Consider the following 66,528-nt stretch of genomic DNA (forward strand, 5'->3'; position numbering starts at 1 on the left):
TGGGGTCACCGTTTATTTAAGCTCACAATCTGCCTCCGAAAGAAGCATATTTTCTTGTTAATGTCCTTTTTTTCTGTTGAAATAATAGGAGAAATAGAAGAAATGTCGAAATAAAAAAATAACCTAATTACAGAAATCGCCTAAATTTTACAATTATTTAGTTTATGTACAGCTCATTTGAAAACAATAATAAAAAATTTAGGTCACCGATGTGTTAAAACAGATATTTCAATTTTAATGCAAAAAAATAGCATGTTTGCACAAAAGGGAGATAATTTGGAGATTTTTCAATGATATAAAAAATTTTAAAGTCATCTGGGGCCAAACCGAATTGATTGTTTTGGTTGATGTTTGTACCATATCATAAAGTAATTTCTAATAGTGTAATAAATAAAATTTGTAATGAAAAAACAAATGTTTAATTTTTTGCAGAAATTTTTGTACCCGCGAGCCTCCTTAAATGTAACAATTAACAGATGTACCTATGCCTGAACATAAGAATGTTACTCCATAGTCGGTAACAGGAATGAATACCTTTTATTGTAAAAATCTATATTCTTTCTGACAAGACCGAATTACCGGTGAAGTAGACATCTTAATCAGTGTTTTGACAAGGGAGGTCTGCTACCTTATCTGAACCTTAGACAAATGTACAATGAATGATTGAAATTAAACACTTTAATCTTGACCTCAATTTCGAAATAAACGGTCATGCATCTCAAATCAAAAGATTAAAGAGTATGGTCAAAAAGCAATCATACTTTACAGATAATTTGCTTATTTAGAATATGTAAGCAGAAAACAAATCTTTTATAAAAGGACATCGAACCAAATGGTTTAATATCCCTAATACGCTTCAATTTGAGAGAAAAGAAAAATAATACGTGAACAAAAACTATCTGTATAATGATATTTAATGTTTTTATTTCTAACATGTGAATAGACTGAACATGCTGAACCAGTTGTGTTGATTTGAAGAGCAGAGGACGATTGACGAATATTGTAAAATAAAACACTATGGAGTTGTTTTAAGCTTGTGATCCGGACCAAATAGCTCTTTGGACCGATCGCGTATGGTCATAACTATATGCGTATATACTCATATGATCCTAACATATACATTTGGTCCTTAAAATTAACATTTGGTAACTGTTCATCCGTTTTGAATTTGACGAAAGAGCTTTGTGAACTTGGAAAATAAAGGCAACTGTAGTATTTCGAAACTCATAAATCGATAGAAAAAAAACTAAAGCAGGCTTACAAACCAAACCTGAGGGAAATGCATCAAATATAAGAGGAGAACAACGACACAACAGAGACACAACATTTAAATGTAACACACACAGAAACGAACTAAGCATTAGACAAAATTTGATGTGAATAACAAATATAACATCAAAACTAAATACAAGAATTTGGGATAGAAAAGTCCCGTGACACGTCTTATAGCAATGCGAATTCACACTCAATTATAAGAGGAAACAAACGACAAAACAGAAACACAACATTAAAATGTAACACACACAGAAACGAACTATAATATAACAATGGTAATTTTCCTGACTTGGTAGAAAACAATGGTGGGTTCAACCTGGTTTTGTGGCATGCCAAACCTCCCGCTTTAATGGCAATGATAAATATAACATTAACACGATACGACAGGATCACAATACAAATAAATAGGAGAACATATAGGACAGAGAAACATACGAATAATAGCTAACAAAAGGCACCAGGTTTAAAATTTAATACGCCAGTCTCGTCCACACAGGAAGTTTAAATTCATGTGAAATAAAAAATTATATGTGGTCTAAATACTCATATGTTCATGTCCGTTACTGACCAAAACGAGTACACGCTTAATTTTCCCAAATAAATGTACAATACTTAATTTTCGAGGAACGTATTGTGTAAAAACAAATTTGTTCACCGCGAGAAGCCGCATCACAAAGGGCTGACGAAGTATGATAAGATACTAAACTAAAGGCTATCAAGAGCTTGTGTACATGTTGCTCACCTGTATCTACTTAAAATCATAATTAATAGTATTAGAACCCTAATAAAGATTCAGGCCCAGTAGTGAAGTTGAAAAAAACCGCTCATACCATTGTAGTCTGACAATTGCAACTGGAGACCCCTTATCATTATTGAAATTAGTTTTCAAGTTGTGACCATTTGAAATTGGGTGTTTTTGAATAATGTTTCCTTAGACGTCTATAGTAAACTCATTTGTTCTATTTTATATATGGCGGTCATATTTGTTGAACGACAAGGTCATCGGTTACATTTCCCAATCAAGATATCCCGTTAAAAATAGGGGTAATTTAATTCTAGTAGATTAAGCGGAGAATAGTTTTGCCATGTTTGGTTAAATTCGTCACAGTTGTTCGTGTTATTTCAATGGCAGGTTTTTGTAAAAGATTACTAAAATTAACAAAACATTACAATAAAGGGTAATAACTTCTTAAGGGGTCGGTCACTTGACAATTGTGGGCTTTATTCAGGGCGCGAAATCAAGAATTGAAAGACTAATAGAGAATAATACTCGGGCAATACTTCGTGAACTCCCACAGGGAAATCAGTTTAGATTAACGGGAAACGGCAGAATATTGCGAAAAACTAAAAAAAAACGAAGACAGCGAAGTCGATGTTCCGATCAATCACAGTTAGTGTGTACCCCGGCCCAATGGAGCGATAAAACTAGGTCATTTAAACGTTTGTGGATGGACCGTTAACACGTTAACAACAATCTTCGAAGGACTAAAATAGTGGAAGCCGTCGATGCTGATATTTTTAGTGTGTGTGAAACACATCTTATTGCAGGTGACAATTTGCACATAAACGGATATATATGGAAAGGCTTTAATAGAAAACTTATTCATCGTGATGCACCGAAAGGCTCAGGTGGCGTAGGATTATTTATAAAACAAAGAATTTTAAATGATTACAATTTTGAAGTGGTCGATACCAGTTTTGAAGGTCTTTTCTGTGTAAAATTTACGTCCAAATCAACAGACTTTAGTTTTACCGTCTTTTCGTGTTATTTGCCACCGGAAGGTTCTGTAAGGGGCCGAAATTCACAAAACTTTTTTCACACTTACTGCTTAATATTTATGATCAGAGTGAAAGTGACGTTATTGTCATCTGTGGTGACTTCAACTCACGAATTGGTACACTAAATGACTTTTCTGATTTCGATTCAATACGAAGCAGGACCACGATCGACAAAACAGTCAATCAACATGGGAAATCATTCTTAGAGTTCTTGAATGAATAAAAAACGTGTGTTTCAAACGGTAGATACGACTCGAATAAAGACAATTTCACTTGTATATCAGATAGAGGGAAATCCGTGGCTGATTATATGTGTGTTCCTCGTGACGTTCTCGAACTGTGTTCCTCATTCCAAGTTATTATTACCCGATCTGTAATCGAGCAAAACAATCTTTTCCAATTTTTAGATGAAAGGAGTAAAATCCCAGATCATTCTATTCTATTGGCAGAATTTAAAACATTAACTAATATATCCGAAAATAGATAAGTCCAAACGCTTCAGGCTTAAATCGATTCCTAATGACTTTTTTGGATCTGATCTACAGAAAGCAGCTCTTCAAACTTTAATTCAACGTATTGAGACCACAAGGGAGACTCAAAGTCACGTGGATAATATCTATTTGGATCTTTGTACTTTGATAGTCGATGAAATGAACTGTAAAATTCCAATATATGATGCAAGTAGAAAGACAAGAAAACGACATAAAAGTTCTAAACCTTTCTGGAATGAAGAACTCGGACAACTATGGAACGCAATGCGTCTAAAGGAAAAACAATTTCTCAGTTTAAAGGAAGATCATCTACCAGAAGGAGATTTCGGGAGGAATTTCAACATGCACAAAAGTCATTTGATAGAAAATTAAGACAATGTGAACGTCATTACCGACAATCTTTTTGTTTTGAAAATCGATAATATGGTTACATCGAATCCTAATGATTTCTGGGACAAAATAAAAAAAGTAGGACCCCGAAAAGTACAAAACATTCCCATGGAAGTATACGGTCCAAACGACGAAATACTAACAGATGATGAATCAGTGCTTAACAGATGGAAAACAGATTTTCATAATATTTACAACATGGACAATAGTACGGCGGAGTTTAAATGACAATTTTCATAGCCAGGTATTATCACATAAGTCTTCTTTAGAAGACTGTATGATTGACCCGTTATATGATAAAACCCCGGATCTGAATACAAATATAACTATCGATGAAACAGGCGTTTAATACTTGGGGCAAAAAATGGCAAGGATTGTGGAATCGATAGCATACCGTATGAAGTCTTGAAATATGAATCTGTGATAAGCGTGCTAATATTTGAAACTAGCATTATTCAATCAATCTGGAAATAATTTGTCCAATTCTTAAAGACAAAACATCCGATGAACGAAGTCTGCTTAACTATCGTGGAATAAGTTTGCTCTCTTGTATCTCAAAACTATATAGTGCGTTTATAAATAGCCGACTATCTGCTTATTTAGAAACAAACGAGATGTTAGCAGACGAACAAAATGGGTTTCGTGTGCATCGTTCATGTGAAGACCATATTTTCACAATAATGCAATTGTGAGGAACTGTCCGAAAACGTTTGCAACATTTATAGATTTAAAAAAGGCATTTGACTTTGTTGATAGAGATATGCTACTGTACAAGCTTCTTTTAGATAAAATCGATGGGAAAATTTATAACTCTATCAAAAGCATATACGTTAAGGTGGCACGGTAGTATTTGCATTCCAGAATTTAGGTTGCTCTTTTGTGTACCCTACTTAGGTAAATGTATCTAAACAGTGTGATTGGACAAAAAATACAGTATCAACTGAACATACTTTCCCAAACTGAGAGATGATTCAGGTGTAGAAAAATATGAAATAATTTTACATACAGATGAAAATGAATTTTTGAGAATTTTTTTAAATTTTGTATTCACTGCACCATAAAAGACCTAAAATTACTAGTGGCCTTAGGTTTCTAAAAATAGCAAAAAAAGTAAACGGTCATGATACATATTCAAATTCATTTCTGAATACTAGTAGTAAAATGAAAGTACTTCAGTTAAGTGTGAATGTAGATTTTTTTGCAGTGTTAGAAAGTGGTGAAAATTCTAAAAAGGCTATCATTATCCCTATGGGCCAGGAAATACTACCGTGCCACCTTAATACTACCGCTTGTATTCGTTTGAATGATACTTTGACGGATTGGTTTAGTTGTAATTCCGGTGTTCGACAATGCGATAATCTTTCGCCGACACTTTTCTCCATTTTCATAAATGATTTAGTGCAGGAAGTTAAAGACCTTGACCTAGGTGTTAGCATAGGAAACTCATATGTATCGATACTGTTGTATGCTGACGATATAGTGTTAATTTCACCAAATGAAAATGACATGCAAGAGATGTTGAACAAAGTACATGACTGGTGTAAGCGATGGCGAGTCCTTATTGACACTGAGAAATCGAAAGTAGTTCATTTCCGCCAAACTCGTATAAAACGATCAGAATACAAAAATGTACAAGTTTAAAATTGAAGGAAATTCATTACAGTCTGTCGACAAGTACAAATATCTGGGTGGTATGTTCCATAAATTTAAAGACTACAAAGTGAATGCAGAGAGACTGTCGGAAGCTGGAGGGCGCGCACTCGGTGGAATTATTTCAAAAATTCATAATCTTAAGAATTTTGGAAAAAAAGACATTTGAAAAGCTGTTTACCTCATGTGTCGTACCGATTTTAGACTATAACTCATCTGTCTGGGGTTTTAAAGACTATGCATGTGTTAACTTGGTACAAAACAAAGCCATTCGTTATTTCTTAGGTGTTCATAAATTCTCCCCCAAAGTTGCTACAAATGGTGATGTTGGATGGCTGCCATGTAAAGAAAGACACTGGTACAATATAATTTCACTATGGAACAAGCTTATTCGAATGGATGATTCACGCGTATGTAAACAGGTTTTCAACTGGGACCTTGAACGGTGTGTGAACAATTGGTCATCAGATATTAAACTTATTTTGTCACACATGGACTTGGAAGATTATTTCCACCAAAAACAAACTTGTGTTATTTCTCTTGTAAAAGACAGACTTTTCATGTTGTGTTCCACTGAATGGGAAAACTCTATTACAAACTTTCCGAAATTGCGGACATTTAAAACATTCAATTCAGAATATAAATGTGAAACATATGTTGGACTGAACATCTCTCGTTCTGAACGTTCTATACTGGCACAATTTAGATGCAGCATACTTCCTTTGGGGATCGAAACCGGACGGTTCGTCGGAGAAGCAGAAGCTGACCGCATTTGCAAAATATGTGACTCACGTGATGTTGAAAATGAACGCCACTTCCTGATGGACTGTGTCCTTTACCGAGATTTAAGAAATCAACTTATATTGGATATAGAACACTCTTTTGAAGACCTTTCTAAAGATGAACAATTTAAACTTCTTATCTGCAAATATCCTAGAAAAACTGCTAAATTTTTGAACAATGCATTAAATAAAAGAAAACACTTTTTGTACAGGAACAATCACACATAAATTCTAACTTTGTCCGCTGTTAAATGATTATTATTTTTTATGTATAAATGCTTAAAGTGACATATAGGTCCAAAGGGCCGGGTGTTGATACATGTTATTACAACTGCTTATTGAAATATTGTTTATTGTCATAAAACACATGTCACTATAATAAATAATTTGGTGTTGGTATTGGTATTATATTAACTTACTTGTACTTTGCTGAACATTATTGTTGTTAGAAGTTTATCTCTATCTATAATACTATTGAAGATCATAACAAAAAATACAAAGTTTCCTTAAATTAACCGATTCAAGGGTAGCAATCCATCAACGGGTTGTCTGATTCGTCTGACATTTTCAGGCCTGATGTATCTAAATCTGATGAACATTGTAACCCATTGTCAGATTTACTGTTATTGCTTTAGTTTCAGATATAATCCAAAAACTGCATTTAAATTTGTTCTATCTTAATCCATGTTGGCCATGCTGGTTGGCTTGTGGTGACATTGAACACATTTTTAAACGAGAAACCCGTACGATGAGTATGGCCATAATTTGGTTAAATTTGTCATATTTGCCTATAGCTACCGGAAATGAATTCTGCAGATTAAAACCAATTTATTAACCTTATTCCAAAAGTTGTCAGACTGATTTTAACTGTTTTGTAAATGAAGTTTAAGACATGCATTTTAATTTTTTTGAAACGTCGAACAGCTCTCGCTACCACTGAAATGTTACAATTATCAAAAGGATTTATAGCAGGAACGAAAATCGTCTATTACCAGGGCAATCTTATTTGTTGACCTCAATTAATCCAGTATGTCATAAGCACGTATGAAAGGACATACAACCATTATTTTTTTTATCTCTTTCACTGTTTAATTTGACACTTTGAAAGACCTTAATTCAAACCATTTGGTTTGCCTCTTTTAGAAATATACTTTCATGTGCTTCTTAAAGAGATTAATAGTGTCGAACTTTGAGACATTTACTCAAAATATTTTGGTTTTACATTTCTTTTCTTTGGATAGACATACCTAACTTTTTGATTTAAGATTGACGCTGGTGAGTTTTTTTGTAAAAACATTTGAAATATTTTTTTTACCAAAATATGATCTAAATTATATACATGTATCAGTTCTCAGTAAATAATTAGTAACTTTTGTCATGATTTTTCAACTAAAAACATATGTTTTGCTGTACATTTATAAAAAATTATTCATCTATAATATTAAGCGTATTTAGACGTATTGTCATTTCATGAGAGAGGTGTCCATAAACTTGTTTTAAAGTTAGATCAGTCTAAGTGATAAAAATCAGTCGAAAACTGCATCTTTCTCGATTTGTCACAGTTTGACGTCGCGATAGAACCATTTTACGTTAGTAACGTCATTACTGTGTCGTATACCATTAAGTCTATATTCTAAAACCGAACTTACTCACCATTGGGTTCAGTTTTGCTTGCTATTTTTGCAACTGCTATTACGTATGGAGCGAGGACGTTTGCAAGATCCTTGTTTTCAGTTTCCATAAGAGCATCATGTAGTGCAGCCACACCGTCTTTACCTCGATAGTTTAAAGTGTCCAAAATTTTTCTCGTTTTCTGTTCTCGCTCTTCCATTTGCTTGAATGATGAAAATTCGTGAATAAACAATAATTACAAGTGAAGAAAACGAAGATAAGAATGGCTAACCCCATAAATGATGAATAATTCGTCTTTTAACCTTTTAAAATACACAAATGTAGGTGAATGATATGCCAATATAGTGCATAATAATACAGTATATAAAAGTATGTATCGAAAAGAGAACACGTTCTGACATATTTAACCACGTGCAAATGTTAAATGCTTTACATTGTTTTTTGTCTATTTTATTCTAGTTTATTACTTAAATGGGAAAACGTTTATACGTAACAATTTATGTTTCCTCTCTTTCAAATCACATACTTCAAATTAATTGATTTTAGGAGATGAAACATTAAAGTTGAACATGTTGTTCAATTGCAATAGTTCTCTTTCAATAATAAACATTTCATGTATATGTATTTCATTTTCTGCCTTTTTTTCTTCCATTGTGTATGCTTTTTTTACTTACTACGATCAATTCGTGCATTTCGGAATTAAAAATTGCTGACTGAAAAAGTTGACCTGCAACTGCATCAGGATTTGCCAAGCCTTTAACGATTTTTACTCTATTCTTTTTGAAAGCATGTTTCCATTCATAAATTGCATCAGCCATCTCTAAAACAAACATTATAATTCATTTTAAAATTACTTCTAATAACTGGTGACCTAACACATTCATGTGTTCAAACTATAAACAGTAGCTATAACAGGTCTAGCTTTTTCGAACTTCAACGATGCTGGTTAGTATCAACAAGCCAAAAAAAATATATATATTTCTTAAAGATAGGTATATAGACTAGATTTATCTATAATTCATGAAATGTATTATCGAGTCTATATATTTGTTATTTCAGACTTATTGTAATTTAGATACAATTAGTAAATCAAAGATATTAATTTGAAACAAATCGATGAAAAGCTGAAGTCCCTTGAATAAAAATGGATATTGCCCCGGTCCTAACTTTGTACTCTATGCAACATTTTTGTTGATTTGAGTGTCACTATTGACTCTTTTGAAGACGAAATGCAAGTCCGGCGTGCAAATTTTTTTTATCATTGTATAAATGATCAGTTTATTTTTCAAGTGATTTTACTGAAAAAAGAATTGTTTTAAAAAGACCGTTTTAAAATAATGAACCTAATAAGTATATTCATTACAAATCTGTAACAAATCTGCCTAACCTGTGTGGAAATCGCCGTTGAATTCTTAATGTATTAAAACAAATTTTTGCTGGACCGTTTCTGTTTTTATTCAATATTACGGAGTTACTGTGTAAAATTTAAAGCACGGTAGGAATAGTATCCGGCTAGGGACGTGGTTTATCAAATGAATCGGTTCATTTGTTTTCGAGTTAAGTTCTTTTTTTTTCGAGTGATAAAACATGAGATAAGATGAAATAACTGATATTTCATAATTATGATAGTTTTTAACTACCTGTCTTATTTTGAATACTTTATAGGCAATTTCCTTGTATTTAACAAAAAAAAAATCATTGTTTAATATTGTCCGGGTTTTTCGTGCGCAACAGTGAAACCGTCCGAGTTTTTAAACAAATGGTCCGGGTTTGAATGAAAATTTTAATAAAAAAAGAGGACTTCTTGACTTTAAGAATGTCTTTTCTAGTTTACAACAGTTATTTAGTGAAGGACAAGAACATGATATGTTCCCAATAAATCACCAAAGCATATAATAATGTAGATCAAAGATATTTCTTTTCAATTCAATGACAATTTTCTGTTCGGAAAAATTTCTTCCACAACTTTTCAGTGTAATTAAAAAATATTGGATCCTTTATAAAACGTTCTTTAGTACATAGTGCAAGGGACTCATAATCTTTTCAACTTCATTGTATGCTACTTTTTTTTCTTTTTTTTTTAAAGTTAAAACTATTTATTTTGGTGTACCCCGGATTTTTTTAAACTAGAGCCTGTGTCGCTCAACTTGGTCTCTGTGCACATCAAACAAGGGATACTTTCCAACATTGTAGACGAGAATAGATTTCACGACAAAATCCTCTATTTTGTTGATCTTGTATTTCTAGTCTTTTAGTTCTTTAGTGATTGCTCAAAACACAAAAGAGGGATTACTAGACATCATTGAGATGAAAGCCATCTCTGTGGGCCCTGCTGTAGATAACATGTGGTAAACAAAAATGTATCTTTACCATAGGACATATAGGATTGTCAATTGAAACCAAAGTTTTTGACCTTGACATTTGAACTAGGAAGTTGTACATACATTGTAACACACCTTCTTTTTTTCTTTTCTTTAAATACATGTCAAGTATAACAAGTATAAGTTATAAGTTTATAACAGTTCTCTAGATATAGAGCGGGCATAATTTGTTACGGACGGACGGACGGACGGACAAACTGATCACTTTAGGGCAACCCGCCATTCCGCAGGGCTTTAAAAAGTCCTCATTTTAGAGCCGTCACTGCTATAAAGAGTGACAATCTGCTAAATATATCGGCAAAATTTCTAGGAGCTAGTTCAAATTTGAAAGTGCGAATCGGAATTGCATTATTGAACTGAAAATAAAACACGTTAAAATAAACTACACCATGTACACGTAATGACTTTTTTAAATATACAATTCTTCCTTGTTTGCAGTACTAGTTCTGTCACTTTTAGTACCCGACTTTGTTTTACAAATTAACAATGTGGATACCAAGTTGAGACATATTGTATCTACATACTTGAATGATTCGTTGTATATTTTCACTGGAATCTGTGAGCAGTTTATACTGTTACTTCCTCTTCGATTGTGGTTAAAAAACTTGTGTCTTATTTCTAAAATAAAAATGCATCCCTACAAAGTTAATATATGTTTTATCGCGATTGTTAAAGATAAACAAAATATGTATATACATACACATATCAGTCAGATCGACAGATAGTGATCATCGTGTATATCTTTACACACCATGAATAAACACCGTGTAATGGTCCTTTTTTTTTTAATTGTTTGGCCTCGAGCATAACTGAAGAGACATTGGTTGTCGAAATGCTCATCTGGTTTAGAAAAATTAGTACAGTTTATGTTATTACTACCAATGGGTCGATGCCTCTCCTAGTGAACTCCGTTACTTGCATGAAAATACAGATTTTTTGTTTTTGAAATTTACTGTTGCAAAATTTTACACATTATTTTAAGTTAATGTAATTGTATTTATGCTTTATGCAAAGCTCTAGATCTGGTGCCTTTTCGAATTCCGGCTTTGGCTTAACAGTGTTGGACCGATGAATGCCCCAAGCTTTGATATGAAGCAAATACTCATAGAGGATCTGCAAAACCTTACTAAGGTCATCTGTATAAAGAAGAGGATGTGGTAAAAGTGCCAATGAGATAATTCCCTATCTAAGTCACTATGCATAAAAAGAGGTGGGCTTGCTACGAACAGAAAGATACGAAAGGCTCCAAAATGACTAGTATGAAACAATTAAAACAGGCAAAACGAAAGGTCTAGTATATAAACAAAAAGCTAGAAACGAGAAACACCAATAAACCCCACCTGGATCCAACTTGCGTCCAACAAACGACAACCACTGAACAACAGGATATGTCTTAAAATCAAAAGAGATTAGTATGTTTTTTAAATGATTTCAAATTTTATGTTAAGCGACGATTCATTATTATTCCATGTCATCGAGGTTGAAGATATAAGTTGCACGAGTTGAATCAACCGGTAAACAATATATCATTGGTACCGATAGCAAAATTTCCAATAAAATTTTGAACAAAATAGATGTCGATGATCAAATTCTGATATCATATCTTAGGTATAGATTTAAGTTCAAAACTTCAAATTGACATGATAATAAACGAATATCGCCTTGTAGCTAAGGTTTTATTTAAAACACAAGAAAAGTCAATATTAACAAATAAATTATTTTGAAAGAAAAACCCTATCAATAACAAAATTATAAAAAAGTATACTACCAAGAATTTACTCACGTTTTTTTTGGTACATTTCTACCCTCGTGTATATCAGTACTGTTCGACAAGACAGAAAACTTGTAATGTTATACTTTCTGTTTATTCAGTACTGTTTATTGTTATACAAGAACGGCACATTTACTAATTCTATAAATTCAGTACTGATTTTTTCAGTACTGTTTCAGTACTGATTTTGACAGTACTGTTTCAGTACTGATTTTGACAGTACTGTTTATGTATTGATTTTGACAGTACTGATTTTGATAGTACTGTTTCAGTACTGATTTCGTCAGTAATGATTCAGTACTGATTTAGTACTGATTTTGTCATTAATGATTCAGTACTGATTTCGTCAGTAATGATTCAGTACCGATTTTTGTACGGAATTTTTCATTGCTGGTTTAAGTATATACATGTACTAGCTCTTTTCAGTGCATGGATTAATAGGTCACTGTGTTCATAAAAAACATGTCCTCTCTTAAAGTACGTAAATGTGCATCTTTTTAAAGTTTTGTTTTTGTTTCTTTATCAGGTAAAATTTAGTTTATCTACCTTAAAATTAGTTACATTGTTTATATTTGAATGCATACAGTGATGTATATTTAAAAGGTTTAGGTTGTTTTGTATATTTGGGGTGAGTTAATTGTTCTCTTTGACACTTACCCCATTGCCATTCATTTTCTATATCGTGACATGTTGATGTTTTTTCACAATGTGAATTTCTCTGATGTCTAGTGCGTATTCTTTTTTATGCACAGACAGTCAGTAACAATCAAAATCAAGAAGTAAAAAAAAAGAATCACAAAACTAAAGGGCATTTTCAACAACACTTTGAAATATATATAAAAAAAACCACAAACTCCATTAAAAACCGGGAGTAAATTCAGGTGCTCCTAAAGGGTAAAATCCGATAAACTGCTTATCTTGCTTCATTTCTGTTGTTTTTCGATAGACGAATGTAAGCTTGATATTTTTCCTTGGTCATTTTCACGTCGCTACAAAAATCTGCTCAGCAGGGTGATATAGTCGAAGAGAAAAAAAACGTAACCAGCTAAAAAGGATGATAGTAATATTGTCACAGAATTATCAAATTTATATTTGGATACCAATTGTACTGAGATGCACATTGTAAAAATTTCTCTAATGATAGACCAACACTGAATCAGAGATGTCTACACAAGATACAAAATATGTCACAATTATTATGTACCATACTAAACTTACCTAGGTTATAAGTTTTCAGTTCCAAAAATTTTATGAAACAATAATCATTCAAATTAAAAAGATTAACTACACCAAATAGACTGCTACATCTATACCTGAAGAAACAGCTATTTTTCATATGGATAAGGTGGGCACTAAAAGGAAAGTTTATTACTAAAACAGTGATTGAAAATATCAACTCAATAATAGTATTAACAAAATCGGTATACTTACAGTACAAAATCAGTACTGAAACATTACGGACGAAATCAGTACTGAAACATTACTGACGAAATCAGTACTGAAACAGTACTGTCAAAATCAGTACTGAAACAGTACTGACGAAATCAGTACTGAAACAGTACTGTCAAAATCAGTACTGAATTTATAGAACTAGTAAATGTACCGTCTTTGTATAATAATAAACAGTACTGAATAAACAGAAAGTATAGCATTACAAGTTTTCTGTCTTGCCGAACAGTACTGATATATACGAGGGTAGAAATGTACCAAAAAACGTGAGTAAATTATTGATACTGTATATATCATTAAGATACATTGCATTGAACAGAATTAAATCAACACAAGGTTTTGCAGCGTTTATCATGAATGGTCGTCATCATGAATTTTCAAATCCTGAACTCTTGACGGTGATATAAATATCATCAAAAGGTGGTAGATGATTTCAACATATTCACAGATTTTTTAAACTATAAATGTGGTCATCTGTTTTACAGCACGTAACCAGATAATGCTAGCCTCTTTCAATTCTACCTTAGAAAACCTTTAAAAAGTCTGTTTCACCTGAGTTACAAAACGGTTGGCAACAAGAAGTTGTTTCCTATAGGAATGCCAATTTTATTTTGGAACAGAACGTCCTTATTAACAAAATATTAACAAAACAAAACAAGAAACGAATTTAAAGGTAAATTCGAAGATGGGGAAGGTCCATAAAAAATGACGATAAGTCTAAACTTTACACCATATACCAACTACCAGAACGAATGGAAAACCAGCTGTAATATTTCCGGCTTTAATAAATTGTATTCGTTCGAATAATTAAGATAAAAGTTACGTCAAAAGAACACTAAAAATACGACCATTTAAATCACATCCATTATATCAATTCCTAAATATAGAATACTCCCTCTTTTATATTTTCAAATACGCAAATTCAGAAAATAAATTTGCAGCATTTTATTATAGGTCAAAAATTTTAATAATATTGTTACTTTGAAAAAAAAAACCGTCATTGTTTACAAGGCTTTAACTCCCAAATTCGGTATGTTATATTCATGAGTGAAAAATATCTCAACTCTTTCTTTTAACAAAAATCATCGCTTGACAGTATGCTTTGTCACATTTAATATTAAACATTTATACTAAACCTACAATTTCTTGTGCCTGCACACAAGGATTTGTATAGTGAGACTCTCACTATTCAAATCCTTACTGCACATCTTCCCTAATCATAATAAAACAAAATTAAAACATCAGTTAGAATATGTATACGAGGTTTACCTAATGTACCCCGATTTACGGTATACGTTATATATAACTATTTGACCTAAAGAAAACAGTGTGATAGCAGATACAATTCAAGATTTTTAAAGTAAAATGAAAAATATAAATTAGTTTTACTTACATGCACATTCGTGTCAAAAATGACGCTAGACAAACTGAAGTACAGTAAATCGGACCTTATATAGTAATGTCTTGGGTTATAACCTTTACAAAGAAATCATTCAGAGATGTTTTCCGGGAATCATTACGCTTCATAATTAAACCTTTTAAATTGCAACGTAATGATAATACATATTTATATAAGTATTTATATGTATAGATGTATACCGTATAGGTAAATAATAATTTAAATGTAGTTTTAGACTGTGCTATGTAGACAAGGTATTGTACTCTGTTTAAATCTCATATCTCTCTGTAAACAGGTTGATATAAAACTATTTTTACACTTCTTAGTAATATGTAAAAACTTTGCAACCTTCAACATATATATTCATTTCAGCCATATAATTTTTACAACAAAACTATTACAATGAATTTATCCATACAAAGGCACTTTCATATATACTGATATACATTTGTAGATAACAAATTCTGAATTTAATGTTATTTATACAATAACTAAATTCACAAAAGGGTTTATATAACATTCCAATCAAAGGAAAAAACAGCCTGTCGACTATATACCTTGGTGCGTGAGGTATAACTATTTGAAAAGAAAAAAACAACATCAAACATGGAAAAATGACAAAACCAGTAGACCAAACTATAAAGTCAACGCTAGACAAGAACTATTTCTTCTTAAATATAAGCGCTCTATCTAAGTCAAACTTCATTTCATCAAAACTACGATTTCTTTTGCTTACCCACAATACTCGATAACGTTTTAATATAAGGTAATTTTATACGACTGACATACAAGTGAGAGGTTTAGCGCTTTCAAACCAGGTTTTCACCAACTTTTTCTACATAAGAAAATGTCTGTACCAAGTCAGGAATATGATAGTTGTAGTCCATTCATTTGATGTGTTTGTGCTTTTGATTTTTCCGTTTGATTATGAACTTTCCGTTTTGAATTTCCCTCGGAGTTCATTTTTTTGTGAATTTATCTTTTAAATAATTTGAAAACTGTAATCAAATAACTGAAAAATATGTTGTATGATCATTCTGTGTACAACATGTGTTTCTGGAACTAACATGCTAAAATGCGCGATACAAACAAGAGGACTATAATCCTGATAATCATAAAAAAGAATAAATCATATGTATGGGAACGCGTACATTGATTTTCAACACGTTGCAGTTGTTGTAAGTTCTTTTATTACCTTACAAAATAATCTATTAGAGTAACAGAATATAGAGTAAGAATGTATATGCTTTAAATTATATCAATATGATTTTATTTTAGCAGAGCTGTGCTTTGACCTCGTTGTGTTATACTCTGGGAAATTATCGTGTCGAACGTTTATCAGATAGGTATTGCCATTGTAAGTAAACATTTTCAAAAGTAAAATAAAGCAATTTGTATTTCATTTATAGGGTTGCATTATACTTTTAAGTATAAGTTAAGTTTTCATTCTCCATCTGTTTTCTTCAAATGTATTGGATTTTGGGTAAAGATGTCTTTTAAAAAAATGAGTTTGATTACAAAATATTAAAAAAAAAAATGATTTCAAATGTTAGCTCAATTAAAAAAACACATGTTACTAACTGTATCAATGAATTTGATCAGGAAACATTTGTAATTCTGTAACATATAATGAACACCAAAATAAACCAGATAGTGCTAGCCTCTTTCAATTCTCCATTAGAAAATCTCTTAAAAAAGAGTAAGAAAACGGTTGGCAACAAGAAGTTGATTTCTATAGGAATGCAAATTTTATTTTGGAACAGAATTTCTTTTAAACAAATAATAACGAAACAAAAAAACGAATTCAAATGTAATACAAAGATGAGAAATTGGAAAGGTCCATGAAAAACTGACAAGACCAAACTTTAGACCATACAAACTAAAAGAACGAATGGTAAACCAGCTGTAATATTTCCCATTTTAACAAATTATATTCGTTCGAATGATTAGAATAGTCTGTGTAGTTTCAAACAATAGATGCGTCAATAGAACACTCTTAATACGACTATGTAAATAAAATCCATTATCAATTTCTAAATATAGCATACTCCCACTTTTATATATCCAAATACGCAAATTCAGAAAAAAAAATTGCAGCATTTTATATGAGTCAACAATTTTAATAATATTGTTACTTTGGAAAAAAAACGTCATTGTTTACAAAGATTTTAACTGACAAATTCGGTATGTTATATTCATATTAAGTGGAAAATATCTCAACTCTTTCTTTAAAAAAAAATCATTACTTGATAGTTTGCTTTCTCACATTTAATATTAAACATTTATAATAAACCTACTATTTCTTGTGCCTGCGCATCTTCCCTAATTATAATAATAAAAAAAAAATATCAGTTAGAATTTGTATACGAGGTTTACCAAATGTACCCCGATTTACAGTATACGTTATATACAGTCCGCCAAAAGTTAAGCACCACCGAAATATAACTGGCAATATTTTTTTAACTATTGCAAAAAAAATATTAATGTTTGGTGTTATGAATTACCTTTAACATACACTAAAAAAAATCATTACGACCAAAAAGATTGCACTCCGATAAAGCAGTCAACCAACCTTTTATCAAAGGTCATATGTGCGTTTATAAATACACTGTTTCTCCAGGTGGTCGTGTAAGTGTTCGTACATTGGTCCGTCGACTTTATAGAGGCAAACGAAGAGCACGTTGTGGTGTATAGAGACCTGTACCTTCAAGCAGGCACTCTACCGTCAGGTTTAAATGGGATAATGAACATCTATGCTTGAACATAAGAACCTGACAAAACACTCATTGGTCAGATGGGAGTCAGTTTCCTTTACTGCCAGAAGACGCCATAATACGAATTTCGCAGGGGAAAAAAACGGCCTATGACCAAAAACAACATTTGCACAAGGACTGCATGCATTGCTGGTTGTGTTCCAGTACGGGGTTGCTTCTTATACCGTTATAAGCTGGGTATGCATATTCTGCAGGGTAACATAAACGGACAGACATACAGAGATTTGGTGCCTTAACATATTGTAGTCCGTCATTTTAGTAATCCCCCACTTGCGTCAACATTGTCAAGACACTTGTACCTGAATGACAACGCTATACCACGCAGGGCAAGAATTTTAACCGAGTCCAAAGAGCAACCAGCCATTTACACTAATTTTTGGCCTTCCTTGACTCCATGCATGAACCCTATCAAACATGTCTGAGATGCCATTGTCGGAAATCTCAATCGCAGAGATTCACCTTTCAAAAGTTTGTCGATTTAAAAGTGGCATTTGTTGTTTAATGCAACAGATTTCCTCAACTAAAGTTTTGAAGGCTTGTACCGAGAAAGATAGGTCGTGTTATGAAACTGTAGCGGAAATGAGGTTGTTACACATGCTATTGACTCAAATATTGACATTAAATTTGCCAAACATACCAAAGATTATGTGTAGAAAATTTTAATGGTATTGGGTGATTAATTGTTGTAAAAAAATAAAATTACAGTGAAACTTAAATTCCATTTCTTAATTGTGTAATTTACACTATTTCTATGAACGAAAAACCTATATGCATAGAACCTTCATAAGTGACCAAAATTATATTTGTGGTTTGTTTATGGTATACATTAGCAAAATTGCTATATGATTGTTTTCTATTTTTCGAGGAACAATGATTTTTTAAATTTAAAAAAAAATCGATGCAATAAAAGTAGGTGGTGCTTAACTTTTGGCGGACTGTATATAACTATTGGACCTAAAGAAAAATGTGTGATAGCAGATACAATTCAAGATTTTCAAATTAAAAATGAAAAATATAAATTAGTTTTACTTACGTATATACATGCATACACATTCGTGTCAAAAATGACATAAGACAAACTGAAGTACAGTAAATTGGACCTTATATAGTAATATCTTGGGATATAATCTTTACAAAGAAATCTTTCAGAAACGTTTTCCGGGAATCATTACGGTTCATAATTAATCCTTTTAAATTGCAACTTATGATAATATATATACATATATATGTATGCATTCATGTATACTGTATAGGTAAAAAAATAATCTAAATGTAGTTTTAGACTGTGATATTCAGACAAGGTATTGTACTCTGTTTAAATCTCCTATCTCTTTGTGAACAGGTTGATAAACAACTATTTTTTACTTCTTAGTAATATGTAAAAACTTTGCAACCTTCAACATATATATTCATTTCAGTCATATAAATTTTACAACAAAACTATTATAATGAATTTATCCATACAAAGGCACTTTCATATATACTGATATACATTTGCAGATAACAAATTCTGAATTTAATGTTATTTATACAATAACTAAATTCACAAAAGGGTTTATATTCGTGAGGTATAACTATTTGAAAGAAAAAAAACCCCATCAAACATGAAAAAATGACAAAACCAGTAGACCAAACAATAAAGTCAACACTAGACAAGAACTATTTCTTCTTTAATATATAAGCGCTCTATCTAAGTCAAACTTCATTTCATCAAAACTACAATTTCTTTTGCTTACCCACGATACTCGATAACATTTTAATATAAGAGAATTTTATACGACTGACATAAAAGTGAGAGGTTTAGCGCTTTCAAACCAGATTTTCACCAACTTTTTCTACATAAGAAAATGTCTGTACCAAGTCAGGAATATGATGTAGTCCATTCATTTGATGTGTTTGTGCTTTTGATTTTTCCGTTTGATTATGGAATTTCCGTTTTGAATTTCCCTCGGAGTTCATTATTTTTGTTAATTCACTTTTTAAATAATTTGAAACTGTAATCAAATAACTGAAACATATGTTGTATGATCATTCTGTGTACAACATGGGTTTTTGGAACAAACATGCTAAATGCGCTATACAAACAAGAGGAGAATAACCCTGATAATCATACAAAGGGATAAATTGTATGTATGGGAACGCGTACATTCATTTTCAACACATTGCAGCTTTTGTAAGTTCTTTTATTACCTTACAAAATAATCTATTTGAGTAACAGAATATAGAGTAAGAATGTATATGCTTTTAATTATATAAATACGATTTCATTGCAGCAGAGACATGGTTGTGATATACTCTGGAAAATTATGGTGTCGAACGTTTATCAGATAGGTATTGCCATTGTAAGTAAAAAATTTCAAATTAAAGTAAATTAAAGCAATTTGTATTCTATTTATAGAGTTGCATTATACTTTTATTTTCAAAATAAAAGTATAATGCAACTCTATAAATAGAATACAAATTGCTTTAATTTACTTTTAAAGCAATATATTATATACTCGAGTTTTGGATTTTGGGTACAGATGACTTTTTAAAAAATGGTGTTGATTACTAAATATTTAAAAAAAAAATGATTTCAAATGTTAGCTCACTTAACATCGTATGTTACTAACTGTATCAATGAATTTGATCAGGAAACATTTGTCATTTTGTAACTTATAATAAACACCAAAATAAACCAAATATTACAGCCAAAATATCTAAATTGACGGATGACGATTGTCACAGTTATTCAATCAAATGTGATTATCTTCCGATGAAGTGCTGCTGCTTAAAAAGACACTATTGATCAAGTTCTGAAGGTTAAGTCTGCATTTTGAACATTTAACAAAGGCAGTCTTAGTTTGCTGACCGTAGTATGTCATCTGAATCACGGTTGACCACGGATTTCCACCAATGACGGTTTCCTGAATATCGGCATTTATTCTTTGATTGTGAAAACCTCGGAAATTATTACCGAAACCTACTTAAGTATGTGAAATATGAAGCAGGTTTTACTAACTGAAAAAACAACAGTCATTTCTGGTTTAATGTCGATTTCATATTGATTAGTCTTTGGATTTTCGTTTTTTCCCCCAAATATGTTACCGGTTTTCGACTAATATATTATTTTTTTCCATTTATATCTTCACCCTCTAATTATGGTAATCTTTTGCATTCTTTGCAGTTTTAGCCGTTAATGTTTTAACACACAGGTAGCAGTTATTGTTAAGTAGTAAATCATTCAATAGTCTGTCGGTCCAGAAATAATAATGATATTGCAATTCTGTATAAATTACACCGGAAACTTCAATAAAATTTACTAATACGCCTGATTGAGAAAAAAAAAACTAATTGTTTAATGAATCTAACAGAGATACAAATGTCATGTTTTTTCATGGAAATGAAATTGAAAAAAAAATACTCAAAAGCTACCCGAAAAGGAAGATCAGGTAACGTTTGCAAAATAAATTCAATTTTTAATATTTTATACATTTAACATAATCATGATAATTGTAAGTTAGAAGAAAAATCAAATTAAGCTATTCATTGACGACGGGAATTAGATATTTGGGTGGGATAAACAAAATCAAAAATACATAACAGGACATTCTTCAAACAGGGAGACCTACATTTGCGCGAATAAAAAGTATAACGTTTGCGCGAATTTACTTGTAGTTTACCGTAGGCTTTTTACCTGTAATTTTCGATTATTGTTTTTGAATAGTATAAATCAAAACATACACTGGCACCAAAATATTTATTAAATCATCATCGAATAATTTTATTGTCCCTAAATCAAATACAGAATTATACAAATCAAGTTTTTTTTATAGTGGTCCAAAAGTTTGAAATTCATTATCCAGTGAAATTAAAAAATCAAAAAGTATATTTTAAAATCAAATACTTCAAAGTCATTATAATTTTAAAAGTGTCAAATTTAAAAGTTAAGCCACAATGAATACTATAGGTGTTTTTTGTTGTTGTAATCATATTTTGTTTATATACATACATCTATTGTTTACATGTGTATATTAGTAGATTAATTATGTGTTATTCATGTAGTTGATATTGTATGTAGAGAGCCTTATTGAAAATTGGTTTAATCCAAATGAGTTACTCTCTTTAAATACAATTATTATTATTATTATTATTATTATATTTATTATTATTATTATTATTATTATTATTATTATTATTATTATTATTATTATTATTATTATTATTATTATTATTATTATTATTATTATTATTATTATATTATTATTATTATCATGAACAAGAACAGTCAACGTACACAGTCATGAATAAAACGCAGTATACATGGAGATGATATCTATACGGGAATCATCTATAGATCAGTCATTGCCTGGTACTTGTACCCTATCGATTTGAGATCGCATTTACGGGAAATTTTACCAGTTGGAAATTTCAGAAATTGTTGAACGATAAATTGAATTTGCGTTTTACAAGGGCTTGGTTTTTGCTGTTGCGAATTTTAATGTAAGTAGTCGCCTAAATAATCTCACGAAAGTGTAGATCGTTGGATGAGTTGAATAAAACTGTTCATTGTAATGGCTATGAAAAGACTCTGGCACATTGTCTCATAGATAATATAGTCCATCTTGTTATCTTTTTTTTTATATAAGGTAAATTTGTTCAAATTAATTTCATTTTATTTAAACAATATTAAGTTTTTTTTTTAAAGTTAAAAATTTATTTTTCATGTTTTTGTATAAATCCGCTCAAATGTAGTAACTTTTCAACAGGTAAATTTCGCGCAAACGTAATGCGTTTTGTCGCACAAACGTGGATTTTTTTCGCGCAAATGTAGGACGAATCCGCGCAAACGTAACGCGCCGCTTCAAACGATTATAGAAAATTAAAATAGATACCCCAGCTCGCAGTCAGATAAACATATGTAATATAATATCTAGTGATCTATAATGCCTTTGATATCACATGTACTGTAATGTTACTAGAATGTTGATGTTCTGTACCCATATGATATCTTTACTAAACAATAGAAACAAAAACATTATGAATTTTATGAATTAGAAAAATACGAACATTTACCCTAAATGTATTTTAACAAATGCACATTCATTTTTATCATTGTTTATAGCAGAGCAAAATAAAAACTGAATTATTGATTTGAAAAAAAAGGAATGATCAAATACATCCAACATTATTATCTTAAATCACTTATATGTAAACGTGTGTCGGATACGTCGTTGAATAATTCTTGCTCATGGCAGATCGGTTTATATACATCGGTAAAAAAAACCCGCTTTGAATTATACAGTCTTTTCGTTGAAGAGTTATAAATATTTTTTATGTTTTTCTTGGAATTATCAAGATGGCATTATAACTTGAAACTTGACCATTTAGATTTTAACGAAATTAAAAATGTTCTCATATATAAAACTCATGGTAAACTGAAGATACAAATAGCTGAATAACGTGACGTATGATAAACAAATGGTATTCAAGATCAGTTTCAATCTTTCATCGTTTGTTTTTTAAATTGGGCATATTATATTTCTCAGTAATAAAACGTAATTTCTGAAATTCTAACACGATTTATTCTTTTCCCGACATGTTGATTATTTTTAATTAATGAACATGTGGTTCGTTTGATGTCAGATCTTAATTTGTCAAAACTCGATGGTGACGTTGAATTTCTTGCTTTCCTTTGAATTTTCTAATGTGAAGGCATGAAATAAGCGACCATGACTGATGACGTCACATAGAAAGAACACATCTTTTTGCAAATCAATTGAATATAAGGACTAAGTGTGCCTGTATATTGTTTAAAAAACATTAGATAAACAGATTCCACCCCGAATTTCGTGTAATACTCTCAATTAAATTTTAAATATTTAAAACGCTCCGCGGGGCTCGCGTTTTTAATTTAATAATTTTGAAAAAAAACTGTCTCGAGTGGACAAATATCTTATTACACGCGATGCAGTGTTAGAATCTATATGGAACCTCGAATTTCGATTTTTAATTCTATTCCTATTTCGTTACTTTTTTTAAATTTTTTGTTATTGTTAAGTAAAAAAGAGTATAAACCATTTATGTAATTCATTATTTACAAAAGTGCAGATTTAGAGTTCAAAAATTAAAGTGACTTGAAAAATCCATAGTAATTTGCAATCTACTAAAACTGATTTTCGGATTTTTTTAAAATACTTACCTGAAATTGGTAAACATTTGTCTTTTACATCCGAATCTGGTTAAATACCTTTTTTATATAAGTATTTTCTTGTTCCCACACAGATTACTTACAACTGGGTCAATAAGGCTGTTTGCTTATTTGCCCCTGTACTACAAAGCAGTATCAGTATCAACATGCAACGTCGCATCGTCGGTATATCATGTATAATGCACATGTTGATTTAACTGCATTAGGGCTAATCTATTTATGTCAGTTGATAAAGCGAAATCTATTATTCAATAGTCACGTCTACTATTCTACTTGTATGCATTGTATCAATACAGTTATTTTTTCATATCATATATCTTTAATAGTTCTCTAATTGATAATTTGATCCGATACAGCAGAATCTGTCCCGACATAATCACGATTGTAATCCGACTAGACAAAATCGCATGAGTTTTCCCGAATATTACGAGACGCACCTAATTGTCGGGGTGCATATTCGACCTCTTCGATACGAACGTATACTATAGCGTTAATGATTGGTTCAAAAAGTGCCGATTTGTGCTCCCGTTTGAATTCAGACAGCATTAAGACATGCAAAGTAAAAAAGTCGGATTACTATCATCAATGATCTTGAATTTTCTATTATTGCTTGAACGCTGAAGTGTACGTTCGTAACAGATTCCTACGGATCGGAGAGGTCGGCCATGCACCCCCGACAGCTAGGTGTGTCCCGTAACGTTCGGGAAAACACATTCGATGTTTATTTGTCTAGTCGGATTACAATTGTGATTATGTCGTGACGGATTCTGCTGTATCGGATCAAAATCGTAACAATGTTCTGTACTTTGTGGACGGTGTCCTGAGGAACGGACATGACCTGGAGAGATTTTTAATTGCTGATGTTTTGCCGATTGAGTCCAGAATGCATCCCGAATGTGAACCGTCTTTGACGAAACAGTTCCGGAACAGTCCCGTTATTAATACGAAATTCGGCAATTATAACATCGTCTGAGTCCCGACACTTACAGAACACGATACGATTGAATCAGGAAAGCCTTTTACAACGCGGTACAGCATACTGTGCTAGGATTACTTTCCGACAGTACCTGATCATCCAAAATATGGTGACAATTTTCTAACGGATATCTTTCGTCAACCTTGGTTCACTGTATGGTCACTGTCTGATATCTGTCGGATGTCATTCGGCAGAATCGGGATGCTGTCGGGGTAGATTCGGTAGTTTTTAACCATGGATGCAAATCGGATTAGAATCGGATTGAGAACAGGATAATCGGGACAAGTTCGAATGAAAACGGCTAAATATGGACGCTTCCTTAACAATATCTGAGTGTTGTCGTGATCAAATAAATGTTTTTACAAACTTATAAAAGTTTCAATTTCCAGCCACGATTTACAAGATCTTAAGCTGGGATCACACATTCACGATTTACAAGATCTTAAGCTGGGATCACACATTCACGATTTTAATGCCGTCCTTGACAGGACCGTTCCCGATTAAAATTTGTCAAAAGTCTGATGAAGATCCTGTGAATCGTGGATGTAAATTCAAACTTTTATTAAAATTTGTAAAACAAATAATTTAATCACGACAACAATCATATATTGTTCAGAAAGTGTCGATATTCAACCGTTTCCAAGCAAATTTATCTCGATAAACCCGTTCTCAATCCCCTTCTAATCCAATTTGTATCTTTCGCCTTGTAAAATATGACCGAGTCTGTCACGACTGTGTCCCGATCCTACCGAATATATCCGAAAGAGATCAGACAGTGAACAGACAGTGAACCGACGCTGACGGAAGTTATCTGTTCGAAGACTGTCGGCATACTCGGGATTATCAGGTACTGTCGGAACGTAATCCTATCACGGTCCGCTCTATCGCATTGCAAACTGCTTTGTCTGGTCTTAGTGGTATTGTATTCTGTTATTGTCATGACTTTGACGAATTTCGTATTAATAACGGGACTGTTCCGGAACGGTTTCGGAAAAACGGTTCGCAATCGACAAGATCTGGATGCATTCTGAACTCAATCGGCAGAAAAACAGCGATATAAAATTTCTCCAGATCATTCCCGTTTCACAGGATACGGTCCAGAATACACAGAATATTGTAAGGATTTTGATCCGATACAGCAGAATCTGTCACGACATAGACATGATTGTAATCTGACTAGACAAAATCGGCTGAGTTTCCCCGAATGTTACGGGACGCACCTTACTGTCGGGGTGCTTCGCCGAACTATTCGGACCCTTCCCGACCCTTAGGAATCTGTTGCGTACTCAAACGACTGCGTTCAGACAATAATAGGACATTCCAGTAATCCGACTTTTTCTCTTTTCGTGTCGTATCGCTGTCTGATCTCAAACGGGAGCAATAATCGGTAATGTGTGAACTCCGCATTAATCAGACTTTTAACAATTTTTATCGGGAATGCTCCTAAAAAGAACGGCAGCAAAAATCGTGAATGTGTGACCCCATCTCAAGGCAATAATATGCCATTCCAGATCATTGAGGATAGTAATCCGACTTTTTTACTTACCGTGTCTAAGCGCTGTCTGATCACAAACGGGAGCAATAATCGGCACTGTGTGAACGCCACATTAGGTAGAAAATAGTGGATTAAACTTGTGTTTTAGCTAACCGAACCTCTCACTTATATGGCACTGAATCAACATGAGCCCACTAATTTGTTGTAACTTCAGTTATTAGTAAATAAATAAATGTAGTTTTGCAAACACTATACATCTGGGTTTGTTCGAAGTTGATATTCTAAGCATAGCATCACTCCTTTGCGTAACCGGTTTTAAAAGCTCAAATTAGGAATATGTTCGTGGATAATAAGGTTTGCCGTCTTTTGTATCATTTATACTTTCACATTCATTTTCATCAGTTACGCAAGACATATCCAGTATTTAGTTATTCGTCAAAAGAGAGAGAACATATTCAAACTCACAAGTCGATGACATACCGACATTTATATGTGCAACAATTAAAAAAAAACAACAGTTAACCAAACACAACATAGAAAACAAAAGACTGAACGACACAGAACGCAACAAGAAGGGAAAACAAGCCACAATCTTGAAAGAATAGCAAATCATATTGAAGATGAAATCATCTTGAGGAAAATACAATTTCAATTATGTTTTGTCGTAAAATAAAAGTTCTCTGACCATTGGATTTATTAAACAAAACCATTGGTGGATACATACATAATCAAAACATTTTATAATTTTGAAGAAGTGCGATCTATCTCGGTAACAACAATATACTACATAAAAAAATGCCTGTCCCAAGACAGGAATATGACAGTTGTTATCCATTCGGTTGATGTGTTTGAACTATTGATTTTGCCATTTGATTTGGGACTTTTCTTTTTGAATTAACTCGGAGTTCAGTATTTTTGTCTTTTTACTTTATACTACCGTTTTTAATTTTTTATTTCTATTTCAAAACTCGTTTCATTGTGTTATTGTTTTCATATCATCGTCAAATCATTGACAGGACTTTAAAAACGCAACTCTATATTATTTGTTTTATGCCCATTTCAAGTAAACAATCTTTGAAAAATAAACTGTATAACATAAATTTTATTTATTTCTTAATTGTCTGAAAAAAAGTTTGCAGTTCAAAAGATGAACTGATGGTGTCATCTCAAAAGTTCAAATCATGTGGAATGCACTACAATCCGGGTTTTCCCATTATCAATGGATGTTTCATCGTCGAAGGCATTGATTGCCTGAAACCAGTGCTAAAATGGTTGTCAGAAAGCTCAACCAATTATCTATAGAATAAAATTTAGAATGGAAACGGGGAATATGTCAAAGAGACAACAACCCGACCATAGAGCAGACAACAGCCGAATGCCACGAATGGGTCTGTTTTGAGTTCTTTTTTGTACCTTCTAACTATCATCTGTCCATGTATGTGTATTTTAGCAATCAATTGGTTTAAACTTTAGTGCTTCAAATGATTTCTGCATGCAATCGTTTCCATAAAGAAGTATGGTAAGCATGATAAGTAGTTAAATGAGGATCAATTCTAATTTTGTTAGCACAATATATGTTGCATTTCTAAGGGCCTTGAGTATATTGTCATTTTAAGATCTTATTACCAATAATAAACATTTTCAAGCATTAACATTGATGTTTTTACGTTAAAAAAATAATTACGAAAATATTCTTAGCATAATGATACAAAAACAACAACAATATCAGCCATAATAAAATTATATCATAGCTTGTTCATACGATTGAATCATACGAAATGCGTCTTTTAACATTTTTAATGGTATCGATTTATTGAACCCCTGCATGAACATAATATATTAAATAAAGTCTTGCATTGAAGTTTTTTTTTCTTTTTAAAATAAGTGCACGTTCACTTCTTTTAGAGTAATACTTTAGTCAGAGTTATAATTAGACGTTCAAGTATATAAAACATTTTCAACAAATTTAAAAATTTGACGTTTCATGTAATAGCAATTAAGAAACAAAATGACAATATTGTCAATCTTTACTATTTAAATAGTTCCGGAGGGTTGTTGTGGATTCCTGGGAAAAAGAAGAATTTTTTCCTCAGATTGGATTTCACCTCAGCAACAGTCATTTCCTTCTTTTTTGTATGTCCTTCTTTTCCAACTAATCTGTTTACCTTTAATAAAAGTAAATATTGGTGAGTTAGTTCAAAAATGGTTTATTATACTTTTTCAAAATTCCCCGATTTGATATTATAAACTCTCTATTGATCTAATTTACTACATTACGTAAATTTGTTTTATAAAAATATTTCCCTTATCTTACAACAAAATTATTTCCATTTATCTGTGTATATTATTATTTGGCGGCCTTTTGTTAAGGGTAATTGTTGTTTTTCTGAAATTGGTCAATGTTTCTCAGCGGTATAGTACTGTTGCCTTTATTTATTCACCCCTGTTATTATTGATTTTGTATTTAGATTGTGTTATAGATTAAAGTCATTCGTTCAGTGTATATTTACTTGTGTTGATATGTCTTATGATTGAGTTGACCATTTCAATTAATATCTATAGTGTGTCTTTTTATGTTGTGATTTTACACTATTGTTTGAGATTAGGGAAACAGGTTGATACCTATAAAAACGTATAAGCCCGCTGCATTCGTTTGCACCTGCCCTAAGCCAGGAATCTGATGTTCGGTTGTTGTCGTTTGTTGGTATGGTTCATAAGAGTTTCTCTTTTTTTTATATATATATTAGACCGTTGGATTTCCCGTTTGTATGGTTTAACAATAGTAATTTTGGGGGCCTTTAATAGCTTGCTGTTCGGTGTGAGTCAAGGCTCCGTGTTGAAGAGGGTTTTTCGACTTATAATGGTTTACTTTTACAAAATGTGACTTGGATGGAGAGTTGTATCGTTGTCACTCATACCACATCTTCCTATATATATTAACACTGACACATGTTTGCGTCTGTCTCATAACAGGAACCTCTAGCTTGTGATAATATTTTTTTATTTTGGCTTATTTGTATGTTTCGGAGTTAAGTCTTGTTAGTGTGGCGTCCATTTTGCAGAACTTGTATAAATTATTGGTTAGGGTAGTATGAAGCCCGTCTTCTGTTGCTGGCTGATCTTGAAGCTTTGAAGACTTATTGGTGACCCAAATGTGTTTTCTGCTCTTTAGTCAGCTTGTTAAATTTTTTACACATTCCCTATTCAATTCTCAATTCTATCTTTTAATGTTGCATTAGAACTACGAGCCTTCCTCAAATGGCCAATATGAATAAATTAAGTAGTATACCACTGCTCAATATATTTATATATGTATGTATGTTATGTCTACATTTTTTGAAATTTCTGTAGACAGAGAAACTCGGACAGTTGTGTTTCGTGTGTTGAGCCCTAGCTTTTGTCTATTGGCATAAAAAAATTCATACGACACATTTTTTCACTTAAATTGCATTTTTGCCTTATATCTTAAAATGTATATTGGAAACTTGTTAAAGTCAAAAATGACCAGCAAGACAAAATGAGCCATCAGTTCAAATGAAAATTCGCAGAGGATTGTTTATTGAAAAAAAAAATGTCATATAATTAACAAGTTAAACATTCTTAAGGGATTTTGACAAAAAGTTTAACAACATATAATGTATACTATAAATTAAACTTCAATTTAACTTTAATCTAAAGAAGTAGAAATGATAAGTAAGACAAGATCAGTACAAATGCAGATATATTTAGCCGCATTGCTCTTTAGTGGTGATTTAAAACTATTTTTTTTGCATTTTTGCTTATTGTTTATTGCAAAACAAAAGATACTTTGAGACACTGTCGCGAATTCTATACTAGTCCACAATATGCATTTTTAAAGATGCACATTGACAAAGGTTATCGATACTGGCTTTTTAAAGCTTTAAATTAAATTTGAATTATAAAAATATTGTTCTTCGATCTGTAAATACACACAATAAATACCCGGATTAGTAAATGATGTAATTCCTCTTCATGTGCATGGTATTTAAAAGTCCACACAATTGCAGTCATGAACCACGAACCAACCTCGTTATTAAGCCAGGCTGAAGTACCTTAATAATATAATAAAAATAACAATAATAATAATAATAATAATAATTAAAAACCAATTATTCAGTGATCTTTCCACCAAAAACCATGTATTTTAATATGAAAGTAGTAAAATAAGGTTGAAAATGTCATTTCAATCGTCAAATGATAGCTTATTGTACGGTGATTCCAAAAATATATGGTTTCCATACAAAAAAAAAAATAAGGGAGATAATTTGTTACTTCCGGTTTGAAAAATGTTACTTCCGATACTATTTGAATATTTACTTGACACTGATTCCAAAAATATTTGGGTCATATTCTTTTATATTAATAAAGTACAAAAAATAGCTATTTCCGAATTACACAAGGTCACTTCTGGTTGTTTTTTTCAAGGTTAAATGGTTTGAAACCTATCTCGTGGCTTTTTCATGTATACATATGAGGTAAAAGCAAAGGTCAAAATCTAGAGGGTCAATTTAAGTTACGACCTTGAGATTAATTTCAAGGTCATCAACTTTGAGATTAATTTCAAGGTCATCAAACCAAGGACCTCAAATCAAAAGACCATAGGTCCTAATTATATTTGATTAATGAGTTATATCTCCATACGCGTATTTTTACATACAAGAGGGGAGAAACTCCCTTTTAGATTCAACGCCCCCTTGCAATCAAAATTTACATGTTACGACATGTCGCAACTAAAAATTTAGTAAAAGTATTTTGTCAATATCTTATACGGTTTTTGGAAAATTATCCAAATCCAAAATTTAGAATATGACCTTGACCTTTGACCTTGAGCTAATTTTCATTTTTTTGGACCAAGGACCTCAAATCAAAAGATCCTAGGTCTCAATCACTTATGGTTTACAAGATAGAAATGCATATCACTGATATCAAATGCATAATCGGTAATAACCATCATATGGAGTGTTCGTATCACTTCGGTCAAAATAGGACAAATCATGCAAAGGATATAACGAGCGATTTTATAAAATGAATTTGTCGCTTTCTTTTTCGGTTATGAAGGAGATGTAGTCACAAGGAAAATAGTGTTCGGGGAGATAACTCCTTCAAAGAAAAGTATTTGGTTTAGAATGGGTGAAAATAATAAGCGCATAAACTGTATGATACTATATAGAAAATATCTTAGCGACATATTGTAAAACAAAAAATTTATGCGAAAACAAAATTTGGCGGAAGAAAAAAATATAATGATAATAATCAGAACAAATACAATAGGTCTTTCCACAGAAAAGTGGAAAGACCTAATAATACTAATAACAATAATAATAATAATTAAGGTCTTTCCTTTTTCTATAAGGAAAGACCTTACTGTATTTCTTCTGATTATTATTAAGGTCTTTCCTTTTTCTATAAGGAAAGACCTTACTGTATTTCTTCTGTTTATTATTATTAAGGTCTTTCCTTTTTCTATAAGGAAAGACCTTACTGTATTTCTTCTGTTTATTATTATTCTTTTTCCGCCAAACTTTGACGAAGTTAGCAGCCTAAACCGTAAGACGTGTCGCTTTCATGTTCTCACTTTGTATCGGTGTCATGAATACCTATCCGGAACTCACCCTGTTAGTCGAAATATTTTGTCGGTTCGGAGTAATCCCTCCGAAACCAAAAAACCTTGTTATCGTTCCAACACCGTAACCGTAATAGATAGAAAAAAAACAAAGGGTGAAATTTGTTCAGGACCAGACCCCGGTTCTTCGTTACATTTGATTCGAAAAGATTCAACGACTCATTGGTAGGGTTATGCCCCTTTGAAAATTAACCGGTGTCGGTGGACCACCAAAACTCAGAAACCGTAAATCGTAGAGACCTAGGATCTTCACCATTCATCAACAATTCATGAGACTTTCAAAAATACCTCAAGGTCAAATGTGTATGTTGACCTTGACCTTTGACCTAACACCTTGTTATCAGAACAACTCAAAAACCATTATACTTACAGAAGTTTTAAATAGTGGAAAATGTTTGGGTCATTACGGCACAACTTTGTTACATTTTGACCGAAGAGATTTGACCTTTTTTTAAGGGGCATAACACCTGTTTTAGGTTTCTGGAAAGACAAAATCATCTTTTACTATATAACCAAAGGTCCTAGACCCATGGGGTCTTCGGCAATGACATTGGGGACTAATGACCTTGACAAAGGTCAAAAGGTCAAAGGTCAAGGTCATGTCCCATATAGCGAATTTGGTGTTTTTAACCTTATTTAAAGGTTTTTCAGTGTGTTTTAAAGCTTTTCAATACATTCTACGTCTATTTGAACATGTATTTTACATTACAAAAGGAAAGACCTCTCAATTGTTCAAGAACAATTGACAGTTTAATTATTATTATTCTTTTTCCGCCAAACTTTGACGAAGTTAGAAGCCTAAACCGTAAGACGTGTCGCTTTCATGTTCTCACTTTGTATCGGTGCCATGAATACCTATCCGGAACTCACCCTGTTAGTCGAAATATTTTGTCGGTTCGGAGTAATCCCTCCGAAACCAAAAAACCTTGTTATCGTTCCAACACCGTAACCGTAATAGATAGAAAAAAAACAAAGGGTGAAATTTGTTCAGGACCAGACCCCGGTTCTTCGTTACATTTGATTCGAAAAGATTCAACGACTCATTGGTAGGGTTATGCCCCTTTGAAAATTAACCGGTGTCGGTGGACCACCAAAACTCAGAAACCGTAAATCGTAGAGACCTAGGATCTTCACCATTCATCAACAATTCATGAGACTTTCAAAAATACCTCAAGGTCAAATGTGTATGTTGACCTTGACCTTTGACCTAACACCTTGTTATCAGAACAACTCAAAAACCATTATACTTACAGAAGTTTTGAATAGTGGAAAATGTTTGGGTCATTAAGGCGCAACTTTGTTACATTTTGACCAAAGAGATTTGACCTTTTTATAAGGGGCATAACCCCTGTTTTAGGTTTCTGAAAAGACAAAATCAGCTTTTACTATATAACCAAAGGTCCTAGACCCATGGGGTCTTCAGCAATGACATTGGGGACTAATGACCTTGACAAAGGTCAAAAGGTCAAAGGTCAAGGTCATGTCCCATATAGCGAATTATGTGTTTTTGACCTTATTTAAAGGATTTGCAGTGTGTTTTAAAGCTTTTCAATACATTCTACGTCTATTTGAACATATATTTTACATTATAAAAGGAAAGACCTCTCAATTGTTCAAGAACAATTGACATTTTAATTATTATTATTCTTCTTGTTCCGCCAAACTTTAACAAAATTTCCCTCCGTAACCGTACACCATGTCGCTTTCATGTTCACACTTTGTATCGGTGTCATGAATACCTATCCGGAACTCACCCTGTAAGTCGAAATATTTTGTCGGTTCGGAGTAATCCCTCCGAAACCCAAAAACCTTGTTATCGTTCCAACACCGTAACCGTAATAGGTAGAAAAAAACCGAAGGGTGAAATTTGTTCAGGACCAGACCCCGGTTCTTCGTCACATTTGGATCGAAAGGATTCAACGACTCATTTGTAGGGTTATGCCCCTATGAAAATTAACCCGTGTCGGTTGGCCACCAAAACTCAGAAACCGTAAGTCGTAGACACCTAGGATCTTCACCATTCATCATCAATTCATGTGACTTTGAAAAATACCTCAAGGTCAAATGTGTATGTTGACTTTGACCTTTGACCTAACACCTTGTTATCGGATAATCTCAGAAACCATTATACTTACAGAAGTTTTGAATAGTGGAAAATGTTTGGGTCATTAAGGCGCAACTTTGTTACATTTTGACCGAAGAGATTTGACCTTTCTGTAAGGGGCATAACCCCTGATTTAGGTTTCTGAAAAGACAAAATCAGCTTTTACTATATAACCAAAGGTCCTAGACCCATGGGGTCTTCAGCAATGACATTGTGGACTAATGACCTTGACAAAGGTCACAAGGTCAAAGGTCAAAGTCATGTTCCAAAAAGCGAATTATGTGTTTTTGACCTTATTTTAAGGCTTTTTAGTGTGTTTTAAATGTTTTTAAGGTTGACCTTGACCTTTGACCTTTCAACTTTTTAGTCGATATCTCAAAAACGGTTAATCTTACAAAAATAGTCAACAGTGAAAAATGTTTAGGTGACTGAAGCACAACTTTTTTACATTTTCACCGAAAGGATTTGACATATTCTTAAGGGGCATAACCCCCGTTAACGGTTTCTGAAAAGGTAAAACTAGCTTTAACTCTTGAACGAAAAGTCCTACCCCCATTGGGTCTTTTACAATGACATTGTGGACCAATGACCTTCACAAAGGTTACAAGGTCAAAAGTCAAGGTCATGTCCAAATTATCGAATTTGTTGTTTTTGTAATTTTTTAACGGTTTTGTGTGTGTTTGAGAGCTTTTCAATGCATTCTACGCCTATTGGAACATTTACTTTACATTTCGAAAAGGAAAGACCTCTCAATTGTTCAAGAACAATTGACATTTTAATTATTATTATTATTATTGCCAGCTTACCCTATTTGCATATTTTCTGATATAAAATGCCTAGAACCTGTTTAAACTGTTTTGAATACATATTGAAAGCATATCTGAATACTATAAATGTAATGTTTAGCAGTCAATCATTACAACATTCAAGATTATAAGCTATCCAATCCTGCCTCTGTCTCCAGTCCATATCTTACTGTATGCTTATTTGTCAATTAAAGTTCACAGTTTCTACCTCAAATGGTCAATTTAGAATTCTTGTCACAACAGTATCATCTGTAACCATATATCTGACACAATTTACCTAATAAATATACTAGACGTGTTCAAACAAAGCCATATTTGCAATTGTTGTATGTTTGCAGATACCAGTCTGAGATATAAACTCACCTAAAATGTTATAAAGATGACTGCTAACATATCCTCTCAAATATTGAAAAGTAAGAAGAAATATTAGACTATGGCTTGAGCCCGATAGGTTGTTTCAACGATTATGTTGAATCGAATAGTTTAGAAACGACATTTAAAGATCAAACTATGTGGGTTCCCTATATAAAGACACATTTTTCAAGAATATAATATATATATTGAGATTTTATCAATTACCTTCTGGTGTTGCATATGCAATTAGGAATCTGCATATGGATGATCAAGAAATGTAGATTGTTGAGAACATTTATGCTCCGTTTCTTGTACTGACGGTACTGAATCGATTTCATCACGTCCTGCCGTTGACAATTTTTCAAATACTTTCGGCAGTTCACTATTGCTCTCTGAAGTGTATTTAAAACATGTAATTCCGACATTACTGCAAACTACTCACATTAATAGTTTAGCTGTGCACGGAGTACATGTCATCAGAGGTTATTACTCGAAGAAACAATTTCTTTTCATAAACTCGTATGCTGCGACTGAAACTGGTTATGCACGTCTTTTATTTTTACAATTAATGAACTAAGGATTTTTTTACCCCAGGAGTAGATAACCTTAGCCGTATTTGGCACAACTTTTAGGAATTTTGGGTCCTCAATGCTCTTCAACTTCGTATTTGTTTGGCTTTTTAACTATTTTGATCTGAGTGTCACTGATGAGTCTTATGAAGACGAAACATGCGTCTGGCGTATAAAATTATAATCCTGGTACTTTTGATAACTATTCGTCAGGAAGCTGGTCCTTTATTATTGACATGACTTGTAATACAAATGTCCCAGAATTCCAAAACATAAATTGGGTAATTACACATAAACTTAGTTATACGGTCCTTCAAGAAAGACTTGGAGTACTTTGTTTTTGGAATGGCAAGGATGGTCTATATTCTATTTTATGAATTTCAAACTAATTAGATGTTTGACTTTCCAGTGCATTTATTTTGAAAAGGTAAACATGTGTTACAATATACGTTTGTGGTATTTTACATGTTATATAAATATAATTGGGCTTTTCTTATTATTAACATATATATTCATGAAACTGTTCTTTGATTTTGACTGCCGTATTTTCCTTTTCTTCTTTTCTTGCATACTTTCAATTTAATGTACATGTATTGCTGTTTATACAAATCTCTTTACGGATACACGGACAATTTTAAACAAAAAGCTTTGATAAAGTTTGAAAATTAAAATAAAGATCAGTCAATCCTTGGGTCGAAATCTGTAATCTTGTCTAGAGTGACGTTTTTGTACCTTACACATTCTACAATAAGACGAATCAGACTCGTTCACTTTTGTTTTGGTTGATTAAGATCTGGTAGTTGTTTGTGGTGGTTTTTTGGGGGTTAGTTTTGCAATAACAAAGTAAATTTTCTTTAAAACAAAATGATCTGCGTGTGATACTTACTCTCTTTGATATCTAGCTGTAGTTCAGTAAAATTACTGACAGAAACAGACTCATCGTCATGTTTGATAATGCATCTGTACTTCCCTTTGTCATTTTCTGAAACATTCTTTACAAACAGGCTCCTGACGCTTTTCATCTGTTGGAGGCAATATTTATTAGAGTTGTTCCATTCTGTTATACGATAGAAATCTCTTTTCTTTACTTTGGTCTCTAAGTTATCCCATTCCCAATACACATTTTGTATTGATTTGGAAGACTTGACAATACATTCGATCTCAACCTGCTCACCGGGCTTAACTAAGTGGACAGTTTTATCTATCGACGCTGTTTCAACTTGCATAGAATGAAATGAAAGAATTGAATAACCGTGTTCAAAATATATTTTATTTTAACTAAATAATGACGTTAAAATACTTAAACGTGGAACTAAAAGATCTGATTATACCTGCAAACACCCGGATCGATCAATACAATTTTTAAACATGAGTCAGCACAACTTTAGTTTAATCCATATTGACAACAGTTGCCATAAAAACTTGACTTTTATGACACTTTGTTTAATCAGGGGAGGTGTACAAAAAAAAAAAAAAAAAGCAGAACTCTCCAGTAAATTTAAAAGTGGATGTCCATAAAAAAAACCTGACAAATTCAAGAGGGGCGAAAGATACCAGAGGAACATTCAAACACATACATCGAAAATTAACTGACAATGCTTAGGATGAAAAAGACAAACAGATAAATAATAATACACAAGAAACAACATAGAAAACTTAAGACTGAGCACCACGAACCCCACCAAAAACTTGGGGTGATCTCAGGTGCCCCGGCTTAAGCGTATAATATATAATGAACGGAACGAGTGGAAAACAACAATCTTTATATAAGAATTCAAAACCACATAACAGATCATTTACCGATTCTAGATTTCTTTTTGTTCTATTTGAGACCCAAATCAAACTAATGCAGATATAAGGTAAAAGACCGAGTCAGCCTTTTCTCGTCATTTTCTTATATATCAAATCAAATATCTCGAAAAGAGCTCCATAACCTATCAATATTTTTTTATTCTGTATTATAACAAATGCCCTACAGCCTTATAGTCTCAATTTCAAATTCGATATCTTTAAAATTTCACTTAAGTACGTCCTTGAGATAAAATATAACGATGTTGATAATTAAACCATAAGTATCTGGAACCTATCATATGTAAAAAAAAAGTATCCAGATTGGTCAAATCTTAAAAATTAATCGTTATTATTTCAGCTTCAGGTTTATTTGTTTTTTAAATGAATATGAAAGTATATGCATTTTATTTTTCAAAATATAAAGAATGGATCGATGAGGTTCGCAATCATTTAGCTGCTGTCACCACTAAAATAGTGAAGTGTTTTCAATATGTTTAATTGGTTGGACCTTTCACTACAGGGAGAGTAATATTTAAAATTTTCAACCATATTTTACATACAAAAGAACAACAAAAATATAAATGATAATATTCCTGCGCACTTTGTGGATTCCGCTGATTTTTTGTTTTGTTGTAAAATCTAAGGCATGATTATGCTATTTAGGTTCAAACGTTGTTTTTTTTATACAGTTATTCTATATGATAAGGTTGGGCTTATGTTGAATATCTGTCAAAATATGTGCGTTATTTAATTCAACATTTTTTAAATTATCGATAGAAAACGTTAATCTAGAGAAAAACATAATGCTTGAAAGATACAGCATTCTTCTGTCAGGAGTAAACAATTAATCAATTATGCAAACATGACTAGTTATGTTTTAAAATGATTAAATTTCCTTACCGGAACGACAAGCCTGAATAAAAACAAGTCTCGGTTTGCCATGTAGACTGTCACAATTAGCAGTTGAAAAGCAATCTGTTAACTCTTTTATCTCAACTAGCAAGCAATCAACTCCATACACTTTTGTCCCCACGCCGTGGCTCATTATTATCAAAATAACACATTCTGCACAGATCTCGTCCTTTTGTAACTGTTCAGCAGAATTTTGCAGGAAAGATTGCATACCCTAAAATGAATAATTTCCCTACGCTAAAATATTATCTCACCATTCATCGTGATTCGGGATTGTTGAAAAAAAAATACAATACAAGAGTAACCATCGTAGCTTTTAAAAAGCCAAGAAACTAAGTTTTAAATTTCATTTGTAATTGTCTATTGTTGTACTTTAACATTTCATTTTACAAAAAAACCTGTAGGAATATGACAGGGATAATTTCAATGCGAACTTAAAATTATTTTTCATTTTTGAAAATATGATCGTCGTAAAGTTCAATCTGTTTGTACTTCGAGAAATATCTAATCACAGACAGTTTTCTAGTACTTCAGTACTGATATGATTTATAAAAAAAAATGTTCGTTTATAAATTTTGAAATTATAAAGAAACTAAGGTTTCGACTCCATCGAGCAAAGTAGACCTAAGATGGATTTGAATTTTTTGAGGTATTTTCTCTCATAAAGCTCTTCAACTGTTTCGGTTCTTATACATCCTCGGTGTTAAAAAATTTGGCTTTGAGTGTCCTAATGAAGGTAAATCAAGACAAGCGCTTCGGACGCATAAAATTATTAAACGTGTTGTTTTCAATTTTTTTCATTAAGTTACATGTATGCATAAAACTGTATCTACTGAACAGGTCAACTCTAGTATCGGTTGATGTTGTTTAATTTATATCCAGATCCAGTGATTTATATTTCATTCATGCATAGGATGAGATAAAAATAACAAGACTTAGTATTACAATAGGAAGGTCCTGGTTAACCGACTGGATCGAGATGAATTACGGGTATCGTGAATGCCACTGTACAATGAGGCTATATTTGACAAATACTGATGCCTTGCAACTAGCCTTTCTATACGATATATTGAACGTTCCTTGTTAAAACAAGACAAGGTTGCAAATTTTGGCATCCCGCATAGCAAAATAGATGCCCCATTTTGGCAAGCGATTTTCCAAGTCTTAAAATGGTCAGATATATATAACAAGATGTGGTATGAGTAGCAATGAGACAACTTTCCATTCAATTCACAATTTGTAAAAGAACAAACATTATAGGTCAAAGTACAGTCTTCGACACGAAGCCTTGGCTCACACCGAACAGCAAGATAAAATGTGCCAATACTGGTCATATGTCTGCATTTATATTTTAAATTTTTCGGGAAACCTAACCACAAGGCATTAAAAACATGAAACATAACCACAAGGCATTAAAACATTGCGTAAAAAGCAATGAAAAATATGTCAAAATAGTCTAATTTTGACAACTCGTAATTCTTATCTAACTATGTAAGTACAAATGAATGATATGTTTGGTACAAGATGTCATACACAGATGTAAATAGTTATTACGTTAAGTACATGACGTTGTTTTTGGTAAGACGTACAAACATATATTAAATATTGATTTTATTTCTTCTTAACCATTGACCGTTAGTGAATTAGAACTTTTAACGTTTGTTAAAAATATTTACGCGCTATCTTCAAACACTCACTGCATTCACGTTATCGAAGTATTGTTTATATATTGGTTTCGTTTTATATTGTGGTGGATGGCGGCCTAAATATATATTTTTCATTGATATCTAATTACCTTTGCTGTTAAATCTTGTTCTTGAAACACAGTAAAATGGAGTTCCGAAAACAATGTGGTCAAATTCTCTGCATCCATATTAGAAGCATCTCGATTTTGCAATGGTCCATCAAAATGTACATTGTTGATAATGAAAACCTTTCCTCTACACTCATTCTGAATTGTGTATGCGTGCTGCAAAATATAAAGCAAACTTGTGAGATGATTAAATGTTTGGAGCACTTTTCTATGATAATTTTTACGAGAATTGAATACTATAATACATGAATATGATTCCAGTAATGCAGTATAAACTGTTTGATTATAGATTTATCCTCAAAAGCAATTTGCCCTTTTAAAAATACAAAATGTGAAATTGACCTTTTTTTTTCAAATAATTCTACATCAACGTATTAGTGTTTTGCTTATTCAAACGAAACTGGTATCAATATCAACCAATATGTAGAGTAACACTAACCTTAATGGTATATATACCTAAATAACGTCCTTCTTATGAATTATGTAACATTGAATAGTGCATAATGCTTTCTATCTCGTTTGTTTTAGATTTGTGTATCGAAAACAAAACGGTGAAAGCCACATAACGTTTATTACTAGCACTCGTATTTCGTCAACAAAAAATGTTGCAACGCTTCATTTATATATGACATTTCAGAGAAGATAGTGTGAAACACCATTTTGCACATAAGCCTTTGACGTAGCTTTTGTGGACTCAAAAGCAGACTCATTAAAATTAAACCTTGGTATAATATAAAGTGTAAACAGATAATATGGTGAATGATTAAAAAAAAAAACACCCGCACGTTCGTTTTTTGGTAAACATTCTTCATTTATCACTTATCTGTAAGAAGAAATACAACTCTATTGTTTTATCTTAGATTTGTTATCCTTATCTTACTTCACGCGTACGCAGTAAAGACATATGTGTATTTTAATGTATATGTAAAGTTATTACTGTCGCTTGTTTTTTTCACTTTAAGTTTTCATACCAGAAACCATCAAAATAATTTCTACCAAAAATATAATATCCAAGAAAAGTATGTTTCTTGCTGCACTAAATAAACTCCTCATAGATACAACGATTCAAATTTTGTTCGCCAGACGCGCGTTTCGTCTACACAAGACTTGTCAGTGACGTTCAAATTAAATAGGTTAAAAAGACTAAATAAATAACGGAGTTGAAGAGCATCGAGGACCTAAGGATTTACATTATCTTACATCTTTTCCATAGTCGTGAATACACCAAGGACTTTTGGGATCCTTTAACTTGATGACCTTATCTTTCAACATATCCTCGTTTTCTAATTTGTTTGGAGGCCATTCTTCAATGTACAAAAAGTGTACAGCATGTGATGATATAATTGTAACAGTAATCCAATGTAATAGCTTACAATACACTTTTGTTTGTCTTCAATGTTAAAGATTTATTTGTTGACGAGAAAAAATTGCAAACTTTTTGAAACATAATATTATCGCTGGTGTAAAGTTGTCTTATTGGCAATAAGATCACATCTTTTTGTTCTTAAATTTTGTTTAATAAGGAACTAAGTTAATGATATTTGTTAATATCTCAAAATATAGTTTTTATGTTGAGAAATATACGGTATTTGTTGTTCATTCTTACAGTCTAAAATTTATTCAGAATTTTTTAATATAGACCTAGGGAAATTTGAAGAGTTTAATATGGGTTCAAGGTTACCTATTTTGGAAGAGTGTAGGGTGATTTCTGAAATTTGTTTCGCTTTTTTTCCTTTTTTCGTTTATCATATAACCCAATATGTTAGTGTTTCTTTTAATTGTCTCCGTAACTGATCGCGCTTTAATGAGATTTGGACATCGGTTTACTACCGTTGCCTTGAATCTCCCTTATCATTCATTCCGTCTCATGTGAGGTACAATTCTTGTCTACGTAATTTTTCTCTTATAAATTAAAGCTAAGTTTATTTTATGCAGACTGTTTTGTATATATCAATGTTGTGTTGATTGTCAGGATTCTTGCTTACCATAAATACACTACATTTGAGGGCCTCAGTAACGAAAAGTCCTGCGGATTACTTTTGTCATCAAAAATCAAGTACTTGGACCTATAATGGTTTACTTTTACTATTTGTGACTAGAATGGAGAATTGTCTTATTGGCACACTACAATATCTTCTTTATGAAAGATGTATGTCCTTTTGTGCTTCTTTACTACGTTTTTTTTTTAAGTAATTGTTCATGAATCCACCATTTTCATCATAAAAAATGTCTGTACCAAGTCAAGAATATGACAGTTGTTATCCATTCGTTTGTAGTGTTTGAGTTTGTTTTTTTTTCATCTGATTAGGGACTTTCCTTTTTGAATTTTGCTCGGCGTTTAGTTTTTTTTTTTATTTTACTTTTTTCTTGTAATTATTGAAAATGAATTTATATCTGTCCAAACAAAAGTTTGATAAATAAATGTTTAACATTGGTAATAAAAACTAAGACAAGTTGTGATGTACATACGTCATTTGTCATTATTTGTATTATTAAATTTTAAATTGTTTTTTTTTTAATTTTTTTTAACATTACGTTAATTTACTTATGAAGTTTGAAGAAGAAAAAAAAAAAGGAAACAATTTTTTTTTAAAGTTCTAACAGATTTTCATATAGTTAGAGTTCAAAGTGTAATACTCAAGGAAATAGATAAGAGCAAGGCCACTGAATTTTTGGTTTGCCCAATATAAGTTTTCATTCCTAAAGCGAAGCGTATACTTACTTAATGGTTCCGTCTTGTTGTCTCTTTTTTCAACTTCTATAACATAAGGTGCAAGGGCTTTGGCAAGCTCTTCGTTGTTACTCTCCAGAAAAGCGTCATGCAAAGCCGATACACCTTTCTTTCCTCGATAGTTTAAAAAGTCTAAAATCTGTCTCGTTTTCTTCTCTGTTTCGTCTATTTGCTTGAATTGTGTAAAACAAGGAAATATTTATAAGTCAAGACAGAACATTTTGAATGACCGAAAATTTTCACATTATTCGTTTATTTAATTACATAATGGTTATACGTGAAGTTCTAATTTATCTTGAAAACATTTTTTTTTTATCTCCAAATAGATATGGGGAGTAATTCATTCCTTGCTATGATTCAGATCGTCTTTGTATGTACATTTTCTTTTCTTTACTGTTGTGTTTCTTTTGGACTTCGTATTTCATTGTCATGGCGTTTTCATTTTGGTTGATAAGTTCAATATCTTTTTGGTATTTTTCGCTTCTCTTTACCAGTTATATATTTTAAAGTTTAAATTTAAAATCAAATATACAAACACACTGTTCGTTAAATATCAGTTATATATTTTAAAGTTTAAATTTAAAATCAAATATACAAACACACTGTTCGTTAAATATCTGGATGAATATACATTGTGATAAAAATAAAATTGAGAATGGAATGAACAGCTATAACTCCTTCTTGCACGTCAAAATATACTAGTATTATAGTCATGATAGTTCAATTACACTGCCATTTAAAGATGGTAAAGACAAAGTCATCTCTCAAAATCTTCATGTTGAAAATAGTTTTACGTCATAACATTGTTATTAAATTGACTTTGATTCAATTAAATTGGTATCTAGAAATCAAACATTTTAAGAACTCGAGCTTAAGTATTGTTACACGTCTATGTGCGCATGACATGTTCAATTACAACTTTACAATGTATTCTATGAAGAACAATAATGAGTGCACATTTATTCATAATACATGCAACTGTAAAAATGCTGAATTGTCAATTGTTTTCATATAGCTAAGTAACGAAACTAAATCTATCTTATTGCCATAATTTTGAAGGTAAAACAAAGCCCAGTTAAAATGAAAGATATAAAGATGAACGGGTAACAGTAAGATATCATGTATAGTGGTGTGATGTATGTCAAATGCCTGTCAATTGATGGCTTTGGCATTTTCAAACGATAAACAAATATTTGTAAAATAAATGTCTAAACATATTTAGCTCATATCATCTGAATCAACCTTTGTTCTTTCTGTGGCTTAAAGTGGTATGGGTGTCTTTCGCCATCTTGGATTGTGAAAAACAGAGAATCTAAGTTCCAGATTTTCTATCAAGTTAGCAAAATTTGATGCAGGAATGTAGGTAACAACTATGCATTTGCATTTAAAAGAACAAATTTATATAATTATAACTTCTGAATATTAATATTTTCACAAATGTAAATTATGTTTGTTGATTTTTTATTTTTTTTTAATTTGCATTTTAAGGAGAGGTAAAACACTGAAATAGTGCATTTTCTGAAGGAATCCACATGGAATTTTGCTATTTTGAATTTTAGCCGGAAAAAACGCACGATGCCCCTATCTTTTCTTTTGATATTATCAAAGCATTTTCTAAAAGCTATCTTCTCGTATTTTATTTTACAATTCTATCATTTAGTTTAGCTTCTAATCACATAATGATGTTTTTTTTTCTGTATAATCCATACAAAATGTGCCATTTTGTCACAACCGGTAGCTTGAGAAAATACACGGTGGCCTATCATTTTTATTGTATTTTTGAAATATATATCAATAGATACTACGTTTTGGCAAAGTATGAACAAATTCTATCATTTTTAATTTAGGCTCCCATACCACCTTAATAATGTTGCTTACTCTTTATTGTACAAAAAAAATCCACAAGAAACCTTAAACATGAGAGCGTTGAATTTCTATTCGAGGTTTTTCAAATTCACGAGCTAAATAATCATGTGACGAGATCAGACGTATAGTTTAAGTACCAAAACTTGTCACCAGTTTATCATTCAATGGTTTTACTATTGAAAAGAATATATTCACCCAATGAAAATGTTCGTCTAAATCCAAAGAAACGAAAACATTTTTTTCTGAACGGTTGGAGCCCTGGCTCTCAAGTGCTTTGACAATCGTTGGAAACTAATGATTTATTTTCTCTCATTGACGTTTCATAGACATTACCGTTTTTACACGTTAACAAAACCTGGTCTATTTTCCTGATATGCTGGGCAGCCCAATGATTCTAAATACGTTTATGAACTAACTTTACTATTTTATAAGGGAACTTACTTTGACAGTTTCGTACATTTCGTCATTAAAAATTTTCATTTGATAAAGATGACCTCCAACTTCATCAGGATTGGCCAAGCCTCTCACGATTTTAACTCTATTTTTCTTGAAAGCATTTTTCCAATCAAAATTTTCAGAAGCCATTTCTGAAACAGACATTGTAATTCATTAGTTGATTTTTTTTGTCGAAACGTCATATAATAATTTGCTATGCACTGTAACATGTGTAATTGACGAGTTGGCTAGAAGTTGTTTTTATACACATGTATGATACATTGTAACACAATAAATCAAATGCCGCTTTCAACATCTTTTCACATATATTACAGAAAACTTCTGTACGGAAATTGCATTTTTGATAAATAATTCAGAAATTATTTGATGGGTCATATCTATAGATTCTTATAAATAAAATGATATTTGAGAAAAAAATATAAATGACATGAAAAGGTCGAATAAAATCTACGACCAAAATAGGCGAACAAATGAGTTTCTTGTTTTGGATTAACTTGATGGAAAATGGATATAAAAAAGAAGATGTGATATGATTGCCAATGAGACAACTATCCACAAAAGACCAAAGTGACACAGACATTAACAACTATAGGTCACCGTACGGCCTTCAACAATGAGCCCATACCGCATAGTCAGCTATACTAGGCCCCGATAAGACAATGTAAAACATTTCAAACGAGAAAACTAACGGCCTTATTTATGTAAAAAAATCAACGAAAAACAAATATGTAACACAAAAACAAACGACAACTACTGAATTACAGAAGTTCGTTTGATTCAAGAGGTAATTTATTTTGCCTTGGTTTGTCTTTTTAATTGATCAGTTAGATTTGATCATCAGAAAACTACTGCTGCTTAATTGATGATATTCTTTGACAATGTTTGTTTTAAATATATGTACAAGAACTATAATATATTGATAGTTGATCTCTTGGGCTTTCTCATACACAACAATTACCTGGATAAAACGATTACTAGACAGTTCAATCAAACCCCTGCTTAATTTAGAATTACTCAAATAGTCGATAACTCTGTTTCAAATATCTTTGAATCTTTAAATCATGCATAAAGTAAAATAACACAAAAAAACTAACTCAGGAAGAAAATTCAAAACGGAAAATCCCTTCTCATATGGTAAAATCAAAAGCTCAAACACATCAAATTAATATTGCTGACTTAGTACAGGCATTTTCTTATGTAGAAAACGGTGGATTAAACATGGTTTAAGAGCGAGCTTAACCTAACACGTGTATGATAGTCGCTTACAATTCCATTATATTGACAACGATTTGTAAACATATCCAACAGACATAATAGGTAAACATATATATTCGGGGTACAGTAGTTATTATTGTGTCATAATATTCTTAAGTACTATAAAAACGAGCTTTGTCAACAAAGATAAACACAAAGGCATATTGACAAAGCATTTACAAAAACCGAAAAACAGGAACACATGAATTTACCATAGAATATCACACAATGACGAAAAGTATAAAATGGAGCTTCATCTGATGGATATTTTTAACAATAGACTTTACAGTAAATATATAAATTTACGCTGACACATATAAAGAATACTATAACAAGTTATAAATTAAGATGATTAACAACGTCAATAACTAGAATCTATACTTCAAGACCATTGTGTATCCTTTGTGAAGTTGGTAGGGAATATTTTTCAAAAACAAGGTCTTAGTATCTTCTGATGAACTCTTTAAAAAAAAAGAGACGAGTAGTTCATTGGTGACGTTCACGAAGTCTGAGTAGCAGCTGCAAGCTCTTGAATACCGAATGAGTTGGGAAACGTATATCCCATATGCAGATAAAGTTGGTTAATTGCTACTCAAGTGGGGGAAATTGTCACAGATTCTGGTACTGAGTTGACTGCTCATGTCAAATTCGTGATATAACTCTAAACATGAGACTGATGAAGCCATGTCTGTTGTTCCTTTAATTATAGTTTTAAGGATATATTTATATAACCGAATCACAAAAGTTTGCAATGTTAATGGGAAGAACATCAATATATTTGAATGTGAAATTAAATGGTCCGGCTTCTTTGATCTTTTTGGTTTGACAATGTCTGAAGCAACTCCGACTCATTTGAAAATATTAAGAGGTTTGGTATCTCTCAGTACAAAACTTATGGCGTTTGTTTTTATTTTTATGTTGAATAGCATTGCAGCTTATTTCATTTAGACGATTTTTCAATTTCACATGAAATTGTGGTAGTTCAGGATTGCAAAATGTTACAAATGTAGTATTGTTTCAAAGAAAAGACAAAACAAATGTTTTATATTAATTTGCAATGCACCAGCTTTGCGGGGGTGGGGAAAGATGAATCAACGAGATAACATATAACACTACCCTTAAGTTAGGAATCTAAACATATCGTTCTATCTCCACGTTTGTTACACATTACAAGTAAAATGTATCTATCATCTATACGCTTTAAAACTAGTTTAACGCATCCTTAGTTGTAAAGACTAGTGCATGTACTCTTGTTGATAAATAAACTCATCATAGATACCAGGACTATAATTTTATATTTACGCCAGACGCACGTTTCGTCTGCAAAAAACGCATCATAAACGCTGAATCAAAATATGTTTAAAAGGCCAAATAGAGTACGAAGTTAAAGAGTGTTGAGGACCAAAAATTCCTAAAAGTGTTACAGATAAGGTAATCTATTCCTGAGGTAGAAAAGCCCTTCTTTTTCAAAAATTCTAATTTTTTTAACAGTTAATTTATAATTATGAACATATCAACGATAACTCAAGTCAACAAAGACGTGCTGACTACTGGGCTGGTTATATGTTGTAAAGGAGAACTATTTGTTCTTTTCATGAAATCCGACAAACGATACTATCAGTTTAGAAGTTCACATCCTGATGTACTTTATATATAATATTGATTTTAATATATTTGCCTATGATCTCCAAAAATATTACAACAATGATTTTAATGAAATACCATCACATCCGCTATATCCGATAAATGTAGTTACAATATCCTCACTTAATATTTTAGAAACTTTGTGTAAAATACGTAGGTAAATGTAAAATAAAATATTTTTATTTGCATTGTTCTGTTGGGGTTCTGTAAGGGTTAATTTTAGACATATGTCTAAGAACATGTATACTAAAAGTATATTAGAACCACGAAATGTTTTGTCCACCACGAAACGGTTTTGTCAATAAAAACGTGATTTCTTGTCCCAGCCACTTGAAAAAAAATGTTTTTGATCTTTACAAGTAATATTTTGTGCAGTCAGTAAATTGAACTAGATTTAACATTTTAAATAAAAAAAACATACTTTTTTTAGAGGGATTAATAAGATTTTGATTCCTGAATGGTTCAAATAACCAAAATGGCATGTCCCTAGACCTCCTGTTCAATATTCATACTCTAAACTATTGTAAAAAAGGTAGAAATAAATGTTATGTTTACTTAGTTTAAGTTCTTCAATTATTCAAAAGTATGTTTAGAGCTAACATATTTTAATAAACAGCTTTTGACAAAGAATTTTGAATTTTACAAGGTGTGTCCTATAACATTCCTGACAAAATGTCCGCTACGGAACGAACTAATTAAAGGAGAAGGTCCGGTAAGGGACGATTTTGGCCTCAAATTTCAGGTTCATCTGACTAAAGATTTTGGACACTTTTTAAACACTTATGTGTCTATTTCAGTTGACTCAATTAGTTTATGTGAAAGATTTTAACTGATTTAGTCAATAAAATGCTCTGACTCGAGCTTAAATATGAAAAATCTATCAAATATGCCAAAAAATGTCACTTTTCAGATAGTTTTTGTCAGAAAGGAAAGTGGCCGCATCCGTGTTCATCCTCAACCTTTATATATGTTAAGTATTATCATCAAATACAACTTACATTTAAATTTTAAGAATGAACACGAATGCGGCCACTTTCATTCAAGACGATAACCGTCTGAAATTTAACAAAAATGCTAAAATTGTGACGATTTCAGTAATTTAGCATGACTTAATGATGCTAGCTCCCGATATATGAGCATTGTATTGTATAAAATAGCCCTTTTTTCTGTAGCAGAAGCATTATTCTTTCCGATAAATAACTAAAAGTTTACATTTTAACATTTTTGTAAAACTGTTATATTTTTGCGCCAAAAAGGGGTCTTACTGGACCTACTCCTTGTGCTAATAAACAGTTTTATAAAATCAATTATTGCAAGAAATATAAATATTAGGGTCTTACAAAAGAAGTGATACTTTTATAACGGTAGTTAAATTGTTGGCAAAAAGAATTGAGCACATCAAATGAACCAGCTTGATACCGTATTTTTGTTAACGTCCACTACGAAACGGGTCAAACCTCCTTCAGTATCAGGTTTTAAAATTATAAAAAAAATATCAGTGTACAGCTTAGTACCTGCTTTGATGAATAGAAACATGCTTGTTACTATTGCAATATAGGGATGGATGTCAACCACAAAACGTTTTGTCCACCAAAAAACATTTTATATATCAACTACGAAACTTATTAAATGTCCACTACGTAACATGAGTTGTACCTTCATATGTGAAGTTCTGCCTAATCTTTATCGATAAAAGATTTGTTCTCCAATTGAAAAAAAAAAGATCTTCCTAGTTTATATAAAGTAAAACAAACTAGAATGTCTATAGGAGACATTATTTAAAATGCAATAAGATGTGCGTTCAGAAGCAGTTTCGTAGTGGACCAATGTCCCCTACGAAACAGAACATAAATTATGAAAATAATATCATTTTAAAGTGTATTTAAGATTGCACTTTTTATTAACAAACAGGTCTACAGTAGAGGTACTCAAAATAAATTAAAATAAAAGTTGATTTTCCATTTGTTTAAGGTCTGAAATTCACACTTTTATTGAAAAACGCCCAAATAATTATGTCAATCGAATTATTTATTTCAAGGACATAATTCTATCAACACAACACGCCCTCATACACACTTTATTAACCGGCAGAAAAAAAAACTATTCATCATCCAAAAAAGGAAACCTAGTTCGGTTTAATGAGAACATTTAAAGTTTATTTAAACAAGATTATAAATACTTACAATATTGCTCTTTTTGACTATTTTGTGTTAAACGTACTTCCTAGTTTATCTATTTATACATTTTCAACTATGACGTTGTCAAATATAAGGGAAAACCCACACATATATATATAATCGATCAGGTGTTAATTTTGGTTAGAAACAAGCATTTATAAATGTTGATGAAAATAACAGTTTAAGAATTAAGTACGTTGGGACCGGATTTCCAACATGCTTATGAACAAAAGGACGCTGATACATGTGCAATTTGCCTAAGGGATTGTACACTTAAGAGTTTGTTAATTTAATCAACAGGGTTTATTAGAAGCAAGAATGTTTTATTACACATAAGTTGGATGCCGCACTCGCACTACCATTTTCTATCTTCAATAGACCGTGACTACCTTGACCAAAACATTTAACATAAAGCGGGACCGACGGACGAACGGATGGACAAACGATCAAACGAGCGGATGTACAGATCTTCAAATATAATGCACTTAAGTGGAGCATACAAAGTTTCAAACATCATTTCAGTATCGAAGTAAAGATTCGCACGTGAACAAATAAAGCGCGCATAGTCTGTTGGACATTTTAAAATCAATTTCAAACATCCACATTAGCTTAGTCTGAGTCTACATATTACATTTTTAATCAATTCAATTACTGTAAAGATTATTTCTCTAGAGTGAAACACTTCCTTTGGTTGTGACACAAAACAATAAAAAAAAAACATTTTACTATTTGTTTTGAGAGTCAGCATCTAACTAGTCTATATCTACCACTAACATGACTAAAGATGATGTTTATCATATCTCAGCATTGTAACGTAACATATAGAAATAACTCCTCTGCACATGCATTTGGTAAAATCTAACGGAACTTTTGGTCCCAAATGCTTTTCAACATCGTACTTTATTTGACGTTATGTTTTACTTTCTGATTCGAACGTCACTGATGAGTCTTTTGTAGACGTCTGTTGTAAATATTCCAATCTTGGTATCTATGATGAATTTATTTATCACCACTCGTGGATATAACCTTCCCAGTAGGCAGCGTTTCTGTGTTGACATGAATAATTTTTGATATGGTCATCATTATTAATTTACTGTAAACAAATTTTTTATTTGAATTTTATTTAAATACTAAGTATGACCTACCTCCAGAAATAAATAACCATAGCTATATTTAACAAAGTCTTTCGGAATATTTGGTCCTCAATGCTCTTCAACGTCGTTCTTTATTGAGCCTTTTGACATTTTTTAATTCGAGCGCACTGGATAAGACTTTTGTTGACGAAACGCGTATTTGATGCACACAATTAAAATCCTGGTATCTATATGAATTTATTGAGTAAGACTTATTCTATATGAACCCCTTTGACATTTGACTAAAAAATATAAATATTGTGTGTTTTCCTTTCACTTATAACTACTAGTAAATAACAATGCGTCCAAATATTAATACAATAATAATATAAAATATGTTTCTGTTAAAATGATTATATCTTTCACTTAATTTTTATAAAGTTTAAGAGAGTCGACAGATATATCAAAGGGGTATTTTAACTTAGTCGAAAATAAACCGACAACGCCATGGCATAAACAAGAATAAAAAATCAGCAAAAGTACATAAAACAAAACCTAGAAAACTGAATTGAACAACGCCAAAAAGGGAGGATATAAATTATAAAATATATACTTGTACAGACATGAACAAGCTTAAAAAAATGTATTATCTCAAGTTTGCCGGTATAATATTAATATAAAAGACAGCTGAACATTTGAAATTTAACTTAAGTTAAAAGGAAATTTTGCTTCACTAAAAGAAAAAAAGGATTATACTAAGGTACACGTATAGGAGTCATGTCATTGAATACTACGAGCCAATGTATTAGAAATTAATTTTGTGCGTTCGCCCTTAGTAATCATAGTTGAAACATTTTTAAGGGTATACAAGGGATACAAGCCACCTTTCCTTAAACATTACGTAGATATCGAGTCAACCAGTTTTCCTCTTTTTACACCCAAATAAGATGTCGTGCTTTACGTTGAAAAGCAGAAGATACACACTTCACGGACTTCAGTTTTACTTGTCCGTCGATCGATAATCAAAGACAAATAAAACAAATTTGTCTTAAATTTAGTACATAATGATTATTTGTACATTTTGAAATAGCCTTACATTAACTGCGTTTGAGTATTACGATGGTGTACTATATATACTTAACTATTTATAACCTGGTCTTATCTCATTGTCGACAACTTTTGAAATGTTAAGGATTATATTTCTGAGTCTCATAATAGGTTTGTTTCTTTCCTTTTTTTTTTCTATGTTATGATATGCATTAAAACGTTTAGGTTCTTTCTTATGATAAAAAGACACCGTGTAGAACGCCACATGCGGGGTGTCGGCTATGTTTGACATGGGGTGGCAATTTTGAAGCGACGAAAAAGTAACAAGGTAAGTTCAAGCATCAAAATTTCTTATTTTTAGAACTCTCAGTACCATATAATGTATTGCACGGAAGGAACCGCAACATAATTTATTTCCTGAAAGCAGAAGCAGTCGTTTTCAGTGCTCAGTTTTCTCAAACACCTCGCCTTAGTTTTCCGTGTTGCAGATTTTGAGGCTTTATATGCAAATTTCGGTATAAAAAACTACTTTACACAGCTACCCTCCGTATCATTTATATAGAATTGTATTCCTATCATTGACTTATAGCAAATACCAGTTTCTTAGTTAAAATTAATTGGTTTTAAAACTGTTATTCATCAAAATATAAAGTGTCGCTCAGGGTGTCAGATTTTGCGTCGCAAGGGGTAGAGGCTTGTCATAAAAAAATACATATTTGCATGTAAATTAGTCTTCATATGATACATTTTATTTCAAACACATCTACTATACCATGACAAAACAAGGATTTTTCATTTTGCCTGTTTTTGGTCTCAATAAAATTAACCATACCAATTTTGTTGCACCAGATGCCCATTTCGATAATACATGTCTCTTCAGTTATGCTCGTGGCCAAAATATTTGAACTCCAAAGCTTATATAAAAGATGAAGAGCTATAATCCAAAAGGTCCAAAAAGTATAAATATATGCTTTTGATTTCATTCACATCTTCTTTACCATGAAAAAATAAGGGTTTTTCATTTTGCCTGTTTTTGGTCTTATAAAACCACAGGCACTTGTCTCAGAAAAAAAATTTCCTATATACCTTAATGTATATAGGAAATTTTTTTCTGAGACAAGTGCCTGTGTATAAAACATGTGCTTTTGATTTCATTCATTTGCATACAAGGGTGCTCCTCTCCGTTATGTATCTTTAGGTGCTTATTGAGGGATGACTCGTGCTTATATCTTTTGGCACACACATGACAAACAAACTGCTCGCCAACCTCCTCTTCGTGGTCTATTTCAAATCCTTCTCGTTCCATTCCTTTAAAAAAATATATACGTTTATGCATTTACATAGTGTCTAAACAACAACTAATCTATTTGGGCGTCGATCAGTTTGTGAAAATAAACTGATACAGTGACTAAATAAAAATTATATAAAATCATTTACGATCTCGAATATACATTTGCATTTACGAAATTGAAAAACATATCATGGAAAGATTAAAAGATTTATATGTTCATAGCATTTGATTAAGTGTATTCCTATTCAACTCAATTTAAATCATTAATGATTTGATAATTAATCGGGTACACCCTTCTTCATTCATACGTGTAAATTTCATATTCTTAAGTCCATTTGTCAATATTTTTGTATTTCAAAGGTATGATATAAAACAAACAACATTACACTTCTATTCATATCCAATTATTTTTCTACTTTGAGGCTTTATTTGCTATGTCTATCAATAAAAATCCACATTACTTAAAAGACTAAAATATGGACCAAATGACATACCTTAAGTTTGTAATTTGTCATCATAACAGTGTAGGTGTGTTTGAATTAAAAAGTATCAGATAGAGATCGATTTATAAGAAAATGTATTCTTTTTTTATGAAAGGGCCTCTACCCCTTGCGACGCAAAATCTGACACCCCGAGCGACACTTTATATTTTGATGAATAACAGTTTTAAAACCAATCAATTTAACTAAGAAACTGGTATTTGGTATAAGTCAATGAGAGGAATACAATTCTATATAAATGATACGGAGGGTAGCTGTGTAAAGTAGTTTTTTATACCGAAATTTGCATATAAAGCCTCAAAATCTGCAACACGGAAAACTAGGGCGAGGTGTTTGAGAAAACTGAGCACTGAAAACGACTGCTTCTGCTTTCAGGAAATAAATGATGTTGCGGTTCCTTCCGTGCAATACATTGTATGGTACTGAGAGTTCTAAAAATAAGAAATTTTGATGCTTGAACTTACCTTGTTACTTTTTCGTCGCTTCAAAATTGCCACCCCATGTCAAACATAGCCGACACCCCGCATGTGGCGTTCTACACGGTGAAAGAGATAACAGAAAATTGCTTGGAGTGCATTTTAAAATTTGTTCTTTAAGTCATATAGACGTCCTTCTGAAAACATTGTAATAAGATAGCATTGAAACATAAACAAATGTTTAGTGTATTGTCTTTGAAATGTTTTAATTGTAACATTTGAGAAAGATGGTAATATCTGTTATTCACGTTCTTAAACATTGTTCTGAAATATCCCGTTCATATTTCAATAATAAAAGAAAAATGATATTTGTTTTAATTTGTATTTCATATTGTTACAACTTTAATTCAAGGTAAATATTTCCCAAACATAAAAACAAAATTCGGCAAAAAATAGTTTAGTAAGGGGAGGGTATTTTTTTTAGCGGACAACTGTGAGTTTAATAACTACATTTGAAGAACCGGTTGATAATTAATTGGCGATACTACACACACTCAATTCATTTTTGATTTGCGAAACCTTACGCACTCAATACATTTGTAAACAGCGATACCACACACACTCAATTCATATGTAACTGTCGATAAATCTTGTACATGATTGAAATTGAATTATCTCCCGTTTACCATGGTTAATAAAAAAATCTAAAATTCATACAATGTAGATTAACATTACAGGAAAAAAATGAATTGACATAAATACCTAACTTCTAGGAAAATTCAAAACAGAATGTTATTTAACAAATAGCAAAATCAAAAGCTCAAACGCACCGAACGAATGGTAACAACTCACATGTTCCATACTTGGTGCAGGAATTGTCTTATAATGTACAAAACGGTGCATTACATCTGGTTTTAAAGCAAGATAAACCTCTCGCTTGCATGAAAGTAGAACAAAATTCCATTACATTAACAACAATGTTAAGCACACCAAACAGACACAATAAATATAAATCTCGAAAATTAGGGTACCACAGTCAACATAATTTTATTATCGTAACACTATTAAAACAAACTACTATGGTAACAAAGAAAAACAAAATTGTTCGTAGAAACTTTATAGACATAGAAAACAAGCATAAATGAAAACAAGAATGCAAAACATGACCACAGCACAATAACAAATTGGTGGGATGTACAAATACCGAGTCACGCAAAAGGATATAACGACCAATAGACTACACAAAAAGGTTAAAATATATAAAGACAAAAAAAAAACCACCGTTACACGTTATAAAAATGATAAACAACATCAGCAACTAGAATCGATATTTCAAGACCATCATGTATTATTTGTGAAGTTGATAAGGAACATTACAAATGCGTTATATGTATGTCAGATAGAACATACTCTTTATAAGTAAAGTACGATTTTTGTCGCAAGTTTATTATATTTTATCACTTACATTGTTGTATGTTATTCCCCAACAGGTAATTGTCTTACTGATAGACATTGTTCTCAGAAAAGCGACTGTACAGGTTATTTGCAGTGTCCACCATTTAGGCGAGTGGAATGCTTAAACGGAATATGTGATTGTTATCACGTGCCTGGTGTTCCTGGTAGGTATTAAAGATAGTTTTTGTTGTGTTGTTGGGGTTGCGTTGTCGTCTTAAAACCCGTATCTCCTTTTCTGATAAAAACAGAAATGCTCAATTATATAATTTATTCTAATATAATTTAAACAATTTAACAAAACAAAAAGACCCAAAAAGAAGTAATATTGAAGTTGTAGAAGATGCTTAATGTTTTATTAGTCAACGTTTTTCCGTGATCGGTCACGTAAGACATTTTCACAAGCATTGTGATCATGGGAAGTACAATCACAACGATTAACAGAAATGAATTTAAGACACCAAAGACGAAAAAAATACCGAAACTAAATTAATTTTCCTTAGAAATACGTTGCGGTTTTTCATTCATTTGTGTCTTTCAATGACACTAGATACACGTAACCTAAACATGTCTTCCTGAAAAATGATACTATCACGAACTTGTTGGAAATTGTACTTGTATTGTTCTTCCTATACACATAATAAAGCAAGTACAAACTTCTAACAACTTCAATAACCGTTTCACAAATGATATCGGATATGTTCCTTACGTCTTAACTACAATCCCCTTCCCTTTCATGAATATGACCTACCGAATTAGACTATTTACCGGATTTGTTATCACATAAACAACACGACGGGTGCCACATGTGGAGCAGGATCTGCTTACCCTTCCGGAACACCTGAGATCACCCTTAGTTTTGGTGGGGTTCGTGTTCTTTAGTTTTCTATGTTGTGTCATGTGTTCTATTGTTTGTCTGTTTGTCTTTTTCATTTTTAGCCATGGTGTTGTCTGTTTATTTTAGATTTCTGAGTTTGACTGTCCCTTTGGTATCTTTCGTCATTCTTTTTCAACCAATACTATATATGTACAGTGAAGATGCAAAAATAGATTGACGAAGGATTCTGATTGGTTTCTTTCTTTATCAAATCCCCTTCACTCACTTTTAGCATTTATTATTTGGTAAAGCTTTGTAATAGTCACTCTAAATTGCCATAAAAACTGCAGTTATTCATGCGTAGCTCGACACGTGTTTTAGAATAAGCGAGCTCAATTCGTGTATTTCCCAGGCAAACATGCAATTAATTAATGTAAGGTATGTCGCACTTTCAAAGTGTTAACAAATAATTTCCTGGACTGCCATATTAAAAAAAAAACTTGTGATAACGATAGAAAGGACGTAGGCATTAGGACAATAAAAGATATCCAATCTGTTGTGTTTTGGTCGTGAAATAATTAGCTGTCAAAATAAGTTTAAAGGTTGTAACAAATAACGCATTCTATATTTCTATATTCGGATCAAAATTGACTTTATCGACATTGAATATCCAGTGAAAGCGTCATGCTTACAGTTAAAGGTCGCCAACTTTGAGTAATGACCGAATTTTGGAATAACGCTTGACATTAAATAGGGACAAGCTCAAGCTTTCTAAAAAAATTAAAAAAAAACTATGGACTGCTTCGCTCTATCCTGGTTTAATGTAATGTTTATGCATGTGGTTGTTGGTTTAAGTATTTAAATCGATATCAAATGCAATAAATAATTAGTTTCAGTGAAAATGGTGCTATTCTACTTTAAGAGTGTGCGTTATACACCCATACTTTTAAAATTTTGTTCACTTTACTTGTTGAAAATTAAAAAAAAAAATACAAATAGACATGACTTTGGAGGTGTGCCTCTGTAGAGGTTTGCCCAGATTGGCAGAAGTTATAAAATACAGATAATCTGCATTTTTTAAAACATTGTATACGAACATTGTTTAGAAACACAAATCATGCGTATTGCAGATTATTAAACAAAGCAAATAAAGACGTATAATTATGTGAATATTGAATTTCTGTGTGCAATATATGCATAATAAAACGAACACGGATCAATAACAGTTGATCAAAACTGATATACACATAGTTAATTTTCTGGCTTTTATGTCTTATCCTGAGACGAGAAAATTCTGTAATTCTTTATCTCATTTAAAGCAATAGCTGTTGCTATATCTCAGTCGCATCTTTAGGCAATCAATCAGAATCTACAAGTAATTATTTCAAGATGGCGTGTATAACGACTAAATCTAGTAGCTACGCACCGTGATGCGAAGCAAACACACACATTTGAGACATCGATATGTTTCTAATTTTGAGCTGATTAACATGATTATTATTGTATTTAAAGGAAGTATTAATGCCTGTATCAAGTCAGGAATATGACAGTTGTTATCCATTCGTTTGATGTGTTTGATCTTTTTAATTTGCCATTTGATTTGGGACTTTCCTTTTTGAAAAAAGTAAAATCATAAAAATACTGAACTTAGAGGAAAATCGATTCGGAAAGTCCATAATCACATGGCAAAATCAAATAACAAAACGCATCAAAAACGAATTGACAAGAACTGTCATATTCCTGACTTGGTACAGGCAGTTTCAAATGTAGAAAAATGTGGATTAAACCTTGTTTTATAGCGCTAACCCTCTCAGTTTGATTACAGTCTCATCAAATTCCGTTATATTTACATTGATGCGTTAACTAAACAGACACACTAAATAAATGAATGAATTTTCCTCGGAGTTCAGTATTTTTGTGTTTTAACTTTTTTTTTAATAAAGGTCATCCTTAAATCTGCTATGGTTTAAAAGGACTTGAAAGAAGTGGTGTGGTATATTACTTCGTGACACAAATCACTATAGGCACTGAGCGTCAAGCAAATAAATAGACGTTGCGCACTATGTTGGTACTAGTGAGCGTTCTAGGACGTTTCTTATAATAAGCCGATTTGGACGATTTCAAAGAACGTTTCAAGCGTTTGAGCTAATTAACTGTAAAACATCTAGTAATAAATTACGTTTTTCGGTAAAAACGGAACATTTAAGTGTAAATAAAGGCAACAGTAGTATACCGCTGTTCAAAACTCATAAATCTATGGACAAAAAACAAAATCGGGGTAACAAACTAAAACTGAGGGAAACGCATTAAATATTAGAGGAGAACAACGACACAACATTAAAATCTAACACACACAGCAACGGACTAAGCATCAGACAAAATCCGATGAGAATAACCAATATAACATCAAAACCAAATACATAAATTTGGGAAAAGTACCGTGACATTTTAGTATTTTATATTTCGGTTTCTATTTTCTTAATTTTAATTTTATTGTATTGAGTTCAACCAGAAATCACTATATTTTTATCTAAATGACATCTTAAACTTTTATATCTGATTTTTTTTCGATTTTATTTCTAAATACATATACATGTAAGATAAATATGAATCATCATAATCAAAGTAGCATACAGATTTGTTCTAACAAGACAGTCGCCACAGTTTTTATGCTGCCTATAACCAAACATAGACACAGTTGAATATTTTCATTCCGATATTGTTTTGAAAAACTTTAAAACCTTGAAATATGTAAAAATATTAATTACTATATGAAATAGAACCTTTGCGTACATATTTGCTTACCACTAGAATGAGTATCAGTGTGGGGCTTATTTTTCAAGATTTTCCTTTTTCAGCCTGTTATAGACCAAGTGATTGCAATGAATATGGTATTTGTCCAACAGGTTGGCGATGCGAACAATCAACTAATTTCTGCCATTGTTAATTTTTTGGAATGGCTCTATCAAAATGTAGCAGAATGAAATAAATACTGAGCTATTAACAATGTTCTTTACTATTTCATTTTCATAGGGACGTTTAAACTCATAGATCGAAAATAAACTGACGACACCATAGCTAAACAAGAAAAAGACAAAAAAAAAAAAAAAAATACACAAGACACAACATAAAGACTAAGCAAAACGAACCTCAAAAAAGCTTGAGGTGATCTCAGTTGCATCACATATGGCACGCGTCGTGCTGCTCATGTTACTACAATCTTGGTGCATAGTCTTATTCGGTAGGTCATTTCGTAAGAAGGGAGCAGATTGTGTTATATATATATTTAACGTCTTAAATGATATAAGTAACATATCCGGTATCGTTGTGAAACGGATATTCCGTAACGGCCAACGAACTCGTGATGGCGTCCGTAAATTTATGAAGGAATTATTTCAACAAACTTAAACTATGTTTTTTTTTTTATTTAACAAATATATGTTAGAGAAAATATGTCGCTAGTGTTTTGAGACACTGATAAATTGTATCGTTCAACCAACTCTTGATGGTGACCGTGAATCTTCATTTTGTCGATTTCAGTAGTTTTTTCTCATAGTTCTGTTTGAGTAGTTTTTGGTAATAGAAGCAGAGCAGTGTTACCACATAGTGTCAACATCCACGAGCGTCCTGTATTAACCGAGATTTGTTAATGCTATACAAAGGAGCACATGGTATGTTACTGTTGAGAAATGGAAAGTTGACAATTGGAAAATTGTAATAATTACGTTTGTCATAGATTCTAGGAAAGGGTCGTCTGTCTGTAAAACTATTTAAATCGGCCAAGTTTATCGTGTATTTCCATTTATAATTATATCTGGTAAAATATCTGAAATGAAAAATAGAGCCAGCATCTATATTTAATTAGGAAACAGATCTTCTAATCGGGTGAATCGACGAGGTCGCTCTTTCATAAATGTAAATGATAGAATGCTGATTCACAATTAACATAGAGTTTCTGTTTACAAGCATGTTAAACAAAAGACTAGACAATATGATTGTACAGACATAAAGATGTAAACATTACACCCAACCATCCTACAACTCACGCATTCTTACTAGCACGAGTCGCACTGATGCATCAGTCGTTGCTTCTTAAGGTCTCTCTACAGTAAGGAAAGATAATGACGGTTAGATCAGGCAAGTCGCTAGCAAGTAGACCTTAATGCATCTTGATAAAAAAAAATCATTAAAGATATCTGCCTTTTTCAGATCATTAGATATCTGAGTAATATTTTTCTTTTAAATGGTGAATATCATTTCCTGAATTGCAGTTGAAACAGATTTGCAAAGGGACCAACATTTTCTAGGATTTAAAGTTTTCTCTAGAAAATGAATGAAAGATATTAATTTCATATCTTTATTTTGCATTTCTTTATAGGCGATTTACCTCTCTCTAAGGGGTTTAGATTGTTGTTGTCTCTCCAGGTTCATTGATAAGTTGTGAACCAATGATCCTGATTACGAATCGCTCGCTCACCTTATATAAAGTGTTGTATGTCCTACACTTCCAGCTACTTGAGACTATACAATATCACATACTTGTTCTTCGATTCCAAACCCAATTTATTATTTTTTTCATTTTCTTTTGTAAGTTTTTTCTTGTCTTTTGATTTTGATTCTTCATTTAAATGCACAGAAAATAAAGTGGATGACAAGAACATAAAGTCATAGTATAACTGGTTCCAACAGCTATAAATTATCAATACTATAATTAATGAAGACTTAACCCTTTCGCAGCGAGTGTATCCTTGAGGATACACAATGCGCAGGGCGGATGTATCCTTGAGGATACACGAGGCGCAGGGCGAGTATATCTTTCAGGATACATAAATATTGTCCCAATAAAAGCCGCAGTTTTACGCTATTTGCCGTTCTTAACAGTTGAAATCAATGTTTCAATTAAAATCTACGATATCTGAGGGTATTATTTCAGTTCTTCAACAGCATTAAAAACATCGTGAAAGGTAAATAAATCAAATCGGAAAATTTTATTTTCTAAAATTAGAACCGGAAACACGTTTTGAGGTCATGTGAGGTTTCAAAATGGCTCCTTTCGATAACGTGGAGTGGAAGTACAACTGTTTTCTGTGTTTTGATGAAGCCCTTTGTAATTCTTTGGTAGTTTTTAATAAAAATAAATGGTTCAATATATCTTAAATAAATATGATAGCGATCTTTTTAAAGCCTTTGCTTCGTCCCACAAATCGGAACTAGACAAGTAAGTTTTTTCGCGTTCATGGCTTTGCTACAAAAACAATTCTCGATTTCGAGGGAACAGAAATATGGCTTTGAAAAGCTGGTACTCGGGTGACACAAACACTTTGATTGAGTATCGGGTGAAATAAGCGGATAGGGCTGTGAATGTACGGGAGAACAATGCACGAATTTGAAAGTAGTTTGAAAAGTGAAACTTCGTCTGCTAGTATTGCAGTGTGAAAATGTCGTCAGACGAAACTGATGTAGAATTTGCATGTTCAGTGAAACTAATGTAATTAATGCCGGACACGAGGTCTTACTTAATGAGGAAAGGTTACGAATTGACCAGAATTGGCAGGGGAAAGATGACAGTGAGGGCTATAATGAGTCACATAATGAGGAAGCCATAGGGGAGCAGGAGGTTAATATAATTGATGAGGAGATGGTGGTGATTGGTGGCACAAACAATGAGATTAGTAGTGTTGAAAAAGATCTACACATATATTTGCCCCTTGTACGAATACTGGGCTAAGTCATGTCATGGGTGCTGAAAAGGAGGTGTCAGATTTCGGGCAACTTTATATGGACAATCCTTTTCTTGAATGCATTCTAAATCAACAAAACTGATAACTAAGCTTTCCACTGATTTTTATAGGTGCTGTTATGCCACTATCCCAGATAAGGGGGAAAGGTTGAGCGCTCACAAACATGTTTAACCCTGCCACACTAATTATGTGCCTGTCCCAAGTCAGGAGCATGTAGTTTACTGGTTGTTGTTGGTTCATGCCTGTCATTTTCATTTTAGATTAATTTTTTTGTAATCAAGTACATGTAGCTATATATATACATGTAGGCAGTTAGTTTTCTCAGTCGAATTGTTTAATATTTCTCATGTCTGACGGGCCCTTTATAGCTGACATTACGTTATGTGTTTTTCTCATTGATGAAGGCCATATGGTTGCCTATAATTGCTTACATCCACTGTATTTGAACTTTGGTGGATAGTTGTCTTATTGGCAATCATACCTTATCTCCCTATTTTCATATTCACTACAAAGGCAAAGGCCAATTAAATGACAACAAAATGCCTTGGAGCTACAAATCAGAAATGAAAGCATTTCTTGGTCTTGCATACCATTTACTATAAGTTGTATTGGTTAACAGATCCAATAATGGTCACCTCAATATTTTTCTTGTACAATGATTAGGGACAGGTATACCCATATTTTATGGTACCTTCATTTCTCTGACCATCATGTTGATCCTTTCGGTAATGTTAAACCTGTTGTTTCATTAGTTGAAACTCCGAAGAACAAAACAAATGTATCAATCTTGTTAATATAATATGTATATTGGTCAAGTTAAATGTGTAATAAATGTTGGCCAGTTCGCAAGATAAGAGGTTAAACTACCCCTTTGCCATTGTTGACTACACTTCAAACAGGGGTGGCTGACCAATACATCTAGTATTATTGTTATTATCAAAAAAAATTGCAATGGCTCAAAAAAGTATGTTTCATTTTACTTGGGATTGTTAAATTTGTAATACCTACATATTATTTACCATTCATCCAACCTAAAATTTCTTCATTTTTCTTGTTTGCTGGTAAAAAGGATTGATAAATAGATATTTTGTGCTGGGGTAAGCAGGGGAAGGCCATTACCAGACATAAGTTCACACACATGCCTTCAAACTGGAACAAAAAAGAGAGAAGTCAAGTTTGCTGTATTTAATTTGTTCTTGTTGTTTGTTAAAATTTTATTGTTGAACGTTCATAATTTAGTTATCAAATTCTCTTAGTTAATTGTAATACTGATTATATAAATGGGAAGATATTGCTTAATTTTTTATCAAAATCTAAAGTTTTGTGACTTGATATGGGAAAAATGAAACTGCACTGAATTATCAAGAAAGGATGAAACATCACAGATATGTGTACATGTGTGTAATGAGAGTAGAAATTCATTGTGTAAGTGATTATTCTTCGCATGATTACAATGTACATGTATATATATGATAACTAAAGTATCTATCATAATTAAAATAGTAATTTAATATATTTTATATACTCAGTGATTAAAAGTTTTTCAAATTACACAATTAGAAAATCTAGAACAAAGCTGTTGCATATTGGTAATTGCAAATTGAGGAAGTTGAAAAAACACCAAACCTTTGAGAAATAGACCAACTACAAAAGTACTTGTATATATATAATGGTTGACCCTGGTAAATTAATTAATCTATTTTGTTTTATCTACTTATAAAAGATAATGACTATATTCTGCTTTTTTATTCTTCTAAAAGAGGCAGCATAGACTAATTGAACCAGAAAAATATTTTTTTTAGCAGATTTTTTTTTTTTTTTTTTTTTTTTAAAGTATTGTAATGTTTACCAGGGAAAATGAATCATATTGAGTGTAGTGTTACAAAGTATTGAACGGAACGGATATGTGATCTCTGCGCCGGAGATTGGTTCGTCGATTGACAGAGTTGTCTTTTCATCAATACAAATGGCGGTCGGAAACGAAAAGTCAAACGGTCAATTTATGAGAGATAAAAAGCTTCGGTTTTGCTATACACGATGTTTAAATGACAAAAACGAGTGATAAGATAAATAAGAAGACTCGGTAATAATGATTTGCTGAATATTATCCGTTTAAAGACATTTTTAACGTAAACAAGTACATCCGAATGTCGACATTTTGGCAACATTGAGCTAACAAGGTAACAAAAATCGATCTTTCAAGCATTGTAAAGACATTATTCTTTGTTTTAATTTTAATTCACTAGGAAAATCTTGTACAGAACAACCTTTTGAACTTCTGTATCAGTTGTTTAGGCGATCTGAGACTGCGTTCTCGAGTTACAGCACGTTTTTCAATTTGCAACTTTTCTTGAAGCACCGGTCACGAAATTAATTCAGGCCGGGGAATCTGAGCGTGCAAATTTGCCTCGGCCACAGAAACCCGCGGAAAAAATAAAATCAGTAGTGAAAGTGTTAAAAGAATATGTACGGACAATTTTTGACTACCCTTTAGAAGGTTACAGTATCTAATTGGTGAGCCTGTATAAGATATTGATCGACTCAAACTGAATCCCCTTTTCATTGTTAAAAACATTTAAGGCATGACTGTAATATTTTTTCTGTCTATGAGGAATTAACAGTGTGCACCACATTTTTTATGTTATTTCGAAAAGACAGAAAAAATATTACAGTCATTTCTTATAATTTAATTCTAAATCCATTTTAAACCGTAGAAAACCATGAAAAAAACGTTGATGACATCACGGTCACATGACTAAATAATGTCTATGGGCTCATAACAAAATAACGTCAGCCAATCAGAAGACGCGTTACATCCAAAATTATTTTTTTTTAGTTAGCATTCACAAATTAAAGTATTTTGAATTTTCCTTGGAGTTCGGTATTTTTGTTATTTTGATTATTGTATAGGAAACCTAAGGTCGTTCGTATAAATGAGTAGTTCAATTGATTCATAAGTAATACAGTATGTACTACCCTTTCAACGTTATTGGGTATGTACCCTGTCATATGGAGTTACCTCTTTTCCCTTTTGTTTGGAATTTTATTTCATCTGATTTTGTTTACTGGTCTTTTAATTAGTTTACTTGTCACTATTTGTTCTTTAATTTTTTTAGTTTGTTATATTTTTTTTTCAAATATGATGATATTCACAGTTTTACATTAATATCAAACTAAACATCTGCTGCTTTGTATAATATGTTTTCATTGACATTCATTTGTTGCTACAGGTTCAGCAAAAGGTAAGTACAATTCACCTGATTCTACCTCTTTGTTCTATTATGTTGAATATTTATAATGAAAGAATACCAAATGCACTTTTTAGATTCATGAATTCGTTCAGAACAACAATCGGATAACACATATTTGCTGGATTCAAATCCGATCCCTTAATGTGTTCGTGTTGCTTATTCTTTAGTTTTCTATGTTGTGTCATATGTTCTAGTGTTTGTCAGTTTGTCTTTTTCATTTTTAGCCAGACGTTGTCAGTTTATTTTCGATTTATGAGTTTGACTGTCCCTCTGGTACCTTTCGTCCCTCTTTTAACTTAGAACAGTTATGTGGCAGGATATTACACAATCAAAGTTAACTATCAACTGCAGTCTGTTAAAAAGGCTAAACTTATCAAACAGAGCA

General features: G+C 32.0%; 1 protein-coding gene and 2 long non-coding RNA genes across 3 annotated transcripts in view; 1 reads left to right on the forward strand and 2 right to left on the reverse strand.

The window, feature by feature from the left end:
- LOC143083874 (uncharacterized) overlaps window positions 1-8,802 on the reverse strand; it is a 9,856-nt gene extending 1,054 nt beyond the window's left edge. The window contains exons 1-2 of the long non-coding RNA XR_012980927.1: window positions 8,674-8,802; window positions 8,021-8,201 (exon numbers count right to left, since the gene is read on the reverse strand). This is a non-coding gene — a long non-coding RNA (uncharacterized LOC143083874). The remainder of the gene's footprint in view (window positions 1-8,020; window positions 8,202-8,673) is intronic.
- A 19,209-nt stretch (window positions 8,803-28,011) lies between these two features.
- LOC143080503 (caspase-2-like) lies at window positions 28,012-50,650 on the reverse strand. Its single transcript, XM_076256370.1, has 10 exons — window positions 50,562-50,650; window positions 45,466-45,611; window positions 43,150-43,330; window positions 41,628-41,731; window positions 40,410-40,583; window positions 38,603-38,828; window positions 36,798-37,130; window positions 35,568-35,734; window positions 30,398-30,507; window positions 28,012-28,599 (listed from the first exon to the last, which is right to left on the reverse strand). Exons 2-8 carry the CDS (start codon window positions 45,607-45,609, stop codon window positions 35,589-35,591), a joined length of 1,308 nt encoding a protein of 435 aa, XP_076112485.1. The 5' UTR covers window positions 45,610-45,611; window positions 50,562-50,650; the 3' UTR covers window positions 28,012-28,599; window positions 30,398-30,507; window positions 35,568-35,588.
- A 2,088-nt stretch (window positions 50,651-52,738) lies between these two features.
- LOC143083920 (uncharacterized) lies at window positions 52,739-60,158 on the forward strand. Its single transcript, XR_012980950.1, has 3 exons — window positions 52,739-52,846; window positions 56,373-56,501; window positions 60,010-60,158. It is a non-coding gene; the product is annotated as an uncharacterized LOC143083920 (long non-coding RNA).
- Window positions 60,159-66,528: the final 6,370 nt, after the last annotated feature.

This window comes from Mytilus galloprovincialis, chromosome 1, assembly GCF_965363235.1.
Source record: "Mytilus galloprovincialis chromosome 1, xbMytGall1.hap1.1, whole genome shotgun sequence".
Taxonomy (NCBI): domain Eukaryota; kingdom Metazoa; phylum Mollusca; class Bivalvia; order Mytilida; family Mytilidae; genus Mytilus; species Mytilus galloprovincialis.

Coding starts and splice junctions, on each gene's coding strand:
- LOC143080503 (XM_076256370.1), bottom strand. CDS start 45,609: ATGGCTTCTGAAAATTTTGATTGGAAAAATGCTTTCAAGAAAAATAGA. Junction 37,131..38,602: donor TATTCAGGCTTGTCGTTCCG/GTAAGGAAATTT, acceptor ATTCTATGCAAG/TTGAAACAGCGTCGATAGAT. Junction 35,735..36,797: donor ACAGCTAGATATCAAAGAGA/GTAAGTATCACA, acceptor AATACACTTCAG/AGAGCAATAGTGAACTGCCG.